Source organism: Triticum aestivum, chromosome 3B, assembly GCF_018294505.1.
Source record: "Triticum aestivum cultivar Chinese Spring chromosome 3B, IWGSC CS RefSeq v2.1, whole genome shotgun sequence".
Lineage (NCBI taxonomy): Eukaryota > Viridiplantae > Streptophyta > Magnoliopsida > Poales > Poaceae > Triticum > Triticum aestivum.
The window spans coordinates 23,606,954-23,679,042 of record NC_057801.1 but is presented as its reverse complement, the minus strand read 5'-3'; the positions used below and the strand labels follow the sequence as shown (position 1 = coordinate 23,679,042).

At 44.6% G+C, this 72,089-nt stretch overlaps 1 protein-coding gene and 3 pseudogenes across 2 annotated transcripts; 1 reads left to right on the top strand and 3 right to left on the bottom strand.

Annotated features, from left to right (window-relative positions):
* Positions 1-8,509: 8,509 nt before the first annotated feature.
* LOC123067195 (Bowman-Birk type bran trypsin inhibitor-like) lies at positions 8,510-11,307 on the bottom strand (annotated as a pseudogene).
* Positions 11,308-13,866: 2,559 nt separating this feature from the next.
* LOC123068335 (Bowman-Birk type trypsin inhibitor) lies at positions 13,867-14,813 on the bottom strand. Of its 2 annotated transcripts, none has more exons than XM_044490905.1 (2): positions 14,575-14,813; positions 13,867-14,486 (listed from the first exon to the last, which is right to left on the bottom strand). In XM_044490905.1, the coding sequence occupies exons 1-2, from the start codon at positions 14,690-14,692 to the stop codon at positions 14,065-14,067; spliced, it is 540 nt and encodes a 179-aa protein (XP_044346840.1). In that variant the 5' UTR covers positions 14,693-14,813; the 3' UTR covers positions 13,867-14,064. The 2 variants fall into 2 exon arrangements, with proteins under 2 accessions (XP_044346840.1, XP_044346842.1); XM_044490907.1 differs by having other exon boundaries at positions 13,867-14,480.
* Positions 14,814-30,160: 15,347 nt separating this feature from the next.
* Positions 30,161-31,150, bottom strand: LOC123068334 (Bowman-Birk type trypsin inhibitor-like; annotated as a pseudogene).
* Positions 31,151-41,645: 10,495 nt separating this feature from the next.
* On the top strand, positions 41,646-42,893 carry LOC123064458 (Bowman-Birk type bran trypsin inhibitor-like; annotated as a pseudogene).
* Positions 42,894-72,089: the final 29,196 nt, after the last annotated feature.

Below are 72,089 nucleotides of genomic sequence, written 5' to 3'. Positions count from 1 at the left end.
AATAAAAATATAGCTCCAAGTAAAGTTACCAATAAACGAAGATGAAAGAGGGGATGCCTTCCCGGGGCATCCCCAAGCTTAGGCTTTTGGCTATCCTTGAATATCTTGGGGTGCTTTGGGCATCCCAAATATTAGGCTCTTGCCACTCCTTATTCCATAGTCCATAAAAGCTTTACCCAAAACGTGAAAACTTCACAACACAAAACTCAACAGGAAATCTTATAAGCTCCGTTAGTGAAAGAAAACAAAACCACCACATAAGGTACTGTAATGAACTCATTCTTTATTTATTTTGGTGTTAAAACTACTGTATTCCAACTTCTCTATGGTTTATAAACTATTTTACTAGCCATATATGCATCAAAATAAGCAAACAACACACGAAAAACAGAATCTGTCAAAAACAGAACAGTCTGTAGCAATCTGTAACTAACGCAACCTTATGGAACTCTAAAAATCCTACCAAAATAGGACGTACTGGATAATTTGTTTATTGAACAGCAGAAAAACGAATCAATGCAAAAGCACGTTTCTGTGATTTATTGAATTTTTTCTCGTGAGCACAAAGTTTCTGTTTTTCAGCAGAATCAAATCAACTATCATCATAGTTTATCCTATAGGTTCCACTTGGCACAAACACTAATTAAAAGTTAAAAACACATCTAAACAGAAAGTAGAAAAAAAAATTAACACTAAACAGGAACAAAAACAAAGAACACAAAGAAAATTGGGTTGCCTCCCAACTAGCGCTATCGTTTAACGCCCCTAACTAGGCATAAAAGCGAAGATAGATCTAACGAGTGCCATCTTTGGCACTTGATTCATAAGTAGCCCGCATGATAGATTCATAAGGTAATTTCACTTTCTTTTTTGAAAAGTGCTCCATGCCTTTCTTTAATGGAAATTGGAATCTAATATTACCTTCCTTCATATCAATAATCGCGCCAATCGTTCTAAGGAAAGGTCTACCAAGGATAATAGGGCAAGAAAGATTGCAATCTACATCAAGAACGATAAAATCGACGGGCACCAAATTTCTATTTGCATCAATAATAACATCATTGATCCTTCCCATTGGCTTTTTAATGGTGGAATCCGCAAGGTGCAAATTTAACGAGCAATCATCAAGATCATGGAAACCTAGAATATCACATAAAGTTTTCGGAATTGTGGAAACACTAGCACCCAAATCACACAAAGCAAAACACTGATAATATTTAATTTTAATCTTTATAGTAGGTTCCCACTCATCATTAAGTTTTCTAGGTATAGAAACTTCCAAATTAAGTTTTTCATCAAAAGATTGCATCAAGGCATCAACAATATGTTTGGTAAAAGCTTTGTTTTGACTATAAGCATGTGGAGAATTAACAACGGGTTGCAACAAGGAAATACAACCTTCTAAAGAACAATTATCATAATCAAATTTCTTAAAATCCGAGATAGTGGGTCAATGCTTTTTAAAGTTGTGACTTCTCCAATCTTACTTTTACCAAAATTAGCATCAAGATCTAAAAACTTCGAATTCTTAGGACGCCTTTTAGGCAAAGTTGATTCATCATCAGTCCCATAATCATCAAAATTCATATTGCAGAAGATAGATCTAATAGGAGATGCATCAATAACTTTAAGATCTTCATCATTATTTTCATGGAAACTAGAAGACCACGCTTTTATAAAGCTATCTTTCTTAGCACGCAATCTAGCGGTTCTTTCCTTGCACTCTTCAATGGAAATTCTCATTTCTTTGAAAGACTCATTGATATCATGCTTAGGAGGAGAAGATCTAAGTTTAAGAGAATCAACATCAAGCGAAAGTCTATCAACGTTCCTAGCCAAATCATCAACTTTGAGCAATTTTTCTTCAAGCAAAGCATTAAAATTCTTTTGAGAAATCATAAAATCTTTCACACTATTCTCAAAATCAGAGGGCATCTTATTGAAATTACCATAAGAGTTATTCTAGGAATTTTCATAATTATTAGAGGAATTACTAGGGAACGGTCTAGCATTAAAGTTTCCTCTATAAGCATTGTTTCCAAAATTATTCCTACCAACAAAATTCACATCCATAGATTCATTAATATTCTCAATCAAGGAAGACAAAGGCATATCATTAGGATCAAAAGGAGTGTTTTTAGTAGCAAACAAATTCATAAGTTCATCCATCTTTCCATTCAAAACATTGATTTCTTCTATAGCATGCACTTTTTTACTAGAAGATCTTTCGGTATGCCATCGAGAATAATTAGCCATAATATTATCAAGAAGTTTTGTAGCATCTCCTAAAGTGATTTCCATAAACGTGCCTCCGGCGGCCGAATCTAAGAGATTTCTAGAAGCAAAGTTCAAACCGGCATAAAAAATTGGTATGATCATCCATAAATTCAAACCATGAGTAGGGCAATTGCGAAGCATCAATTTCATTGTTTCCCAAGATTGGGAAACATGCTCATGATCAAATTGTTTAAAATTCATAATATCATTCCTAAGAGTGATGATCTTAGTGGGAGGAAAATACTTAGAGATAAAAGCATCTTAGCACTTGTTCCAAGAATCAATACTATTTTTAGGCAAAGACGAAAACTAAACTTTAGCACGATCTCTAACTGAAAACGGAAATAACTTCAATTTGACAATATTGTTATCCATATCTTTCTTCTTTTGCATATCACACAAATCAACAAAGTTGTTTAGATGAGTAGCGGCATCTTCACTAGGAAGGCCAGCGAATCGATCTTTCATAACAAGATTCAGCAAAGCAGCATTGATTTCACAAGACTCAACATCATTAAGAGGAGAAATTGGAGTACTAAGGAAATCATTATTATTGGTGTTCGAGAAATCACACAATTTGGTATTATCTTGCGCCATGGCAACAAGTAATCCAACACACAAGCAAACATAAAAAGGCAAGCGGAAAAGAGAGAAGGAGATTGGAAAAGAGAGGGCGAATAAAACGGCAAGGGTGAAGTGGGAGAGAGGAAAGCGAGAGGCAAATTGCAAATAAAGTAAATGCGAGGGAGATGAGTTTGTGATGGGTACTTGGTATGTCTTGACTTGAGTGAAGACCTCCCCGACAATGGCGCCAGAAATCCTTCTTGCTACGTCTTGAGCTTGCGTTGGTTTTCCTCGAAGAGGAGAGGGTGATGCAGCAATAGTAGCGTAAGTATTTCCCTCAGTTTTTGAGAACCAAGGTATCAATCCAGTAGGAGGCTCCTCAACAAGTCCCACGAACTTACACAAACAAACAAATAACTTGCAACCAACGCGACAAAGGGGTTGTCAATCCCTTCACGGCCACTTGCAAAAGTGAGATCTAATAAAGATAGTATGATAAGATAAATATATTTTTGGTATTTTATAATATAGATGCAGAAAATAAAGATGCAAATAAAAGTAGATTGAAAGCAAATATGATAAGAGATAGACCCGGGGGCCATAGGTTTCACTAGAGGCTTCTCTCGAGAGCATAAGTATTACGGTGGGTGAACAAATTACTATCGAGCAATTGATAGAAAAGCGAATAATTATAATGTTATCTAGGCATGATCATGTATATAGGCATCACATCCATAACAAGTCGACCGACTCCTGCCTGCATCTACTACTATTACTCCACACATCGACTACTATCTAGCATGCATCTAGAGTATTAACTTCATAAGAACAGAGTAACGCATTAAGAAAGATGACATGATGTAGAGGGATAAACTCAAGCAATATGATATAAACCCCATCTTTTTATCCTCGATGGCAACAATACAATACGTGTCTTGCAACCCTTTATGTCACTGGGTAAGAACACCGCAAGATTGAACCCAAAGCTAAGCACTTCTCCCATGGCAAGAAAGATCAATCTAGTAGGCCAAACCAAACCGATAATTCGAAGCGACTTGCAAAGATAACTCAATCATATAAAAGAATTCAGAGAAGATTCAATTATTATCTATAGATAAATCTGATCATAAACCCACAATTCATCGGATCTCGACAAACACACCGCAAAAAGAGATTACATCGAATAGTTCTCCACAAGAGAGGGGGAGAACATTGTATTGAGATCCAAAAAGAGAGAAGAAGCCATCTAGCTAATAACTATGGACCCGTAGGTCTGTGGTAAACTACTCACAACTCATCGGAGAGGCAAGGGTGTTGATGTAGAAGCCCTCCATGGTCGACTCCCCCTCCGGCAAAGAGTGTCGGCGAAGGCTCCAAGATACAGAAGGTTATGGTGGTGGAAATTGTGTTTCGTCCTGCCCCTGGATGTTTTCGGGGTACGTAGGCTTATATAGGAGGAAGAAGTACGTCGGTGGCCGCCCGAGGGGCCCACGATACAGGGGGCGCGCCCTCCTATCTCGTGGGAGCCTCGGCTGCTTCTTGACTTGCACTCCAAGTCCTTTGGATCACGTTCGTTCCAAAAATCACGCTCCCGAAGGTTTCATTCCGTTTGGACTCCGTTTGATATTCCTTTTCTTCGGAATACAGAAATAGGCAAAAAAAACAGCAATACGGGTTGGGCCTCCTGTTAGTAGGTTAGTCCCAAAAATGATATAAATGTGTAAAATAAAGCCCATAAACATTCAAAAAGGGGTAATGGAACAATGAAAAATTATAGATACGTTGGACACGTATCAGCCACCAACTGGGACCAAAGGTCTCTTTTCAGCAGCCCAAAGGGCGGGAAGCGGAGACCTTTGGTCCCGGTTGGTGGCACCAACCGAGACTAAAGGGGAGGAATTGGTACCGGTTGGTGCCACGAACCGGTACCATTGCACCCCTTTAGTCCCGGTTGGTGCCACCAACCGGGACCAAAGGCCCATGTGTTGCACGCGTCGCGGCCAAAGCTTAGTCCCACCTCGCTAGTTGAAGAGGGGTCGCACCTGTTTATAAGCGCGACTCTGCCCACTCATTTGAACTCCTCATTATTGCAGGCCTACTGGCCTAAACTTGTGTCTCTGCCTCTGGGCCTGCTGGGCCGTCTGCGGGCCTGAATCCTGGCCCAATAGGGTTTCTAGTTGTATTCAGGCCATGGTGGCCCAATAGGTGGCAATTTTTTTATTTGTTCCCAGTTTTTTTGTTTTCTTTTTTGCTTTATTTATTTTGTTTTATTTTATTTTATTTTATTTTGTTTAGCTTATAATTACTTATTTATTTTATTTTATGATAATTCTTTTTGCTATTAAAGTTTCTAACAAAAAAAGTTCTTTATTAAAATTCTTTTTGCTTTTAATGATTTTGAACAGAAAATACATTTTAATTTTAGTTTCATAAATTTATTTATGTTATTAAAGTTTATTGTATTTTATTTTGTTTTGTTTTTCCTTATATATTTTATTATAGTTTATATTATTTTGTTTCGAATTACTTATTTATTTTATTTTATGATAATTCTTTTTGCTATTATATTTTTTATTGTTCAATGCACCATTCAAAGACACATAATCAATTTACTACCCTTTGTGACTTCATTTGTTATTTTTCATGCATTTACTGATTATTTTGAGCTATAAGACCATGAAATTGAAAAGCATTTGAAATGAACTCTGAAAAGGTTGAAAGTTGGCATGGTATCATCATTTCACCCACATAGCATGTGCAAGAAAGTACAGAGAGTTACGGCAAAAACTAGATGCAATTCTTGTACAAAACGGACAATCTCTCTCGAAGTATCAGGGTTTCATACGGAAACTCGTCTTTTACAAAGGGATTTCATTTTTTAAAACTTATTTGAACTCCATAGTTTTTCTGTGTTCAAAATGCACCATTCAAAGCCACATCATCAATTTATAACCCTTTCTGATATCATTTGTTATTTTTCATGCATTTACAGATTATTTTGAGCTATAAGACCATGAAATTGAAAAGCATTTGAAATTACTCTGAAAAGGTTGAAAGTTTGCATGGTATCATCATTTCACGCACATAGCACATGCAAGAAAGTACAGAGGGTTACGCCAAAAACTGGATGCACTTCGTGTACAAAACAGACAATCTCTTTCGAAGTATCAGGGTTTCATACGGAAACTCGTCTGTTGCAAAGGGATTTCATTTTTTTGAACTTATTTGAACTCCATAGTTTTTCTGTGTTCAAAATGCATCATTCAAAGCCACATCATCAATTTATAACCCTTTCTGATTTCATTTGTTATTTTCCATGCATTTACAGATTATTTTGAGCTATAAGACCATGAAATTGAAAAGCATTTGAAATTACTCTGAAAAGGTTGAAAGTTTGCATGGTATCATCATTTCACCCACATAGCACATGCAAGAAAGTACAAAGGGTTACGCCAAAAACTGGATGCACTTCGTGTACAAAACAAACAATCTCTTTCAAAGTATCAGGGTTTCATACGGAAACTCGTCTGTTGCAAAGGGATTTCATTTTTTTGAACTTATTTGAACTCCATAGTTTTTCTGTGTTCAAAATGCACCATTCAAAGCCACATCATCAATTTACAACCCTTTCTGACTTCATTTGTTATTTTTCATACATTTACTGATTATTTTCAGTTATAAGACCATGAAATTGAAAAGCATTTGAAATGAACTCTGAAAAGGTTGAAAGTTCGCATGGTATCATCATTTCACCCACATAGCATGTGCAAGAAAGTACAGAGGGTTACGGCAAAAACTGGATGCACTTCGTGTACAAAACAGACAATCTTTTTCGAAGTATCAGGGTTTCATACGGAAACTCGTTTGTTACAAAGGATTTCATTTTTGTGAACTTATTTGAACTCCATAATTTTTCTGTGTTCAAAATGCACCATTCAAAGCATAATGATACCAAGCGTCGGTATGAATGGCATATTTTCTAATCGTTCTAATCTTCAACCGCATTGCATCCATCTTGATCTTGTGATCATCAACGACATCCGCAACATGCAACTCCAATATCATATTCTCCTCCTCAATATTTCTTATTTTTTCCTTCAAGTAATTGTTTTCCTATTCAACTAAATTTAACCTGTCGGCAATAGGGTCGGTTGGAATTTCCGGTTCAACCACCTCCTAAATAAATAAAATCTATGTCACGTTGGTCGGCATAATTGTCATAAACAATAAATGAACCAAATAGTTATCAAAAGGTAATATATACCACATCCGAATCATAGACAGGATGAGGGCCGACGGGGGCGGATACCAAAACCATCGCACTATATAATAACAAAAAATAATAAAAGAAAATTAGACAAGTATCTATCTGAAGTAAGAATTTTTTCTTTCAGAAAGAAGATAAGAACAAGAGGCTCACCACGGTGGTGCCGGCGACGAGATCGACGCGGGCGATCGACGGCGGTGAAGATGGGGACAGGACGTGACAGACCGCTAAACCTAGACAAATCTCGAAGAAAATGGAGCTCGGAGGTCGAATTTCGAGAGGAGAACAATTAACTAGCGTGGCTCGGACATTTCATCGAACACCTCATGTGCATAGGAGGTGAGTTACAGCACCCAAATGCCCTCCCCTCGCCGGCCAGAAAAAACAGAGCAAGACATAGTCGTCAACGGCATCGGTCGAACACCCATATGCCAAGACTCGAATAGCCGCAATGCACTTCATCAGAGGGCTTGCACTTATCTCTTCACTTGCATTTTTACGGAGCTTGAACAAGTCATCATACTTCTCAACAGTTTTTGCATATGGTCGGAATAAGACGTGTGTGCATACGAAAGCGCCGGCGAAAGAACTTCTTTGGATAGGTTGGTTGTGGGTCAAAGTTGTCTACTGTTTAAAAGTCATCGTCGTATTCTTCCTCTTCGGATGACGACGAGTTCTCGAAGACCATCTGCCTCAACCTCTTCAATGGCCATGACCACATTTTGCTGCATCACCGAGAGACACTATCACTCTCAATTTCGTGAAATCATGAACAATTTTTGAAATCATGAAAACTTTTTAAAATTGGTGCACATATTTCAATTCTGAATATTTTCAAATTCGTGTACACTTTTACAAAGTTTCATACATATTCTAAAATCAAGAACATTTTTTGAATTCATGAACATTTTATGCTATTTGCAAACAATTTTGAAACAGTTTGAACATTTTTTGAACAAATTTCCTGAATTGGCGAACATTTCCAGAATCGACGAACAATTTTTTGGAAATTGGTGTAACAATTTTTGAAATTCACAAACATCTTTTTGAAAATGCATGATTTTTTTGAATCAGTGAACATTTTATGAATGAATAAACTATTTTGTAATTGACAAACAGTTTTTAAATCTTTTGAATATTTTTCCGTTCATGAACATTTTTTTAGTTTGCAAAATTTTGCTAAATTTAATTAACATTTTGTGATAAACAAACTTTTTGAAAATCATGAACATTTTTTGATTTCCCGAACATTTTTTTCATATTTGTCTTAACATTTTTTGAATCAGCAAACATTTTTTACAAAATCCCGAACATTTCTTGAATCCATAAATTTTTTCAGATTTATTAAATATTTTATTTCAAAATACTCATGTTTTTTTTTTATTTTTCGAACTTTTTTGAAGTCACATCATTTCAGTAAAATGTTAAAACATACTACAGGCTAGTAGTACTGCTGGAGGCCAGTCAACCATTTTATTTTGAACCACAGTAGCGTGCTGCAGCAGCAAGTAGCTAGAGTACGAGGTGTCGACGGCGCCGATCGGGTGATCAACGCGCGAGCACGTGCGAGCGTGCTAGTTACCGCCGCCGGCAACATCCTCCTCCGTGCACTTGGGCCCGGCGTCGCCGGTGTACTGGTCCAGGCAAACGCGGCGAGGCGGGTACACAGGTTGCAGCACAGTTGTCGACCACGTCCATGCAGGTGCACGTCGGCGGCATCGACTTGGTGCAGGAGGCCACGTCGCAGCACCTCCACGGCCTGGGCGCCACCATTACCACCATGTCTGCAAGTCGTCGACGAGCCAAGCTGCGGTCAGTTTCTTCATGCACTACACTAGCAGCTCACAAACTGAACTAGAGAAAAGAGTTCACGCGCGCGGCAGGAATCACCGTACCTTTGCCTTTGCTCGGCAGGAGAATGGTGCCCGCGCTGTCGGCGGCATCGGAGGGGTGGCCGCCGATGAGAGCATCAGCAGGATGCTAGCTGCAGTAATGCATCTCCTCATCTTAATTAGTGTAGCCTAGTGACACCAGTGCATCACAATTAATGTCTATTTTTGTCAACATGTAACCTGCAATATACAAAGGTCAGCTTCTACTCAACACAACTTACTGCTGCGCATAGCACATGGGCAAGAATTCCAGGGTACCAAACTGATATATCTGCAGTTCCAGATCGATATCTGCGCTTAGTATTGACAAGTAACAACATAGCTTCCACTTAGCATTTCAAAAATCTGCAGTCTAAGATTGATACCTTCTAACAACTAGCAACTAGCTTAAGTAAAGTAACTTAGCAACTAGCTTAAGCAATGCCTTAACGGTAACAGTGTAAGAAAACAATCTAGGCCGTCCAAGGAGCGGTAAAGGTGGAGAAGCAATTATTCAACACTTGAGGTGTGTGGTTGTGCGTGGAACCAACGTGGATAAGGTACCACATCATATCTCCATCTTCTTTTTGGGCGCAAGAAACATTTTAAGGGCAACCTGGTGCATGTAGCTCCCGCTTGCGCAGGGTCCAGGGAAGGGTCCGACCACTTTGGGTCTATAGTGCGCAAGAAACATTTTGATCTACATTTTTGGCCCCTAATGAAAAAAAAAACATCAGCATAGCAAAACAATGTCTCGTATTCACTGGCTGTTTCATATCCAGCATCGATCGTCAGAAAGGGTCATCCCAGCTAGAGAGAAAATTAGAGAAAAGTGTCATCCCAGCTTTTTACTTAGAGCTCAAAGTTCAGTTAGGCAAGCAGCAAATCCAGAATTTTACTGGTTGCACAGATGTACAGATAGAGGGAAACTCCCCAAAACATGACTCACCAAAATCGTAAACTACCAGTGTAGAAAATGTAGGAGCAAACAGCAGCGTCTTCAGTTCAACTCCTCAAGGACTACTCCCTGAATCTTGGCAAGAGAATAATTTATCATACAGGTCAATATTAATTTGCTCAGGTGCCATCATCAGCCTTCTATATATTGTAACTTGACTACAAATTCCTCATAATGGAAACATATAAACATATGCAACAGGAAAACAGCTCACCACAAACCACTGGTGTAGTTACACACTCATTCTCCTTCAGCAAGGTTGGTTCATAATCGGTCTTACAATAATAGTAACTCATGTCATTGTTAATAGCAGAAAAGAGAACTGCATTTCGATATTGCTCCACAGATACCAGATTCTTGATGTTCCTCCAAACAGGACTCTCCTAAAATGTACTACATTCCAGCACTCACTAAGAGCTACATGATTATTGCATACACTTCAGTAACCCACTGCATTCTTCTACCAACATTTTCTTCCCTTCTGTTTGAGATGAAGAGCAGGGTTCAAAATCCAGCCAGCAAGCGTTGGGGCTACAGTTTTGCCAGCAAAGGTATGCTTTGTGCTACTTAGCTCCTTTCAATCTCTTTCAATCTCTAGAGAGTTTCAACGAAATTGTAATAAAAAAAAAGGATTTTCGCAGATTAGGAATAGTAACCAGCCCTGCTCCAGAGGGCACGCCACATATACAACAAAATTGACTGACTTTGACAGTACCGTGTGGTAGCAGTCAGGCAACTAGACGAGTGGCAGGGTATTGTTTAATTATTCCGATGCATGTAAGAGTTCACTATATATTCTTATGGACTGTAATCATGAGGGCCTTTCCCTGAATAGTTTGAACATTTTCTGTGGTTGCAACGCGGCGAGTTAGTTTTGATTTGTTGCATGACGTGTTTGTCATCTGTACTAAATCTGTTGTAGAAATCCCTGCAAAACTTTAGTTTATGATCTTGTACTACCTGCACTATGTGATGTACTCTCTGACTATCTGGGTTGGAGTTGGACCGTGGTTTGTTTCATAGGTTTAAGATTTTTATTTGTAGCTTGAAATGTGTGCTGTAGAAGTGCCGTTGACTATCCGCAAATGTTAATGTCAATCAGCAGCAAGTAGTACTAGAATTTGACAAGATTTAGACTTAAGCAATTGTATCTATGTGGTTACTCTGAATGATGAGGAAACAGAGAAATAATGTAAGTAGGAGAGCTGACTGAAGAGAAATTAGCTAACCAGGAATTGCAAGGTGACGCCATGCCCTCCTCTCCATCCCGCGGTTCTGCCGCACCCGCCGGCCATGGCGGCGCAACGGATCTCTGCCCGCCCTTGCCCGCGGTTGGCGGCGCCGGTCCCCGCGCTGAGAGGGGCGCGCATCCTTCCTTCCTCCCCGGCGCTGCGTTTGCCATCGGGCAGCGCCACGCCGCCGTGCTAGCAGCTGCCTCCTTGGCTCGAGGCTCGCCCTTGCCTTTGTCGCGTGCGGCCACCGGTGGCGGTGGGTGGTTCACCGCCGTTGGGGGACGCCGGGGAGGGTAGCGCACACGCGTGGCTGTGATGGGCCGACCCAGTTCGGCGTCTGGGGGATCCAGCTTTAAAGATTTTTTCTTTCTTTCTTGTTTTCCGGTTTCCTTTGGTTTTCCACACTGGCGGATCCAGCTTTTGGGCTATGGGTTGTAGTAGCCAATTAGGCAGCAGCCCACTTTTCCACACGCACTTCTGATTTACAAAATTGTTTTGCCAAAACAAATCATGATTTTTTGTAAATATCCATAGATTGGAAAAAATGTTGAATGTTTTCCAGAAAATGTAAAAAAACTATGAAAACGACCATGGATTTTTACTAAATGTTAAGAAATTTTAAATCATTAAGTTTTTAAAATATTCACAAATTTCTGAAACATGGATTTTAAAATGGTGTTATGTATGAAAAATGTTCATGAAATGTTTAGAAAACGACATGAATATGTTCATAAACTTTAGAAAAATGTTCATAAATTCTAAAAACATTCATGGACTCATGAAAATGTTCATGCACAATACAGTCTTTTCATCTGAACTTGTATGGTGGTCGTCGAGAGGGTAAAGGAATACAGAGATTGCACAACCCATCGATAGGTTTACCGAAAAAGTCTTTCGCCCAGCTTTATATATAAAGCAAACCACATATTACAACCGGCAATACAACAGGAAACGGAAAATAAAATGATAGGATACACAACTCTATGGAACAACTAACGAGCTCCGAAGGACCAGTAGGACATCGGAGCCCACGACGGCCTCAGATCATGACATCAACGACTGCGACAAGGGAGCTATTCACCGCCAGACGAAAGCCAGACTCCGTCCCTTCCAAGGCCAAACTTGCCGTCCCGTCGCTGCCTCTGAAGAGGGCACCCTGCCCTCTCGTCCTGGATCGAAGGACGCCGTCACGTTGACAGGCAGAGCAGCTCGCCCCTAAGAACGCATGGGCAGGCCAACCAGTTGCCGAGGATAGGACAACAGCTGTGGCGACCTCACCTCTAAAGGACACCCATACATCGCTACCATCTCAGGCCAAGACCCAAACGCACACTGCAGCTGCCGAGAATGGACAGTACTGAAGATCGGCAGACCACCACCGCACCGAGCCCTTGACCACGAAGAGCTCCCAAGGCAGCGCCTTCAAGAAGATAGCGCCGCCGCTGCCCAATCCGGATATTTTAGGCTTTCGCCCGGGACCAAGAGGCGGAGGGTCGGGGTGTAGGTCTCGATGTTGCCCACACAAAAGGAGAACAGCATCATGGGCATCGCCAACATCGTGACCGGCCTCGCTGGTCAAGGATTTTCCCCGACCCAGAGCCCGCACCCAACGCCCCTCCGACATGCAGACCGGGAGAACCGAAGGGCACCCAAATCCCGGCCAGACGTGGAGAAACCACCAATGAAGCCACCACCTTCATATTGGAACCATGTTCGCCGCCGCCTCGCCGCTCGGCATAGCCAAGGACGACACCCCGTAGCGGCAGCACCACCCCCCCCCCCCCCCCCCCTCACCCCCGTCGAAGAGGACGGGGTGGTCGCCGCCACCCACGGCACCCGCAGATCGGCCAGATCGGACGCGCCCGACCTCGCCCACGTCACCACCAGATCGGCCTTGCAGCCGAGCCCCAGCCGCCGCCACTGCAGGGTTGCGCCGCTGTGCCTCCCAGCAAAGCAGCAACCAGATCCACGCGCCCCCCGCCACCGAAAAGCTCGCCGGACCCACCCCCCCTCCCCACGAGCGGCTGACCCGCGCCGCCGGGATCCCAACAGGGGAGGGAGGGGAGAAGCCCCGCCGCTGCTAGCGCCGCACGGGCTTTGCCCGGCAGACGCCCTCCGGCAGCGGCGAGGGGGAGGAGGGGACGGGGGGAGGGGCCTCTTGCCGGCGATGGAGATCGTGCGTCACGTCGCGGGAGCGGGCGGGGGGGGGGGGGCTCCAAATAGATGATATGTTTAGGCACAATTCTCCAATCCCCGTCGATAGGTTTGAAAATAAGATTAGGCATATTAAACAGTTCATGCATGGTGGGTTGCAATTTTGAAAAGGGATTGCAAGCGAGAGAAAAAAGATTGTCCTCAGTCAACAATTTTGAGTAGGGATTAGAAGAAGTAAAGGGGGAGCTGACAAGCAGGTGGCAAAACCGACGAGAGAAGAGGAGTTTAAATTATCTCAACGTGCGAAAGTTAGACATATTCAAGACGGGGATAATAATACTAATCATTTTCGGTTGGTGGCCAATGAAAACCATTATAAGAACAAAAAGTTTCCAGTTACTTCACTGGACGCGCTGCCACGGTAGTAAGAGGACGAAGTCTTCGGATGCATTTTTAATTTGTTATTAGTCTGTTTTTAGACTTATTTTGCGTAAAAGAACTCATAATATATGTTCATGTTGCCTTTTGAAAAATGAGATTGTGTGAAACCGAAGAAAACTATGTTTGTCTTATTCATAATTGTGTGTCCATCACACATATAGGCTACTACCAGCAGTAGCGCGTGGTGGCAGGAGACCGGCCGTTCATTTTTATTTTATTCTTACACGAAGCTACTGCAGTCTGCAGCAGGGCAGGAGAGGACACTCGACGACGGCGTTGATCGCGTGATCAATGGGCGTGCTAGTTCCCGCCGGCGGCGACAGCCTTGGGCGTGCACGCGGGCGGGAAGGGTCCAAAGTAGCTGTCGATGCAGACGCGGCGGGAAGGGCGCGACCTGGACGGCAGGCATGTCTTGCAGGTTGGGGAACATTTGTCGACCTCGTCGAGGCATTGACACGTCGGCGGGTTTGACCTGGTGCCCCGGGGCAGGTCGCAGCACTCCCACGGCCTGCAGATGGGCCCCGGGTCGCCGACGTACTGGTCCTGGCAGACGAGGCGGGACGGGTCAGCCATGGACGGCCCGCAGGACTTGCAGGTGGAGGGGCACTCGAAGAGCTCGTCCATGCAGCGGCAGATCGGCGGGATGGATCTGGTGCAGAAGGCCTTGTCGCAGCACTTCCACGGCCTCTTCTTGGCCGCCGCCATGGCTGCTTCGTCTGCAACTGCAAGCCCTCAGTTAATCAGTTTCTTCATGGACGCATGATGAAGCCATGAACTAGCTAGACAAGAAAGGAGTTGACGCACGCGTACCTTGGCCTTTGCTCGGCAGGAGAATGGCGCCCACGTCGCCGGCGACGAGGAGGGCTGCCGACTGCAGTGCTAGCATCAGCAGGATGCTAGGAACGATGCATCTCTTCTTCGTCCCCATGGCGTGCTTTATTGAGCTTGCTTGTGCGTTTGTAGCTAGCAGCCAGACGTAGTATATGTAGCCTCGTGACACCGATGGATGACCCAACGCGTGGAAATCGCTACCAATGCAACGAGCAGACTAGAATACGCACACACATGGCAGCTCTCTATCACATAATGCGTGGATAAGGACTGGAGTAGATTCCAAGGCATATGCGTGGATGATGACTAGACAGATTGACAAAGGGCCGTGCATGCATGCATGCACGAGATCACTTTCTCCCGTTGATTGCACAGCAAGCATGGGTAGGCTGACACTGAACTGCACATGCACATGACGACGAAATCGAATGAATCAAAAGCAATTAATCCCGCGGGCCCAACCTCCCCCACCTACCCATCCATGGCAGATGCTCGACACGTGGGAGCGCATCCAGTCCTCCATTCCCACCCATGGGGGCACCGCGGAGATATAAAATCCACTCATCGCCCGGTGCTTGACCTAGAAATCGCATTTGCCCACTTCTGGGCCGCGGCAAAAAACCCTACATCTAATCCGCCATTTGATTTTGGGTGGTGGGAGGAGATCCTCGTTCGTTCGTGGCGGTAGCTGCCTCTCCTTCCATGGTGGCGGACGCGGGGCACGGCTACCGTGGAGAGCGACGCGGGCCGTGCGCGGCGTGGGGCGGGGCGGAACTCTGGCCGCAGGAACGGCCGCGGTGGGACAAGAGTAAGTACTCCTGGAATCGCGGCGACACCATCTCTACCTTGTCCAACATCGTATCGGCATCGGGTGACACGTCGCGCTAGGAGGTGGCGGTGGTGCCGAGAGGTCGCGAGCCTCAAGACGGGGGCGTTTGGGTGGAGAAGAAGCAGACAGCGGCGGATTCGGGAGGGCACGGGGAGCGGCAACAAACCTACTCACCACCCCGTCGATCACACGGGAAGCAGAACATCGCTCAGGTGCCTCCTGCCCAAAAAAAACCGATCCATGCCCCATATGCAAATCACACGAGCACCCTCCTCCTCGGTGCCCTCGGGCTTTCTATGAGTGCTGTAACAAATTAGGGCATCTTGTATCTGTGTGTACTGTGTTTCTTCCTATGGAGTGCATTGCCCCGATGTGCGCATTTCAGTCTAAGGGCCAGGGATTTTATTACATTCATGACTCCTGCATTGCTAATCAGCTTGAGGAATGGTCTAATAACATTGTAGTTACCATTGTTGAGGGGGAAACCTCAACTCGTCAAATGGAGCTGGATCTTTCAGATTACCCTGCTACTGATTGGTGTTGTTCGACTCATGCTATCGGTCCTGGTGTGTTTGTGGTTCATTTCCCTAATCCTCGAGTTGTTGCTCAATGTTGGTTCGGCGAGGGGGGCAATCAACACAGAGAGCAAGGGCAACGAGGAGCGCCACGGTTTTTACCCAGGTTAGGGCCGCTAAGAAGCGTAAAACCCTACACCTGCTTTAGTGTATTGGGTGAAGGTGGAAGAAAGCACATGGAGCGCTCTCCCCCGACAAGTAGCTAGGAGAGAGCAGCTGCACGAATACCTATGCGTATGGTTGGAAAGGGTTAGTTATGTGGGAAGAGTTACATTAAAAACAAGTGGTGTAGTGATCCATGCTACCCCTTGGTCCTCTGCGGTGGGATCGAAGGGAGTGATGGAAATTGCTTGGGTCAAAGTAAGCAATGTCTCTTTGGACAAGAGGAGTGAAAGAAACATTGCTTATATAACTTCGTTGGTGGGAGTTCCCCTTGAAATCGATGCGGCAACCTTACATCGCCCTGCATCCGCTCGTGTTAAGACGGGGCGCAGAAATGTAGATGAAATCCCTGGGGTTGCTGAAGTAGTCCCTGGTTGACATTTTTATGACTTTCATTATGAGGTGACTCATGTGCTGGTGTGAGATCCTGGTCGAGAACAGAAAGCAATTCATGTATCATCTCTGTCTGATGGGAAAAATCTTAAGGGAGGAATGCCATATATGACTCCTGGAGCTAACTCGGACAGCTCTTCGACTGGGCTTGGGGAGAAATCTCTTCCCATTCCCCATGAAGAAGAGCGTGAGCCGATTCAGGAGTCGCAGAAGAGTGTGGAATCTGATAATTCTCTCCATACTACTCTTACCATTGATACCATGGCCTGTGGGCAAATTACATATGAAGAAAAAGTAAGTACGCCTCTTCCAAAAAGCTATATGACCAAGGATTCTTCTAGTAAAAGTAGAATGAAATCCTATTCTGATGTTGTGAAGACCTCTCCTCAGGTTATGGAAGTGGTGGGACCACATGACTCTGCGCTTAAGGTGCCTATGAGTATAGGGTGGAATCTCCGGAGATGAATGTTGAGATGATTCCTACCCCTCCTTTGGTCACTGAGGAAAATCTTTGCTTCAGCTTAAGGAATGTGCAGAGTAAACTGGAGAGAGTGGACGACAAGGCTATGGCTACGGCTAAGAAGAGATACATGGAATGTACCTCCAGAAACCTCAATTTATTTGATGCCTTGTCTGATCCTGTTCTCATTCTCAAAGCGGTTAAGATGGGTGTAGATATACCTGATACTGATTTTACAAGTATTGATATTTTGAGAGAACTTGAATTTTTTTAGGAATAATGACTTGTTAGATAATAAAATTGACAATAATTATCAAGATAATAACATTTTGTTGTTGACCAATGGTAAGGGTGACCAGACTCCTCTTGTGTAACGCCCGGATAATTAGGCTACAGTAAAACTCTCCTAATGATGCCATGTCATCTACGTTACTGTTGCTAATCAAGTGGCAGTTCAAAAACATTGCAAATTCAAAAATGAATTAGCGACAAACACCCAAAGTGTTCAACAGTCGAAACAAAAATGTTCGGGGGTTGCCAAATATTGCATCGGTAATTATGGTGAAGTAAACACATTTTTTATAAAATGCCTAAATACTTTTAAATGAATTTAAAAAGAAAGGAAATAATAAGGAAAATATGAAAGGGAAAAACAATCAGAAGAGAAAAAAAAAGAACAACCCCCCCACTGGGCCGACTGGTCCAGCTGGCCACCAACCCACCTGCGCAGCCACAGCCCCTGCCTCCTGGACCGCAACCAGCCTGGTCGGCCCAGCCGGCCCAGCTCCCGCTCCCCGCACCGCACCCCCCTTCCTGTTCCTCGGACGCGCGCCGCTACAGGGCACGGTCGCCACCGGACCCGCTCGCCGGTGTCGAGGTGGATAAGGACGCCGACGCCGCGCCCCCTCGGTCTCTCCTCCCACTCGCCCCCACACTCCCCTCGGTCCCTGCGCCTTCCCCCCTCAGATCCACCTCGCTCTCCCCCTCATTCCCCACCACACCCGTGCGCCGCCATGGCCTTGCCGCCGTGAATCGCGCGGCCACAGTCATCGCCTCGCCACGCCTGCGTGTCCGTCATCACTGTCGTCGTCCGCTGCTTCGACTGGTGCATCCTGTTGGAGACCGGAGCCACCGCAACGCCCCGACGCCGCCATCTTCCTTCTCTGCTCCGACAAGCTCCGCCGCCGTTCTTCACCGACTCCGGCCGCGCCCTTGCAGCTACTAAACCTCCCAAGGGCCATCGTGTGCGCCGCTCGATGAGCCCCTGCTCCCTCCTCTCTCTCTCTCCGGCGCCCTAGCTAGCTGCCGCCGAAGCACCCGAGCGCCCCGCCGCAGAACCCGTCGCCGACGAGTCTCCGGTGACCAAATGGTCACGGGCCCGCGTCGGTTGCACTCACCACGCCCCATAGATCCTCCCCAGCCTCTCCATTTGCCCGCTAGCTCGCCGTAGCACTGTTTCCATCGAGCTCCCGTACGCGTCGCCGCCCGCGCTCGTCGCCGGCAGCCGTCCGGTGACCCTTTGGTCCGGGGCTCGTGCCGTTGTGCCCGCGCACGCGCGAAGGCTTCGCCCCGCCCTTCTGTTTGCCCCGTAGCGCGCCGCCTCACCGTTGCCGTTGCTCGCCCGAAAGACCTCGCCGCCGATGAGCTCGATGCGCCCTTCTCCGGCCACCGCAGCTCGCCCGACCACCACCAACCGACGCGTCGTCGTCTTGCCGTTCTAACGCGCCCGGCCGCGCTCGATTTGGTGCCCCGTAGGCGAATCCCGGCGCACGCCAGTGTTCGGTCGCTGTGTGCGAGCTCGCCGGAGCTACTCCGGCGGTTCCGCTGAGCTGGCACCCCGGGGGTCCACCCCTGGGTCATTGCCTGGGCCCGAGGGCCCCAGCTGGCCACATTGACCAAGGTCAACTATGCTGATGTGGCAGCTACTGCCACTGACATGCGGGCCCCATCCCATAAAACAAATAAAAACCAATAGATAAACTGCTAATTAATTAAATTAATTAATTAAAGCCTAATCTCTCTCTGACTACTGGGCCCTACCTGCTAATTAACCCATTTAGTTAATTTCAAAACTCTGTTAATGCCCCTGACAATGACATGTGGGACCCACTGGACCCACCTGTCTGGTTTGACTGGTCAACCGACCAGTTGACCTGCTGACATCACTCTGATGTCATGCCTGCGTCATCATTCACTGTTTTGGATAATGTTGGATTTAAATAAATAATTAAAATCAGAAAATGATTTAAATCTTTAGAAAATCATATCTTTTAATCCGTAACTCGGATGAAAATACTTTCTACATGAAAGTTGCTCAGAACGACGAGACGAATCCGGATACGCAACCCGTTCATCTGCCACACATCCCTAACCTATAGGACTCGCAACTTTCCCCCTTCGGTACCTCTGCCCGAAAACGCGAAACACCGGGGATACTTTCCCGGATGTTTTCCCCCTTCGTCGGTATCACCTACTACCGCGATTGGGCACACCTAGCATCGATACTTGTCATGTCATGCATCGATATGCATTTGTTTGCATTGTATTCATTGTTTCTTCCCCCTCTTCTCTCCGATAGACCACGAGACCGACGCTACTGCTGCCCAGTTCGACTACGGAGTTAACGACCCCTCCTTCTTGCCAGAGCAACCAGGCAAGCCCCCCCCCCCTTGATCACCAGATATCGCCTATTCTTCTATATATTGCTTGCATTAGAGTAGTGTAGCATGTTACTGCTTTCCGTTAATCCTATTCTGATGCATAGCCTGTCATTGTTGCTACAATCATTGATACCTTACCCGCAATCCTAAATGCTTAGTATAGGATGCTAGTTTATCATCATTGGCCCTACATTCTTGTCAGTCTGCCTTGCTATACTATTGGGCCGTGATCACTCGGGAGGTGATCACGGGTTTATACTATACATATATACATACTACAGATGGTGACCAAAGTCGGGTCGGCTCGAGGATTACCCGCGAGTGATTCACGGATTGGGGGCTGAAAGGACCTTTGTCCCGACGGCCCTCTGTGTGGATCTTTATGGCGGAGCGACAGGGCGGGTTGAGACCACCTGGGAGACAGGTGGGCCTGGCCCTGGTCGGCGTCCGCGGTTATTTCATAATAACACGCTTAACGAGATCTTGGTATCTGATCTGAGTCTGGCCACTGGCCTATACGCACTAACCAACTACACGGGAACAGTTATGGGCACTCGATGTCGTGGTATCAGCCGAAGCCTTCTTGACGTCAGCGACAGAGCGGCGCGCGCCAGATTGGACTGCGTAACGTGATTCCTTTGCAATGGAGGTTGCTAGGTCTGCTTTCGGCCGCCCTCGCAACGTGCAGGTGTGCAATGGGCGATGGGCCCAAACCCCTGCGCGCATAGGATTTAGACCGGCGGGCTGACCTCTCTGTTGTGCCTAGGTGGGGCTGCGACGTGTTGATCTTCCGAGGCCGGGCATGACCCAGGAAAGTGTGTCCGGCCAAATGGGATCGAGCGTGTTGGGTTATGTGGTGCACCCCTGCAGGGAAGTTAATCTATTCGAATAGCCGTGATCTTCGGTAACAGGACGACTTGGAGTTGTACCTTGACCTTATGACAACTAGAACCGGACACTTAATAAAACACACCCTTCCAAGTGCCAGATACAACCAGGTGATCGCTTTTCCACAGGGCGACGAGGGGAGGATCGCCGGGTAGGATTATGCTATGCGATGCTACTTGGAGGACTTCAGTCTACTCTCTTCTACATGCTGCAAGACGGAGGCTGCCTGAAGCGTAGTCTTCGATAGGACTAGCTATCCCCCTCTTATTCTGGCATTCTGCAGTTCAGTCCACTCATATTGCCTCCTTACACATATACCCATGCATATGTAGTGTAGCTCCTTGCTTGCGAGTACTTTGGATGAGTACTCACGGTTGCTTTGCTCCCTCTTTTCCCTTGTTTTCCTCTTCTTCTCGGATGCCGCAACCAGACGTTGGAGCCCAGGATCTAGACGCCACCGTCGATGATGACTACTACTCTGGAGGTGCCTACTACTATGTGCAGCCCGCTGACGACGACCAGGAGTAGTTAGGAGGATCCCAGGCAGGAGGCATGCGCCTCTTTCGATCTGTATCCTAGTTTGTGCTAGCCATCTTATGGCAACTTGTTTACTTATGTCTGTACTCAGATATTGTTGCTTCCGCTAACTCGTCTATGATCGAGCACTTGTATTCGAGCCCTCGAGGCCCCTGGCTTGTATTATGATGCTTGTATGACTTATTTATGTTTTTAGAGTTGTGTTGTGATATCTTCCCATGAGTCCCTGATCTTGATCGTACACGTTTGCGTGCATGATTAGTGTACGATTGAATCGGGGGCGTCACATCTTGATATGAGATGGAGTGAGGAAAATGATATAAAGGAGAAAAAATTCACTATAGTCCGTTCCAGAAAGAAAAGGGAAAGCAAGGTGAATATGGTTATTTCTAGACCTGTTACTAGAAGCCAAAAAGATAAAGTACTCCTAGGCAATAACAAGGGTAATCCTACTCTGCTTCCTAGTAGGAATACCACAAGGGGATACTGTTATTAAATGAATGGCCTCTTCTGAAATTGTAGAGGGGTAGGTAAGAAAGGAATGGCTACCTGCTTGTCAGACATTATAAAAGATCATTCCTTGGATTTTATTTTCCTTCAAGAAACGATGAAAAAAAATCCCCCTTAAGTTTCTTAGAAAAATAGACCGACTGGGCAGATTTGACTTGAATTGGGTGCCTTCTATTGGTAAGGCAGGTGGTATCCTCTGTGGAGTCAAAAAGGAAACCCTTGAAGTTGTTTTCTGGATGGTTGGCAAGTTTATCTTGCATGCCAGTATATATGATATTAAACTCAGTTTTATGTGGACACTCATAACAGTCTATGGGGCAGCACATGATGATAAAAAAGATAAATTCCTCACTGAATTTGCTTCTGTGTGTTCACACCTTCAAGTCCCCTATGTGGTTGGTGGTGATTTCAATATCCTGCCAGAGAATTGTGACAAAAACAAAACAATGAGTCGATCCCCTTATGTTGATAAATTCAACTCTATCATTCACTCCTTGAGCCTTTGGGAAATACATATGGGGTGGGGGGGGGCAAATATACATGGACCAACAACCAAAAATACCGAACTTTGGAAAAGCTTGATAGAGTCCTTATGAGTTTTGAGTGGGAGGATCTATTTCCTTTAGTTACAGTCCGTAAACTGGTCAGAGATGTATCTGACCACAACCCACTCCTTTTATCCTCGGGCCCAAAGAAATCAGATACCTTTCATCAGTGTGAGTTTAGATTTGAACTCAGCTGGCTAAAGGATGAGAAATTTACTCCATTGCTAAATGGATTTGGGCACATCCAGTTTTTGCAAAAGACTCCATCACTAGTAGAAAAACACCTAATAGTCCCGGTTCGTAAGGGCCTTTAGTCCCGGTTCATGAACCGGGACTAATGGGTCGTTACTAATACCTCCACCCATTAGTCCCGGTTCAAACACGAACCGGGACCAATGTGCCTCCACGTGGCCCTGTGCGCTGAGCCCAGTCAGGGGGCCTTTGGTCCCGGTTGGTGGCTCCAACCGGGACCAAAAGTCCATGTTTTTTTTTACAAAAGTGGCTGCTTTAGGGGTTTTGGGGGTTATTTTTAGGTTGTTATTAGCTAGGTAATAGAGAGAAGTGTCCTCTCTTATATCTTCGTCCTTGGTTTATCAACGCTGCTGCTATGTTCATTTCACCCGCTGATATAACATGCTCATGCATGCTCACATCATACATCATCATATATAATAACAAGTCCTACTAATCATGCATCATCATACAACTTCTACTCGTTATTAATAATAAGTCATGCGATCATCATCCTCATAGTCATCAAACCCAACCCTACATAATTGTTCTTAGCACATGATCATCAGTATCAGGTAGGACCTAAACACCCTTAAGGTAAAATAACATAAAACAATATAGACCCTGACTCTCCATTATGAAGAATGACGATCATCCTGTCTCCAATTCTTGCCCTTCGCTGCTTATTGCTTCCAAGAAGCTCCTTACGACTGTCCATACATTTTTTCCATTCTTTGATTGTTATGTCTCCACTTCTTTTAGAAACCCGGTATGGACAGTTGAGATTCGTAGGACGACTTGGTTGTATGTTCAAAACATGAAGGCTACCATGCGTATACATCAGATGAGGCACACAATCATTCAGAATTATCTGTTGAAAAACATAGTAATAACGTCGTAGTTAGCAATGATGTACTAGTTTTAGAAGTGTGCAAAAAGATGCATGGATGTTGTAATAGTAAAAAATAATCTTACCAGGGTATCTCCATGGTAGTTACCGTAGTTCAACACGTGCACCAGTGGCACGTATTGACCATAATGTTGAGGAGTTTGATTGTAGATATTGTAATTCTCAAGATCAGTACAAAATCCGACCAGATGATTTTTCTCCTGATAAGTTAATTCGGAGCCTTCGGTGTAGTAGGTTCTGTCTACCATCTTTCGCACATTCTTTGAAGAATGAAAATAAGCTGTCAATGGAGATAAGTTGTCAACTATATATATTTTGAAATAAACAATATAAATTACTTAATAACTATGTTAAGCTCACATGGGGGAAGAATTGGAGGTGTATCCACAAGGACCCAAATCGAAGGTCTCTTTTGCTCGATTGTAGGATCACCAAGATCCATGGTGACAAGCATACCCTCATCAAGACCATATATTTTGCAAAGTGCTTCCTAATTTTTGCAACCAAAATGGGTTACACTCTGAGCATTGTACAACTTTACTTGAAAATCCACACCATGATGGGTACTTAGGATAATTTTTTTGGTTTTGAAACTTTCATGGTCTTCAAAACCCATCCTCTCCAAGACATAGCGTCTTGCAAAGCATGGGATAAGCTAGTCGAATTGGAAAAGATGAAAAATACACGTTAAAATAGTTGAAGTCGTGCTTAATTACAAAAAACTATTGTCGTCGTTGCGTACCGTATGAACATCGCAGGTCTCCTCGAGCTTAATGCTGAAGCGCCGATCTTCGTCCAGCTCAATGAACCTGTCGCAGATACCTCGATCGTCGTGGCACCAGTCGCACTCCCCCGGGCGATTTTCGTCGTCCGATGAGTACGACATTTCCGGCCTACGTTCATAATTCAAATATTAAACTAGATCATTATTATTAATCACGGGTTGACTATCGATGATCGATGTACGTAGCTCCTCCTTTCATTTCCGAATGCATTATTATATCAAATTGTCTAGCACACAGGAATGAAGGAGAACTTATCCAATATGAGCATTCAATAAGCAAAACCAAATCATAAAATAAAGTATAGTATTCAAATTAGCATGCATTCAATAATTATAAGCAAAAGTACATCATCTCTTGGTGTCCGTACATCGTCGAATATTATCACTAATACAACTAGAACCGTAGCGCCCGACGGGTATCGACGCGGGCTGTGGACACCCAAAGATAAGGAACCATCACAGGATCATAGCTCCAGTGAGATCCCTGAAGAACCTGCCAGGTATTGTCGAACCTTCCCTCCAATGCAACCATGTAGCGACGAACGTGCTCGTCCTCCTCGCTGACAAGGTGACGTACCACCTCCGCGGTGTCCGGATGCCTCACCACCGTCACTGGCCCACGCGACCGCCACCAAACAAGGATCGGGTCAACAACGGGCTGCCTCCTCACCAACCTACGTCCCCCGGAAGATAGCACCTCCCAATACCAGCCCGGCGGAGCCCAGTCCCGAACATGGCCCTGATCAAGCAGGCCTCCACCGCCGAGTCGACGACGACGAGGATGCGGGATAGGCATCGCCGACGTCGATGCGGGAACTACTTCTATATATAGTTAAATAAAAGTAGTTTTATTAATTAAATCAACTATCTAGTTCAACTACTAAGCACTTACTATAAATAAATAAGTAGTACTTACTAAAAACAGACTACTTCTATATATAGTAAAATAAATTAGTTTATTAAATCAACTAGCTAGTTCAACTATATATAAAGTACTTCTTATTTTTTTCCTTTTTCTAAATACTATGAACAAAAAAATCATTAAAATTCTATGAACAAAATTAATTACTACACATCTAATCTAACAAAAAAAAATCTAATCTAACAAAAAAATCTATGAACTACATATCTAAATCAATACACATCTAATCTAACAAAAAAAATCTAATTAATCTAACAAAAAAATCTAACATAATATAAACAAATTAATTACTACACATCTAATCTAACAAAAAAATCTATGAACTACATATCTAAATTACTACACATCTAATCTAAAAAAAATCTAACATAATATAAACAAATTAATTACTACACATCTAATCTAACAAAAAAATCTAATCTAACAAAAAAAATCTATGAACTACATATCTAAATTACTACACATCTAACCTAACAAAAAAAATCTAATTAATCTAACAAAAAAATGACGGTGGCCGGCGTACGGCCGGCGAGGTGCTCACGTACGGCCCGCGACGGTGACGGCGAGGTGCGGAGCGGGGCGGCGACGGCGTCGAGGCGGCGCGGGCCGGGGCGGCGCGGGCGGGCTGGGCGGGGCGTGCGGGCGGCGCCGGCGCGGGGTGGGGCTGGGCGGGGCGACGCGGGGCGGCGACTGCGTCGGGGCGTGGCGGGGCGTGGCGGCGACGGCGTCGGGGCGGGGCGGCGACGGCGAGGTGGCGGCAGGGAGACGCGCGGCGACGGGAGTGGAGCAGGAGAGATCGAAGTCGCGCTAAGTGCTGTATATATAGCAAAGGCTTTGGTCCCGGTTCGTGGCACCAACCGGGACCAATGACCCCTTTAGTCTCGGTTGGTGCCACCAACCGGGACCAAAGGCCTCTTTTCAGCAGCCCAAAGGGCGGGAAACGAAGACTTTGGTCCCAGTTGGTGGCTCTAACCAGGATTAAAGAGCGGCATTCGTCCCGGTTGGTTCCACCAACCGGGACCAAAGAGCGGCATTGGTACCGGTTGATGCCACCAACCGGTACCAATAGACCCGTCTAACTACTTTTTATTTCTACATCTGTTTTCTTGTTGATTCTTCCTGCAGCTGTTTTTTTAGTCCCACCTCGCCAAGCGAGAGGCACTCGCAGCTGTTTATAAGCCCTGAGTGCAGAGACGATGACGAAGAGGCTCAATGCTCCTGCACGTTGGTTAGCTTCAAGCCTTGAGGAATACGGTAGACTGCACAGAGCTATGTGCAGTGCAGTTGACACTATTCCGAAAGGCTTGAAGCAAATTAACAAGCATTGCGCCTCTTTTTTATTTTTAGTGACTTATTACAACTCAGAAATAATAATAAAATATATAGCAGAAAAGAAAAAAACTATATAGAAAACTACTCAGAAATGAATAGAAGCAAAAAATAGTTGTGATTAACTGTACTAAAAAAGGAGCATAGATGCTTATTTTTAATGACTTATTACAACTCAGAGATAAAAAGAAAAAAATAAATATAGCAGAAAAGAAAAAAAATATATATAGAAAACTACTCAGAAATGAATAGAAGCAAAAAATAGTTGTGATTAACTGTACTAAAAAAGGAGCATAGATGCTTATTTTTAATGACTTATTACAACTCAGAAATAAAAACAAAAAAATAAATATAGCAGAAAAGAAAAAATAATTATATAAAAAACTACTCAGAAATGAATTGAAGCAAAAAATAGTTGTGATTAACTGTACTAAAAAAGGAGCATAGATGCTTATTTTTAATGACTTATTACAATTCAGAAATAAAAAGAAGAAAAAACGGTTGTGATTAACTTTACTAAAATATGAGCATAAATGCTTATTTTTAATGACTTATTACAATTTAAAAATAAATAGAAGATAAAACAGTTACGATTAACTTTACTAAAAAATGAGCATAGATGCTTATTTTTAATTACTTATTACAACTCAGAAATAAAAAGAAAAAATAAATATAGCAGAAAAGAAAAAAAAACTATGTAAAAAGCTACTCAGAAATGAGCATAGATGCGCTTATAGAGGAAATTCAACTTAAATTCATAACAAATTTCAAGAGAAATTCGTATGAATTTAGGCTAAATTTCCTATATTAGGGCATCTATTTTCATTTTCAGAGGAGCTCAATAAGGCAGAGAGGGAGGGGCTTATAAACCGGTCTGATTCCCCTTCGGTTGGCGAGGTGGGACTAAACTTTGGCCGCAACGAGGACCAACCCTTTAGTCCCGGTTGGTGGAATGGACCGGGACTAATGGTCGTCCTTTGGTTCCGGTTCAGGCCATCAACCGGGACCAATGGTGATGGGCCAGGAGCGAGGGCCATTGGTACCGGTTCGTCCCACCAACCGGGACCAATAGGTCCAGACGAACTGGACCAATGGCCCACGTGGCCCGGCCGGCCCCTGGGGCTCACGAACCGGGTCCAATGCCCCCATTGGTCCCGGTTCTGGATTGAACCGGGACTAATGGGCTGGACCGGCCTGGACCATTGGCCCCTTTTCTACTAGTGCATTGATATCCTTAACATCAAACTAAAACATTTCAAGAAGTATTTTAAAGGATGGGGTTCCAACTTTTGGTCATGCTAGAAAAAAAAATTAAGAAAAGCATTAAAATGGAGTTGGAAGAATTAGAATTTTTTTTGGAAGAACAGGGACCGCTCGACCATGACACATGTGATAGAAAACACCATTATGCATAGAGATCATTGATATTCTCGCTAATGAAGAGTTGTTCTAGTTACAATAATCTAATGAGCGGTGGTTGCTGAAAGGTGACCTAAATAGCGCCTTTTATCATTGAGTGGCGAATGGGAGGATGCGGAAAAATACTATTCACTCTTTTACTGGTGGGGATGTGGTGATTGAGGGGACAAACAACCTTTTGGCTCACCCCATAGCCTATTATAAAGAGTTGTTCGGCCCTGCTAGGGGAAATTTTATTCCATCTCTCTCCTAGTACTTGGTCTGAGAGTGAAAAACTTACTGACGACGATAATATTCTTCTTACTAGTAAGTTCACGAAAGAGGAAGTAAAAAATTCTCTATTTGGTATGGACAATAATAGAGCTCCGGGTCCAGATAATATCCCAGTTGAATTCTATAAGCACTGTTGGGACTTTGTTTAACCTGATATTATGCGCTTGTTCGATGCCTTTTATAACAACACTTTGGATGTTGCCCGTCTTAACTACGGGGTGATAACATTCTTCTTACTAATAATTGTTTTGAACATTTTTCGAAATACATGTAAAATATTTTCCAGATAAATGTTGAGCATTTTTTTCATGGCATTGAACATTTTTAAAATTAGGCAAACTTTTGTTTCTACATTGTAAGAAAATTTTATAAAATTAGATGTACAATTTTAGTAAAGTATATTAACAATTTTTAAAAGTATTGACGTAACTTTTTTGAATGGCAATTAACATTTTTTATACAATGTGAATATATTTTTACATTGTGTAAATATTTTATATAAATGCTATGCACATTTTTTGAAACAGGTGAACATTTGTTTAAATGTCACATACATTTTTTAAATGATTCGATTTTTGAATTATACAAATTAACTTGGGTTTACATTGTATAAACATTGTTTTAAATGTTGCTACATTTTATTTCCAAGTGTAAAATATTTTTTGAGTATGACAAACATTTTTTTTGTATGCAAGCAACATTTTAAATTTGCGTGAGCATTGTGTTTACACTGCAAGAACATTTTTGAAGCGAGCAATTATTTTGTAAGATTTAGATAACATACGTATCCATTTCTGAAATATAAATTAAAGAAATAAAACAAAATAGAAAAAAAATGTGCGTTAGGAGCCAGCCCTCCTTCCCATGATGGGCCGGCCCATTTGGGGAGGGGTGTGTGTGTGTGTGTGGGGGGGGGGGGGTGCGCTTGAGGGGAGGGTTTATTTCGTTTTGCTTTTTTTAATACAGTATAGATGCAAGCGCTCATACATGCGCGCATACACTCACCTCTATGAACGCACAAACGAATATCCTACCGCTGTGAGCACCTTCGAGAGACTGAGCCGACATATCATCTTGAGATTTACGAAGTCATCTTAGGCACCTCGTCGTCGACGGAAACGTCTCGTTCCACTGAAAGCGCATTGCCGGAAATCCTGAAATAAATCCAGAAATAATGCAAGCACTAGGATTTGAACCATGAAGGGCTTGGGATACCACTTTTCCTCTAACCATCCAACCACATGTTATTTCGTCTTGCTATAAGCGGGGCAAAGCCCCTCCTTGCTGAGGTATGCTTTACAATATACGGTGGCGTTAGGGGATTGGCTAATGAGGTACCAGTAAATAGCGAAACTGCTAGAAAACCATTTTCAAGATGGCATGAATCGCAGAAGGTGAAGGATGCAAACATAACGAATGGGACCTCTCCAGGCTTCAAACCCAACTAACTAACGGGCCAAATCCAGTAGAGCGAAAGAAATCGAAGAAAAATGAAAAAACTGGTCAATTGATTCCTGCCCATGGCCACCGAGCTGCACAAATCGTGAAAAAGAAATCAACAGCCACGGATTTGACTGACATTAAATACAAAAATCAGGTGCCTGGCCATTCGCAGAAGGGTAATGAAAATGAAGATTGGGATGTGACCCCTTTTGATCAAAAAAGAAAATAATTTTTCGCTTGATTTAGAGAGAACATAGTTGATCTTCGTATTCATATTAGAAACTAGCAAAGTGCCCTTGCGTTGCAGCGGATCCAAAATAGACTAATGCGTTTTCATACTTGAAAGAAAATCACCCTATGTTTTTGTATATATATATCACTAAAAGCGTGTTAGGTTTTGCCCAAAAAAATCGTGATATATGGGAGGGACAGGGATGTCTGGAGAGACTAAATGGTTTTCTGCAAATGTAGAGCAGCGTGGCAGGGGACATTTTGCAAAAATATGACAGCTTACCTCGGATGTCTTAGATGCAGACGAGATGGTCAAAAATGACGGATGGTAGACATACCATCATCACCAACTGGCTCTTTTATAGAAGTTGTTATATATATTTTTCGCGAGAGCTCTAGCGAGACCATGGGAAACCAAAAAATCACACCATTCACCACGCGGGACATGTGGTAAGCAATTTAACTTGTCATGAAAAAAACCACACCGTTCATGATTGAAATATTTCAACATAGAGACGCTCGACTTGTCATTATTCATGCATAGTTGCCTGATCACCATTCAGGCAAGCAGTAGCGGTAGCAGGCCAGCCGGCCATCCATTTCTTATTTTATTGTCACACAGTGCATGCAGGAGCAACTCAAGTGCACGGTTGACGGCGTTGATCAGATGATGAACGCCGGTGCTAGTTATTACCGCCGCTGCCGGCGGCCTCGGTGCACCTGCGACCTGGGAAGCCGTTGTACCAGTCGTTGCAGACGCGGCGGAACGGGTTCAAGATGGACACCCCGCAGCTCTTGCATGTTGTAGCGCACTGCTCGACCTGGTCCACGCAGCGGCACATCGGCGGGTATGACCTGGTCACAGCACTCCCACGGCTTCTCCTCCTCTGCCGCCGCCGCTACGCTATCTTGGTGATCACCTTTGGCTTTGAGGGCGTCTTCGTTGTGGTCGCCGGCGACGGTGTTGGTGCACTTGGGCCCGGGGTCGCCGAAGTACTGGTCTCCGCAGACGCGGCGGAAGGGGTTTGAGACGGACGGCACGCAGTCCATGCAGGTGGAGGCGCACTCGTCGACCTCGTCCAGACAGATGCAGATAGGCGGCAAGGACCTGGTGCATATGGTGTTGTCGCAGCAATCCCATGGCCTGGAAGCCGCCGCCGTTCCTACTTGCTCTGTAAGCCCTCAACGAGCTGACGGCTGTGAGCATGTGATGATAAGCTTGTACAAGGAATGGATAAATGGGTACACACACAAGCGGCATGCACGCACGCAGCGCCGTACCTTTGCCTTCGCTCGGCAGGAGAATGGTACCCTCGTCGCTGGTGACGGCAACAGCGGAGGGGCGGCCGGCGACCTCAAGTGCGAGCATCAGCAGGATGCTAGGAATGATGCATCTCTTCATCGTCATTGTTGCAGATTAGTCAGCTTTGCCTCTTCGGCCGGCTTTACCAATCTTGCTGTGCGTTTGAAGCTGGCTAGCAGCCCGTATATATAGCCGTGTGACACCGATCGATCACCGAACGCATGGCCCGTTACCATTAATGGCTAGCCAATCAGAAGGTTATGACACGTCCGCGTGGCAGATCTCCACCACCTATATGTGGATCATGGTAGGTAGATCGATATAAGGTCGAGTAAGGCCATGCAAGCACGAGAAGCACGCGTTCTTTCTTTCTTTCTATATCTCTAACTATGTATCTCTCTGTTAGTTCTTCCCTTTTTATTTTTTATTTTTGAAAAGGAACACTTTATTACTTGAAAGTTTTAAGCATTACACCCGGCCTCTACATCACTAAGACGCACACACCCAACAAAGTCCTCACACAAAACCAAAAAAAGAAGGCGAAATACAAATACAATTTTGCTAGAACTCATCTAGATGAGACATAGTTTGGTCTCATTCACCTTTTATAGTCATTGGATGTGATGCTATAAGATGCGTGTGTGCTGACGTGGGTTGTATCTGTTCTTGTTTTTAAAGTGAATGAGACCAAATTATATCTCATCTAGATGAGTTCTAGGTACTCCCATACAAATAAACCAAGTTCGGTAACTTTAGGTGGCCGAATCCTAAGAACATGCTGCCATCAATGTTGGATAAAAGTATTCATCGCCATGACCTTCAATTGTGTACACACCTCTGTAAATAGGTCTTGATTCTTCACTCATTGTAAAGATGACCATAAACGTAGCGCCCCAGTACATATGTAGATAACCTGCATAAAAGAAGTATTTTTATCGTGAACAACCTTATCATGGCAAATCACGGCAGTGCTCCCACCCTGAGAAGAATTCTATACCTGAGATCAATCCCATGTAATCAGTTGCCAAATATATTAGAACCACTAAAAGGAGGATACAAGCTAGAAGCAACTCGAATGACTGACCATATAGAATAAGCTAGTTTACATTAGAAGAACAAATGTTTTACTGTCTCTTCATGCGGACAAAAGATACATTGCGTACTTTCATACCAATTCCTCTTAATAAGCTTATCTTTATAAGAATAACTTCGCGACGAAGATACCATGTAAAGATTTTATTCTTAAGAGGTATATTTATCTATCATATCTTCTTATTATTATGAACTGGCACATCAGACTGGATCAAAACTCTATACATATAGACTCCACTGTGAATTGCTCATTTCCATGGATGTTCCAACGAAATACATCAGTCCCTTGTGACAACTGTATTGCGGTTAACCGCTAGAGTAGTATGTTTCACGGTTGGAGTCTATATCCAACTACATCTCTTCTGAACGTCACATTTGACGAAAATGATTCCAAAACCTTAGTGTCACCCTTGTGACACGCAATATTATACAGAGGTGAATATTGACGAAAATGATTCCAAAACCTTAGTGTCACCCTTGTGACACGCAATATTGCTCCCAGGTGTAGCATTACGTAGCCACTTATGCTCTCGAAGTCGAATTTCCGAGCCATCATTAATCGGGAACCATAGCAGCCCGTATATATAGCCATGTGACACTTAACCGAATGCATGGCCCGTCACCATTAATTGCTAGGCAATCAGTAGATTAGGAGGGGTCTACGTGGCAGATCTCCACCATGGTTGGTAGATCGACATAATGTCGAGTAAGGACATGCAGGCACGAGAAGCACGCTTTCTTCTTTCTATATCTATAACTATATCTCTCTCTATAGTTCTTTGGTTTAAAAAAAAAATAAAAACACCTGCAATTTTATTCATACATATCACTATTACAGGTATACTGATTTGTATACAAGATCCAGAAAATAATACAAAGTAATTTCTATGACTAAGAATTAAAATGCGATCTCTTGAAAACACCTCCTTCGTGCCCAAGTCTTCTTATTTTTTGTCAGTAAAACAACTTCTACAGACTTGGTCAAAGTTAAACAAGTTCGACTTGGAATAAACTCAGAACTTCAACTATCTTGGAACGATGTAGTATCTACTAAGAGCACGATATATAGGTAAAAATAGATAGACAGATATACTAGTAAATCATAAAAGGCAATCTGACTATCAATTAGGTGAACTAATTAACTACAACAAGTGGATCTTTGTAACTCGGTCAAATATGTGTCTGACCATATTTGTCAACGGATCTAAGTGCAATGATAAATCTAGCATATGTCGTGCCCTACTCCCGATCCGGCTTTCGCTGCATAGCAATCAATCTACTTTCTATCACCACCCCACCACAACCAATGTTCTCCTTTCGGTCCTTCTCTCGATCCATCTTAGACTTTGTGGATCACTAAACGTCCTGCTTGCCTATCTCGACCCAATGTTCGATTCTACGGCCCCTTTCCGTTGCCAGGCATCATACTCTCCTCGCTACTTCCGTACCATTGGTTTCTTCATAGTAGCCAAGATTCACATTCATCACCAGCAACCAACATTTACAAGGGCTCTGGAATATGAGTCAATTCATTGTCGCTGACATTATGTTTGTGTTTTTTTTGTAGACTGTTGTACTCCGGTAGGCGGCTTGATTTGTATTGGTGTAGTTGTTCACTATTATTTATGTTGTAAAAACGTGGATATCGATTTGTAGTGTTGAAGTTAACCACGTTGCAACATGTTCTTTTACGTTCATTTGTTTCCTTTTTATTGCTTACCGTACGTGGATATGGCATGTGTATTCACCGTTCTTGTTGCATGTAGGAACAAGGCCAGAAGCACACTTTGTTCGCATTGCCACAATCATAGCATGCATTCTTTCCTTGTAAGTGTAGACATCGACAACGATTTAATTCGTGGAAGTACTGGATTGTAGTTCATTAACTGGAAGCAAAAGGGAATAATATTGCTAGAAAATAATTCAAGAATGGTGTAACATTAATTTAATAGTCCGCAAAAATATAACATACCATGCTTTCTTCTCAAATCATATAACCATAGCCAGTTTAATGGATTTTTTAGGAGAGTAAAAACAATGTGAAATATTTAATTATAGTGTAGAAGTGTAATTTACTTTAGTGAAATATGCATCTATGATCGATATAGCGAACTTCACTACCTTCATGGTCAAAGCATTATCTAGACTTCTACAGTTGTACGTACCTCCTCAAAGTTTTGAATTACATAAATAGGGGTTTATTACTAATTTGCAATTAGTTGAAGAAAATGTTTTCTTTCAGTTTACCCTAAATTACATACTTTTGCTGTCATCCATGTTTTAATGGGAGGCGGAGGGTTTTTTGCTAGGACGATCCTGATGAGGCTACAGGATTGAGTGGTCCGGGTCCTTATCCTGATCTCTCTTGAATTTGCTAGTTGTAGTCATTAATTTCTGGATAAACCTGCTGGTTGTCAGCTCCTTTTCAAATTGGTCCTGGACCAGTTTGAGTTTGGATCCCACTCTCCAGACCACGTATAGTTCCCATCATATGAGTCACTGTCCAGACCACGTATAGTTCCCATCATATGAGTCCAGGTCCTTCGTGATCCTTCCTCGGTTAAAAAAGTAAATTAATTCTAGATTTTTCCAGCTTTTTTTTTCTTGAGCATCTGTAACCTTTATTAAATCTGGATATTCGTAGGGATACAGAAGATATCGGGCGTAGTAACAAGCCACAGGTGGCGCCTGGTAGACAAAGAAACCGCTGCTTTTGCTAGAGCATGCGCTTCAACATTATACTTCCTATTCTCATGTACAAACCGAATATCATGAAAACTACTAGATCGATGGTTTATTTCACTCAAAACCGATGTGAAGTGGCAAGGAACACCCAAACCGATCATAGAGATCACGGCAGTACAATCCGAAGCCACACAGATAGAACTGAGATTAAGGTCTGCCACCAAAGCAAGGGCTTCATTGCATGCTTGTGCTTCCAACGAGGGCGGATCCGTGAGGCCATCAAAGACTCTTGCTGAAGCTCCCAGGAAAACTCATGTTCTGTCACGGCAGATCACCGCCGCTGCACCCCTCCTGCCACATCTGGACACGCCTCCATCTGCGTTTAGTTTCGCATCCACGTCAGTTGGGGGGAGCCAAACTGACCTTGTTGCTCTTGTCCTCGAACTTTCAGCTATTACATGCATGTCCTTGGGCCTCACATGCAGATCCCTGCTCATGCATGATTTGTCCATAGCCGTACACTCAAGATCCTCCAGGAATTTTGTGATGAAGGCCATGGTGCTTAGCGGGCTTTGGTACCGATCGTCGTGAATAGCACGACATCGTGCCCACCATATGGCCCACAGCGTAATCAAAATTTGAATAACTTCCTTCTCTGGTGAGGTGTCCATTAGCCAAAACAACCATAATCTAGCATCCGCGGTTCGGTTTGAAATCATTACTTCTGTCAATTCCTCGTCAGCCAGTGCCCATACACACTGTGACATATGGCAGTCAAACAAAGAGTGTCTCCAAGTATCCACCGCCGCATGGCAAAGTTAGCAAGCCGGTGAATCTGTCATCTTCCCGTGGTTCCTAACCTCTCCAGTTGGGATCGATGTCTTGGCTAGTCGCCAAGCAAAAACTTGAGCATCCCGTCTAGCTATAGGATTGAGTCGAGTGTCATCCAGACCAGGCCATATGAACGGCACTGCCAGACCCGGCACGGCCCAGCATTATAAAGGCCTGGCAAAACACGATCTTTGAAGGCCCTACTATAAAAGGAAGTGTTGTGCCAGCCTGATGCATGGTTTCGAGACGCAGATCGGCATGTCACGCCAGATAAAAGGGGCGGCCCAGCACGCCACAGCTGCGGGCCGACTCACGCCATTTTTTTGCCTTTTGGGCCATTTTGGCCTTCTAGGCAATTTCGGCTTTCCGAGCCTTTTGTTTTAAAGGTTAAAAGGGTAAAAAACAAAAAGGGTGAAAACAGTGTTAAAAAGAAAAAAAATAAAAAATAACTCTAGAAAGGCCAAAAGGGTGCCAAACAGTACTAAAAGGGCCAAATGGGTCGCATGCCATGCTGTGTCGGGCTGGCCCCCGAATAAAAGGACCGTTCCATGCCGGCCATAAGACTAGGCTTCGTAGATTGACCTTGGTCGTGGTGGACCGATGGCCCACCATGACCTTATATTCACATGCCATGTCGGGGCATAAATCAGTGCCCACGGGCCGGCCTTAAAAGCGCGGCCTATATGGCCAGATTGAGTGCCATCCCAAGTTCCCAACAGGGGCGCAATCACGGGGAGACGAGTGGGGGCCAGTCTCGTCTCCCTTCTTCCCCAACATTTCAATCGAACCTGACTGAGTAAGCCTATGTTAATTTTCTTTAGGTCTCGAAAGCATGTGTTAAATAGAATTAAGAATAATTGGCCCCTACCAAGCGCGACTTAAGCCCAACAAATTACTTAGAAGTATCCCAACAAAAGAGAAGACTTACCAGGCAATAAGTTTTCTAGGTTAAAGAATCACGAGCTTGCTAAAAGGAAATGAAGAAGTGAAAGAGTACCCCGACTGATGAGTATTAGGTTAGATTTCAAAATACTTAAAAATTGTGTTTTACTGTGTTTCTTGATATATGAAGATTGGCAACGTGTAAATATATAATGATTAAGTTCTAGATTTCACAATGCTTAGAAACTACGTTGTACTATGTTTGATGATACATGAAGATTGACAGCATGTGAATATATAATGCAGGTTCTATTGTTATAAATTTGGACGCCCGTCAAGCTTTCGTTGATGGTAGGAGAATTACTAATAATGTTATTATTGCTCAGGAAATTGCCCATTCTTTTATCCTCTCCTCCTTGCAACAACAAGCTTTTATGTTGCAGCTAGACCTTGTTAAAGCCTTTGATAAATTAGAATGGAATTTTCTGAATGACGCTCTTATAAATCAAGTTATTGGACAATTTGCATTGTGATTTCAGAGCAACTAGAGGTATAGACAAGATTGTCCTTTATCTCCTTACCTATTTGTTATAGCCATCAATGAGTTAGCTTCTGGCATGCAGGAGGATCTTCATCAAAGAAACTTGCAAGGTATGACTCTGAGGCCAGATTGCCCTCCAATTTACTCCTAATGTTTGCAGAAGATAAATTAGTCTGTCGTCAAGCAATTCACCATGAAGCCATAACTATCTCGGATACTTTGCAATATTTTCGTGCCATTGCAGGACAAGCCGCCAACTGGGCTAAATCTTCTATTTTTTCCAGCAAAAAATGTAACTAATGACATGAGAGACATTGTTAAAGGTATTTTTAGAGTGGTTGATATGACTACTGCTACCACACACTTAGGCTACCCTCTTATTATGCCTACCAGAAATTGATCTCATGCTTATAATTTTGTTTTGGATAAGTTCAGAAGCAAATTTAGTGAGTACAAAGCTAATAAACTTTCCCATGCTGCCAAACTAGTTCCTATTAAATCTGTGTTTGCTTCCTTACCGATTTTTTTACATGTCTAATATTTTATTCTCCAAGAAAATGAATGCAGTCTTTCATGGACTGGGGTTCAAGATGAAAATCAAATCAAGCCTCTTTACATCAATGCTTGGTCTGAGATCTACAAAGCCTGAAAAGAAGGAGGCTTAGGCATTCAAAATCTAGAAGCAGTCAATAAACTTTCTTGTTTAATACAAATTGTCATCACTCAAGACAATACCATCTCTAGAATCGTAAATCTCATGTACCACTTCTTTTTGGAGGCATGCTACTAATGTTCCGAAATATGCTTTTTTGGACTTCTATTCTCAAGGTACCTTGAGCCACTAATTGATTCTATTTCAGTTCAAATCTCGAGAGGCAAGTCTTGCATTTGGTCTACTCCCTGGTGCCCCTTTTGGAAGAGTATTCATGACGCTCTTATCATCCATGACACGGGTTATACTTATCTCTGAGTTAGATCTCTTGACTTGATTCAGACGTTAATGAGTGGCAGGTACAGACAATGTACATGAAGTAACCAAGCAGGTGACCCTGAATCAAGAACTTGCAATTTCTATGGTGTGTTCTATTGATCTTATATTATGTTTTATTTTATTTTTAATTAGTATGTAGGATGCTTGGGAAAAGTGTATTGTATGATATATATTGGATAGAAAAGGCATACAAGCAGCACCATGGGTTCACGTGATAGTACAACATTAGATTTTCTTTTTGTGTTGTTTATTATGGTAGGTTGGGACTGCTTAAGTATGAGCTAGGTAACTTACGCACTAAGATTTATTTTCGTTCTACTTATGAAAAATTAGTGCTAGAAAGATCATAATTAATTTGCAGTTGTGTACATGAAGTTGGCACAATAGTTTCCCGATCATGTTACTCTTAGTGCAATATCATACTAACTCAAGATAATTCATTGTGAAATCAGTTAGGCCCATCTATTTTTTATGTGATGATGTCGACCGAACAAAATGTTACATTATAAACAAGCATGCATAAGGAAGCTAGCCCCGAATTATTTTCTAAGTTGCAACACCAAATAAACAAAAAGTCATCATAAACAAGTTGCTATCACAAATTTCAGGATCACCATGTATATTAGAACAATAACAATCCCTTCTCCCAATACTTGTATTTTTGCTATACTAAGGGCATCTCAAATGAGAAATTTACCTTTCTCCTTTTATGTCACAGGGACATCTTCAAAGAAGACACGAAAATAGTTATTCCAATTACAGTTCTATTGCAGGTTTTCGAAAAAGTCTACTTTCCGAAGTTGTGCAGGAGAAAGAGCATGGAAAATCCATTATTTCTAGGATTCAATTTTCTTGTTACCAAGAAACAACGAAAACAACAGATTATGTATTAGTCATTGTAAAATTCATATTAGGGTGAACAATGACATTCATGTGCTACTTAATTTGTCACATCATCAGCAGTCCTAGGCGAGTCTGACATATGTTTGCATTTGCACGGAGAATTTTGAAACTGAATTCTTCGCATCGGGTGGACTTGCTGAAAATGGTTGACGTAGCCAGCCTAATTCCTTTCATGATTGAGGTGTTTACCGGAAGAATAATGATTTGTAGCTAATGGGGTTATGTTGTTATATTCTACATTTCTAGTACTATTTTGCTTCACTTGTAGAGTGCTTGTGCAGGAAACGATAGTATGCATAAGAGTTGGATGAGGTTGCTTGATAGGTTTTCAAGCGATTACATTTCAGGGGTGAATGCATTCTTTGATTTTGCTTGTCAACATTACAGCGGCGTTGCATTTGTGAAACTTGTATGAATATAAGCCAGTAGAGTATTAGTCATGTTCGAACCCATTTGTTATTGTATGGTATACAAACTTCGTACGCAAAATGAATATTCAACGGAGAACACGTTAGCAATGATGAAGACCAAGTTGATGAGTTACTTGAAGATGAGGAAGATTGATACGTCTACAACGTATATATGATTTTTGATTGTTCCATGCTATTATATTATCTGTTTTGAATGTTTTATATGCATTAATATGCTATTTTATATTATTTTTGGGACTAACCTAGTAACCTAGAGCTCAGTGCCACTTTCTGTTTTTTCCTTATTTTTGAGTTTCGCAAAGAAGGAATACCAAACGGAGTCCAAATAGAATAAAATCTTGACGATGATTTTTCTTCGGCCAAAAGACACCCAGGAGACTTGGAGATAAAGTCGGAAGAGCCACGAGGCGGCCACAAGGGGGAGGGCGCGCCCCTGCCTTATGGGCCCCCCGTGACACTTCTGACCTAATTCTCCGTCCTATATATTCTGAAATATCCTCAAACCAGCAGAAGCATCCACGAAAACACTTCTCCACCGCCGCAACCTTCTGTACCGGTGAGATCCCATCTAGGGACCTTTTCCGGCATCCTGCCGGAGGGTGATTCGATCATGGAGGGCTTCTACATCAACTCTATTGCCCTTCCGATGAAGTATGAGTAGTTTACCTCAGACCTACGGGTCCATAGCTAGCAGCTAGATGACTTCTTCTCTCTCTCTTTGATTCTCAATACCGTGTTCTCCTCGATGTTCTTGGAGATCTATCCGATGTAATCTTCTTTGCGGTCTATTTGTCGAGATCCGATGAATTGTGGATTTATGATCAACTTATCTATGAATATTATTTGAATCTTCTCTGAATTCTTATATGCATGATTTGATATCTTTGTAATTCTCTTCGAACTATCGGTTTAGTTTGGCCAACTAGATTGGTTATTCTTGCAATGGGGGAAGTGCTTAGCTTTGGGTTCAATCTTGCAGTGTCCTTTCCCTGTGACAATAGGGGCAGCAAGGCACGTATTGTATTATTGCCATCGAGGATAAAAAGATGGGGTTTACATCATATTGCTTGAATTTATTCCTCTACATCATGTCATCTTACTTAATGCGTTACTCTGTTCTTCATGAACTTAATACTCTAGATGCAGGCAGGAGTCGGTCGATGTGCGAAGTAATAGTAGTAGATGCAGAATCATTTCGGTCTACTTGACACGGACGTGATGCCTATACTTCATACTCATTGCCTTAGATATCGTCATAACTTTGTGCTTTTCTATCAGTTGCTCGACAGTAATTTGTTCACCCGCCGTATTATTTGTTCACCCGGTCTATTTTCCATCATATAAGTTTCCGATCTACTATTTTGTAATCTTTTACTTTCTGACTTATAAACCAAAAAACTCCAAAATATTTTATTTTTTGTTTGTTTATCTCTATCAGATCTCACTTTTGCAAGTAATTGTGAAGGGATTAACAATCCCTTTATCGCGTTGGGTGCAAGTTGTTTGATTGTTTGTGCATATATTGATGATTTCTGCGTTGTCTCGTACTGGATTGATACCTTGATTCTCTAACTGAGGGAAATACTTATCTCTACTTTGCTGCATCACTCTTTTCTCTTCAAGGAAAAAACCAACGCAAACTCAAGAAGTAGCAAAGACCTTGATGATTTTGATGGATTTGATATGGTCCAAGATCTGCTAGGATATACCAATAGAGCCATTGAGATCTCAGGACATGTAGCACTCATTGTCACCATCTTTCATTTCTTGTATTATTAATGCTATACATGTTTTCTTAACAAATGCCTTTCATTTCTTGTATTATTAACGTAGGAAGTAATGTTACAAAAGCAAAAAGAGCCTACAGAGAAGGGCAAAGTAACTTGAACGGAGCAACGAATTTGCGAAAAGGTGCTTGATAAGGCATATGATTACACTAGGGGTCGAGGCCATGGACGAGAACAAAATAGAAGGGACGAAAACAAAATACAATTTCACATCATATAAATTTGTCATTATAAATGTTTATATTATTTTTAATATGTGGAGTAAATAAAAACGAAGGGAGTATCCATGCCGCGGTAGAAATAATGAAGGGCGTGTTGCTCGTGCCTGCATGGCTGAAGCATGCATGATGCGTGGCACAACGTCCAGCACCCATATGTGGCACTACGTGTCTAATTCTGGAATTAACTTAACCGTGACGCGCCACGCGTTGGTTTTCATGGCTGTCACGCGGCTATATATACGCGGCTACACAGCTTGAAACACACAAGCAACCTCAGTAACCAGCCATGAAGACGATGAAGAGATGCATTGTTCCTAGCATCCTGCTGATGCTTTCACTCGAGGCCGCCCTCCTCGTCGCCGCCGGCCGCCCCACCACGGGCGCCGGCGCCGACGATGTGGGCACCATTCTCCTGCCGAGCGAGGGCAAAGGTGACCATGCCATCAGTTTTTTTCCTAGTTCAGTTCACGTAGCTGCTGAACGAAGAAACTGATCACAGCTTGGCTCGTTAACTGAGGACTTGCAGGCCAAGCAGAAATGGTGGCGAGCAGGCCGTGGAAGTGCTGCGACCGGGCCTTTTGCACAGAGTCGAACCCGATGGTGTACAAGTGTGGTGACGAGGTCGATCAGTGCGCGTCCACCTGCCAGGCCTGCGTGCCGTCCACGCTCAACCCGTCTCGCCACGTCTGCCAAGACCTGCACACCGGCGACCCCGGGCCCGAGTGCAGCGACGACGGCGGCCTCAACGTCGGCATCGCGAAAGCCGAAGGTGCTAGTAAAGATTACCCGGTGACTTTGGCGGCAGCGAAGAAGAAGGGGGAAGAGGAAGAGAGGCCATGGAAATGCTGCGACTTTGCTCTGTGCACCAGGTCATTCCCACCGCTGTGCCGCTGCATGGACAAGGTCGAGCAGTGTGCTGCGACCTGCGAGAAATGCGAGCCGGCGACGTCGGACTCATCCCGCCGCGTCTGCAACGACTGGTAGCATGGCTTCCCGGGGCCCATGTGCACGGAGGCTGTTGCAACAGCGAAGAAGAAGAAGGCGGAAGAAGAAGAGAGGCCGTGGAAATGCTGTGACATGGCTCTGTGCACCAGGTCGTTCCCGCCGATGTGCCGCTGCATGGACAAGGTCGAGCAGTGTGCTGCAACCTGCCAGAGCTGCGAGCCGGCGATGTCGGACTCATCCCGCCGTGTCTGCAACGACTGGTACCATGGCTTCCCGGGGCCCAAGTGCACCGCCGGCGGTAACTAGCATGCGCTTTGATCGCCTGATCAATGCCGTCAAGACTGAGCTTGAGTCGCTAAGTGTAGCTGCAGCAGCCTGCAGTGTGTGCGTGTAAGCAATAAAATAAAAATGGAAGCTCAGGCAATCACGAATAAAAATGGAAAGTAAGGCAATGATGATAAGACAAGTCGTTCATGTGTCTTTAAATCTTAGCAGATTCTGGTGTGGCAATCAGATTCTGGGAGTTCAAATCTTAGCAGTCATGTGTCTTTCATCTAGTTTTTGGTGTGGCAACTTCGACATCTTCTTTTGTGTTGTTTTGTGTCTTTAGTCCAGTTTCTTCTACCTTCTAAAATGATGGTGATGAATTGCAACCTATTCTTTGTGAGATGATGGTCAAGCCCATGCATCTTCAGCGATCTTTAGATCTCTGTCTCAATGGGCAAGTGGTTATTGCCGTCTTCAAAATCTAGTATGGCAGGGACGTTTGTATATATCGCTTTTCTTCGTTATAGGTGGTTCGGTGCAATTTTCAGTTCAGTGGACAACATTTAATTAGACAAGAAAGAAAACTAGTATGCCTTTTATATCCATTGTATTGGTCAGTAGTCAGATCTAAGATGCCCTTTGGGTATCTTTATTCATAAAATAATTGTGTTAATCTGCTTCATCTAACAAGTTTGGTATTTTAAAAAAATTATCTCAAACTTTTTGAGGAGGTTCACTCTGGGGAAGAAACGTTCCTGTTGAGTACAAAATCTGAACATTTATGTTTATATTGTGTGTATACATATATATATGTGTATGTCTAGGTCTCAGTCCACCGAGACTAAGCCAATTCTCATTTAAATGACATAGTATATGAAAAAAATTAAAAAGAAAACTGTGTACTAATTTTCTTGCAAGATAAAAAAATATAACATTATATAGGTTGCCACGTCTCCACTTCATCTGGCTAACATGTTGCAGACACATCCGATCTCATTGCATTGGATATTGAGATTTCCCATGCATTAGATTCGGTCTGTCTCATTTCCCAGGACCATTGTTGAACGCATCAAGTGTGAAGCCACGTGCTAAGATGCATGCCTGCATGTACGGATATGCAGAGGGCAATTTTGAGCCACCCACGCGCCCCATGAGTGCAAGTAACAAAACTATAGGTAGTACCAAGCACGCGGTGTAATGTGCGCGCCAGCCTCGACACCAGGAGGCGTAAACTAATCGATATGGCAGCTCTGTGCACGCAGCTGGTAGATGCACTATGGACGTGTTTGGTTGCAGTTTGCAATAGTAGTTGTATTGCATGTCCATCTCTAGCCAGCCTAGTTGCTGAAAAACAGCCTCATATGCAGCAGATGCAACCTGTTTGATTGCCTGCATCGCATCGAGAGACACTTACCCTTGCTGTTTGGTTGTCCGCATTTGTGCTTAGGGTGTGAGCAGATGCAAACTTCAGCTATTTGATTACAAACAACGTTTGTGTTCTGCTCACCCCATTCAAATATGGTGGCCTCACCACCACACATGATCAGCACAACAGCAACAACACAACAGTAAGATCAAACAAAGCAAGTAATGTAATGGCAGCAAACTTAACACAACAAGCAAGCAAATGCCAGCAAACTACTTAACTAGATAGCATAAGTCTAGATTAAGAGCAGGGGCATACTCCTTCCCTGATGTTCCAGGGTGCTGCTCCTGGTCAAAATATGAACAAGTTCCCAGCACAAGTCTCGATCGCCACACACCCTAAAAGTTCTCCACTAACACCTGCTTAACTTAACTACATAGCCTGCTCGATGGCACCAAGGCAGTTGTGCCTGCTGCAATGATACTTGCACATCACCGACGAGTCATGGTTGTAGATCTGAACCTTCAGTCCGAGTCCGGAGATGCGCACAACGACGAGGTCGCTGGGGACGATGCGGCGGCGGCGGCAGAAGTAGTTCCACCCCCGGCCAAGCACCATGTGGCCCTCGAAGTTCTGGACCTGCACCCAGAACACAAAGTGCATGTTGGCCGAGAGCCTGACCACGCGCGGGAGCCGCTTGATCACCAGCCAGGTGTTCATCACCTCCACGAACTTGGGAGGGACGACGAGCATGGCGAGGTCCTCGTTGTCCTTGATCTGCTGGTAGAATCTCATCGGCTCCCTGGCTCCCACCTCGTGGCCCTGCCTCGGAGATCTTCCCCTTGAACGAGGCACGCTCATGAAGGCAATCCTGCCAGGCAGGTCCACCGTCCTGAGCCACCTGTTTGTGGGGATGAAATCCTCGGCGCGCTCAGCTCCGGCCACGACCTGAGCTCCTCCACCCGCCACATCCCAGTCAGTCTTCAGTATCTTGTCAGGCAACATGACAAGTATTAGTATCAAACAAAGCAAGCAAGCAAGCAAACAAGCAAGCAAACAAGCAAGCAAGCAAGCAAATGCCACAGATCAGTGCCACAGATCAGTGGACTTGCCCAACAACAAGTGCCACTGATCAGTGATGAATGCTAGAATGCCCAACAGCAAGTGCCACTGATCAGTGGCATGTGCTCATGGCCAAATGGCAATGATCAGTGGCACTTGGTGTTGGGAAAGAGCACTAATCGACTTGCTGTAGTGCAAATGACACTGATCAATGACACCGATTAGTGACTTGCCAAATAGCACAGCCATGACACTGATCAGTGACTTACCCAATAGCAAGTGCCATTGATAAGTGCCATTTTGCCCAACAGCAAGTGCCATTGATAAGTGGGCAAATGCCACTTATCAATGACACTTGTTGTTGGGCAAGTCACTGATCAGTGGCATCTTCTTTGCTGCAACTGGCACTGATCACTGCACTATCCTAAACAAGGAAACATCTAAAAATAGCAACAACAAGTGCCAATTGCACCCATGTGTAGCCATGCAGATTTGGGACCATCCTAAAATCGTCCTACTACATGCACGTATAACATCCACTCATGGCACAAACCCTAGCTTCAACATGCAACATGAAACAAGGACATGATCCTAACATGAACATGCCATCAGTCAACATGATTCTAGCATTCATCACTCAACATGAACATGATTCGAGCATGAACACAACTACTAGCATGTAGCACAAATCTAGCATGTAGTAGCACTCAGACTAGCATGATTCTAGCATTCTAGCATGAACATGAATCTAGCATGTAACACAACTACTAGAATTCTAGCATGAACACAAGCAATAGCACAAGCACTATACAAAACAAGAACAAATCAGTCCGATTGGGATCGCATCCAATCGGATTTGCTAGAATCCTATCAATCCTAGCACATGCCTAAGACATTAATCGCTAATTTATATCTAGGAGCAAGATTTGAGGGGATTTGACTCACCGGAGCACGCGCAGCCGCGGCGAACCGAGGCCGGGGTGAAAACCTCGGCGGGAACGATAGAGGCGGCGGAGCAGAGGACAAGCCGGTCCCGGCGACGGCCTGCGGCATCGACCCCGTGCTCAACGCCATGCTAGAGGTCGAGAAGGACGGCCCGCCGGCTGGAGAAAACCCTTGGACGGGGGTCAAGAAAACCCCCAGGACCAATGGTGTCCCGAGAAGGGGCGGCTCCGTCGACGACGCCGGTTCCAAGCCCAGGACCAGGAGGTCCAGAATCGGCGGCGGAGCAAGAGCGACTAGCACCGCATGGGCCTGTGCTCGTGTAGGAGGTCGGCAGCAGATGGGGGACGGCGCCCGCAGCGCCGACGCCAAGTCGTGGCCCGAGTTCTGGAGCCCAGCCAGCCAGCGCTCCTGGATGCTGGCGATGCGCTGGTCGACCGGGGTCAGAGGGCGGCGCGGCGGTGGGCCTGGCGGAGCCATCAGAGCAAAGGAGAGGAGAGGGAGGGGCGGTGAGGGAGAGAGAGGGAGCGGTGGGAACAGTGTGCCTGGGGCGGTGACAGGAGAGTGGGGGCAAGTAATGAGACATCGCCTCCGTCTCCCACACTGCCCAAGGCATGCAACTGCCCTGCACGCGCGGCCGTGCCGGGCCAGGCTCGCGAGGAACTGCCGATTCGGCAGTTTCCGTCGGGCCAGGCTGCGGGCTACTTTGAGGTTCGTGCGGGCCTCAAACCGCATGCAACCCAGCCAACCAAACAGGCCGCGCACATCCCGCACGTGCCTGGTTGGGCTGCATGCGGGCAACCAAACACGCCCTATATTATTGCGACTCGATCCAGATCTAGCAAGCTCGAACAGTCACTAGCTAAGTTCGTCTGCCGCAGTTGTAAAAGTTTTGTACTTCTTGTTAATTTCTTTTGCTGCCTTGCATCAACTTTTAACATGTGATCTTATGCTTACAAAGTGATTGTATGCTTTGAAATGTTATGCAGAGTTCGAAGGCATAGTATTCGGAGCCACCCCATCTTCTCCCATTTGCCTCCCACTGTCCTCCAATACGCTGATGATACACTCATCTTTGCTGCCGCCTCTCCTGCCGCCGCCGCAGCCCTCAAAGTGATCCTAAACAATTTTGCACACGCCACGGGCCTCGCCATCAACTTCTCCAAAACTACCCTAGCCACTCTACACACAGACGAATCCAAGACTGCTGCCATTGCCCTCACCATGGGGTGCTAATGCGCCTCCTTCCCTCAAACTTATCTCGGTCTTCCTCTCGCCCCGACTAAGCCTCTCACCAATGCCTTCAACCCTTTGGTAGAACGTTCTAGGAAATTACTTACAGGCTGGCGTGCCAAACTACTCGATAAAGGCGATCTCGTCCTCATTTCCGCAGTTATGGACTCAATCCTCACCCATTTCATGTCTGTGTTCTACATCCCCAAGAAAACAATCAAAACATTGGACTCTCTGAGAAGGGCCTTTTTTTGGGCAGGAGACGATGCTTGCTCAGGTGTTCAATGTCTTGTTGCATGGAAAAATGTTTGCTTAGCAAAAAAAATCGGTGGTTTAGGGCTCAAAAACCTGCAAGTTCAAAACTACTGCCTCCTTATGAAATTTGCTACCAAATCACTCTCCAATGCACATACACCTTGGCTTGAGTGGCTTGATCTCCAACACCCTAACGCACTAGTCTCCTCATCCCCTCAAACCTCTTTTTCGTGCCGCACAATTTCATAGCAAATCCCTACCCTACAAAATATCACGTTCGTGCTAACAAACAATGGCTCACATACTTACTTCTGGCTGGACACTTGGCTGGCTCCACAACCCCTTGCCATCACCTTCCCCCAGCTATTTCCATATACCACCTCAGAGCTGGTTAAAGTGGCTAACAACTTGCATTTCGGTATCCAAGCTAACCTCCGTAATCGTCTCTCTCTCACGGTAGAACAAGAGCTTGTGTCGCTTGTGGCTATTTTGCAGGACTTCATGCCCTCGGCGGGGGAAGATCAACGGTTCCTACAACATGTCATTGGCTTCACCACCAAGCATGCATACGGTGCCCTCATGGCTCGGCCAGATAACGATCTCATTGCTCCTCTCATTTGGAGTGCCAAGGATCCTCGGAAGCTTAAAGTCTTCGCCTAGGGTCAATCTTGCACACAAGCATATAATTGATTCAGATATATGCCACCGGTGTGCTAGGTTACAGAAGACTCCAGCCACCTCTTCATCACATGCCCTCTTGCTAATAGGATTTGGCAATGATTTGGGCTCATGCCACAAACCGATGACATTGCAGACCTATGGTACGTCAATATCCCTCCTCACCTCTCCACCACGGCATGGCCCTCGGCCCTCTTGGCGTTATTATGGATGATCTGAGCAGCACGTAATGACATGGTGTTTAGGACGGTGGATCAATGCTCTGTAATAACCCTTAGGAGCCTTGTTTCTGTTTTGGATCTCTGGTCTCATTGTCTTGTGGAAACACAAGACAAGGAGGACGTCTTCTCGTGGCGCTCCTACCTCTCTGCACATTGCACCGTGCCTATGTAATTCTGTACTTACTGCCATGATAGTCCTTTGAGTAATATATTCAGGTGGGGGAGCTTCCCCCCGGTGATTCTAAAAAAAGGTTTTAAACTTAAAAAAACACTAACTAAGAGCATCAACAGTTGGGCTTGGAAAATACGGCCCTCTAAACATCCGTAGACGCATCCACATACGGCCTCGGTCCCCTTATATTGGCTGCCAGGCAGCTGCACTCACCAAATGCAATCCCTCAAATCCATGCACATCCATCATACACGTGAATATCACACCTGAATAAACATTTGTTGGTAGCGAAAATACTTAGTTGGAACATAATATTTATTTGAAGCCCACAATTCAAACATTACCTCTTTACTTTTCATTGTGTGTCCACATATACTTCACAAGATCACTGAGTAGACGTGCATGCACCTGATAGTCTTGAAGATTCTCATGCATCTGTAGAAAATTGATAAACTGATGTGCACCTTGTTGTTCCAAGATGTGGACTTGTTCTTTAGATTTGTCAAAATCATTGGTTTGGGCAAACTCATCACCCTCGTCCTCGACAATCCTATCGCATGAAATGACAGAACATATCATCAGCTGCCACAAAGTCTCTGTATCCCATGTCATTCAGCTCCACGAACAATTTCCCAACGAGTTTGGAGCACTTCAAATGCCCTCTCCACATCTTTCCTAGCCGCTTCTTGCATTGTTGCAAAATGGCTTTCTTTGTTGCCTTGGGAACCATATAAATAAGAGGAATAAGAAGGAAAAGAAAAGATAATGAACTAGACAACAATAACCCAAAAACACGCACTGTGATGGGACCTAATAAAAATCCTGAAAACAAATTGTAAGAGGCCTGTGCACCAGGGTCGTTCCACACACAGACCAACAAGCAAAGGAAAAAGGAAAACATCCCATCACATCCAGCCATGGTGGGATTCTCTTTGGCAAAGAGCAAACAAACCTGCCCACGCGATATGAATCTTGATGTGCCTAAATCCCTCAAAGAAAACTTACATGACTGAGACATTGTTAAATCAATAATATTGCAATTAATTTGTGTAGCAACATCGAGGTATTATCTAGTAGTGACGTGCCTTACCACGTGACATATGTGGTAAAGAATCCAAACAATTCACAAAGACATAGTAGTGACATACCTTAAGGTTGATGTATAATGCCGGCGATGCAGCCTTTGATCAAATCAAATGATTTCCTTGTTTACCAACCACGGAAGTAGTTGTGCCGTCAGCACAATCTAGAGGAGGCAAAGAGAATTGCACCCGTCGTCATCGCTTAGGGCATGTACAATGGGGGCATCACCCTGATTTTGCCTCAGCTATTAATTTAATCAGAAATCAACCAGACCACCATTGCTGAAAGTTTCTAGCCAACGGAGGCTACACTCTACAGTGGACCCACCTTTCTTCACATGCATAGTGTTTCTTTTCATTTCTCTCTACATCTCTCCTTGAATACTTCAGCATAGCTACATCTCTCCTTGAATACTCCAGGTGTGGTTGAATTGACAACTCAACTGCTAACACTCAAGAATATTCTTTGCCTCTCCTTGTGTCGAATCAATAAATTTGGGTTGAATACTTTACCCTCGAAAGCTGGTGCGATCCCCTACACTTGTGGGTTATCAAGACTAATTTCTGGCGCCGTTGCCGGGGACCATAGCTCCATTCTTTGAGTCACTTGGGATTTATATCTGTTGATCACTATGAAGAACTTGAAAGACAACACAACTACGATTTTTTCCCTCAACTACGAGGGGAGGTAAGGAACTGCCATCTAGCTCTGCACTAGATTCTCCTTCTGTTTTGAGTAAGCTTGCGACACCTAAACCTCCTACTGCTATGAATTCTGATATGTTGCATGTTATTGATGATGTCACTTCTGCTATGCATGATACTTATGATGAAACTACTTCTGTGCGTGATACTACTTTGCCATTAGGTGAATTTCTTGATGAACAACTTGCTAGAGTTAGGGGGAATGAAATTATTGAAGATGCTATTATTGATGATAGTGATGATGAAAGTTCTCCCAATGATTATGAATTGCCTGTTGTTCCCGAGGGTTATGTTATGAATGAAGAAGCTGCTAGAGCTATCTTTGCTTGCAATGATAGATATGATCTTAAGAAATTATTAGCTAAATGGAAGCAGCAATCTCTTAATGCTAGAAAACCTGACCCTGCTTTTGCTACTTCACCTATCTGTGTTACTGATAAGGATTATGAATTCTCTATTGATCCCAAAATTATTACTTTAGTAGAATCTGATCCTTTTTATGGCCTTGAATCTGAAACTGTTGTGGCACATCTTACCAAGTTGAATGATATAGCTACCCTGTTTACTCATGATGATAAATCTTGCTATTTTTATATCCTTAAGATATTTCCGTTCTCGTTAAAGGGTGATGCTAAGACTTGGTATAATTCTCTTGCTCCTGGTTGTGTGCGTAGTCCCCAGGATATGATTTATTACTTCTCTGCTAAATATTTCCCTGCTCATAAGAAACAAGCTGCCTTGCAGGAAATATATAATTTCATGCAAATCATAGAAGAGAGTCTCCCACAAGCTTGGGGGAGGCTTCTCCGGTTACTCAATGCTTTGCCTGATCATGCTCTCAAGAAAAATGAAATACTTGATATCTTTTATAATGGACTAACCGATGTTTCCAAGGACTACTTGGATAGTTGTGTTGGTTGTGTTTTCAGGGAAAGAACAGTCGACGAAGCTGAATTACTATTGAATAATATGTTGACTAATGAAAATAATAGGACTCTTCCTTAGCCAATTCCTGAGGCAATGCCTGAACCAATCAAGCCAACTCCTGAGCCTACTCTTAAACCCAGTCCGAAGAAGAGAGGTGTTTTATTTCTCAGTCCTGAAGATATGCAAGAGGCAAAGAAATCAATGAAAGAAAAAGGTATTAAAGCTGAAGATGTTAAGAATTTACCACCTATTGAAGAAATACATGGTCTTAATATACCGCCTATTGAAGAACCAGATTGATACGTCTCCAACGTATCTACTTTTCCAAAAACTTTTGCCCTTGTTTTGGACTCTAACTTGCATGATTTGAATGAAACTAACCCGGACTGACGCTGTTTTCGGCAGAACTGCCATGATGTTGTTTTATGTCTAGAAAAGAAAAGTTCTCGGAATGTCCTGAAAATTCACGGAGGCACTTTTTGGAATTAATAAGAATTTCTGAGCGAAAGAAATACACCAGGGGGCCCACACCCTATCCACGAGACAGGCCCCCTCCCCTGTAGGGCGCGCCCCCTATCTCGTGGGCCCCCTGGACCTCCACCGACCTCAACTCCAACTCCATATATTCACGTTCGGCGAGAAAAAAATCAGAGAGAAAGTTTCATCACGTTTTACGACACGGAGCCGCCGCCAAGCCCTAATCTCTCTCGGGAGAGCTGATCTGGAGTCCGTTTGGGGCTCCGGAGAGGGGGATTCGTTGCCGTCGTCATCATCAACCATCCTCCATCACCAATTTCATGATGCTCACCGATGTGCATGAGTAATTCCATCGTAGGCTTGTTGGACGGTGATGGGTTGGATGAGATTTACCATGTAATCGAGTTAGTTTTGTTAGGGTTTGATCCCTAGTATCCACTATGTTCTGAGATTGATGTTGCTATGACTTTGCTATGCTAACGACAGAACTATGATTTTTCCCTCAACTACGAGGGGAGGTAAGGAACTGCCATCTAGCTCTGCACTAGATTCTCCTTCCGTTATTAGTAAGCTTGCGACACCTAAACCTGTTACTGCTATGAATTCTGATATGTCGCATGTTATTGATGATGCCACTTTTGCTATGCATGATGAAACTACTTCTGTGCGTGATACTACTTTGCCATTAGGTGAATTTCTTGATGAACAACTTGCTAGAGTTAGGGGTAATGAAATTATTGAAGATGCTATTATAGATGATAGTGGTGATGAAAATTCTCCCAATGATTATGTATTGCCTGTTGTTCCTGAGGGTTATGTTATGAATGAAGAAGGTGCTAGACCTATCTTTGCTTGCAATGATAGATATGATCTTAAGAAATTGTTAGGTAAATGGAAGCAGCAGTCTCTTAATGTTAGAATGAAACCTTACCCTACTTTTGCTACTTCACCTATCTGTGTTACTGATAAGGATTATGAATTCTCTGTTGATCCTGAGATTATTACTTTAGTTGAATCTGATCCTTTTTATGGCCTTGAATCTGAAACTGTTGTGGCACATCTTACCAGGTTGAATGATATAGCCACCCTGTTTACTAATGATGAGAAGTCTCGCTATTATTATATTCTTAAGATATTTCCGTTCTCATTAAAGGGTGATGCTAAGACTTGGTATAATTCTCTTGCTCCTAGTTGTGTGCGTAGTCCCCAGGATATGATTTATTACTTCTCTGCTAAATATTTCCCTACTCATAAGAAACAGGCTGCCTTGCAGGAAATATACAATTTTGTGCAAATCAAAGAAGAGAGTCTCCCACAAGCTTGGGGGAGGCTTCTCCGGTTACTTAATGCTTTGCTGGATCATCCTGTTAAGAAAAATAAAATACTTGATATCTTTTATAATGGACTAACTGATGCTTCCAAGGATTACTTGGATAGTTGTGCTGGTTGTGTTTTCAGGGAAAGAACAGTCGACGAAGCTGAAATATTATTGAATAATATGTTGACTAATGAAAATAATTGGACTCTTCCTGAGACAATTCCTGAGGCAATTCCTGAACCAATTGAGCCAACTCCTGAGCCTATTCGTAAACCCACTCCGAAGAAGAGAGGTGTTTTATTTCTCAGTCCTGAAGATATGCAAGAGGCAAAGAAATCAATGAAAGAAAAAGGTAAATCTGAAGATGTTAAGAATTTACCTCCTATTGAAGAAATACATGGTCTTAATTTACCGCATGTTGAAGAACCACATTGTCTTGATAACCCGACACATGTAGTAAAGGTAAATTCTCTCTATAGATATGATAAAGTTGAAATCCCCTCTACTAAATTTCATAGCCCATGCTTAGATGAATTTGATGACTTTATGGCTAGACAAGAAAGTTTTAATGCTTATGTTGGTAGAGAGTTAAAGGATAATGCTCTCGAGATAGGACGCGTGAGCGACAATGTGGCTAGAGTTAAAGGTGAACTTAAACTCGTTAGCAAATATGCTTCTATGGTTGCTACTCAAGCTGAGCAAGTACTTAAAGCTCAAAATGATTTGCTTGATGAATTAAATAATAAAAATGACTTTGCTGTTAGAGTGGCTACTAGAACTGGTAGAATGACTCAGGAACCTTTGTATCCTGACGACCACCCTAAGAGAATCGAGCAAGATTCTCAGAGAGATAAGTTAGAAGCACCTAGTTCTTCTAAAAAGAAGAAAAGAAAAATGATAGAACTTTGCATGCTTCTAGTGAACCTACTATAGACACACCTGAGAATCCCAATGATATTTCTATCTCTGATGCTGAAACACAATCAGGTGATGAACATGAACCTAGTGATAATGTTAATGATAATGTTCATGTTGACGCTCAACCTAGCAAAAACAATGGTGTTGATATTGAACCTGCTGTTGATCTTGATAACCCACAATCAAAGAATCACTACAAAAAAATACACTTCCGTGATGATACATGTTTGTCATAGTAGGTCGTGTTTTCTGTCAGGCATGTACATCCATGACGATTTTATGACAGAATCAAGATAGTCATACCTGTGCTATCGTAGAAGTGTTCCATGACATTACCAAAATTATCATCACGGAAGTGTCCACTTCCATGACGATAAATTGCGCGTCACAGAAGTGCTTTCGTCAAGGGTGACCGACACGTGGCATCCACCATAACGGAACGCCGCTAAGCTATCGGGTCGGGTTTTGGATCCGATAACCCGTTAACAGCCCCGACCAATGGGAAATTTCTACGTGTAAAATTCTTATTGGCCGGATGAAACACGTGTCAGCTCGTCAGTGGGTCAGATAGGCGCCTATGATATGTCAACACGTGCCACAGCCCACCACTGGCCCATTTAGCATACAAAGCCGGCCCGTTTGACTTGGTCAAAAGTTAACGGGCTGGCCCATGAAAAGCCTATTAACGGTCTCTTCGCAAATAGCCCATTTTACGGCCCGTTAGGCACTAAAGGAAATCGGCCCAACAACGTCATGTGGGCCGTCGAATATAACACCAGCCCATTTCACTTTCGGCCCATGTATGGCCCACGACGTCTTTCGGCCCATATGAGGCCTTCGTATCTTTCGGCCCTTTACAGGCCCACGGTGACTCTAGCCCATAATGAACAGTAATTTTCTTTATACCCGTTAATGGCCCGTGATTTACATGGGCCGTTTCCAGTCCGTGTTAGCTTTCGGCCTATTGACGGCCCATACGTTCTTGGGCTCTGTCGTGGATTTGTCACGGCAGATGTCCTAGCGAAAGGACTTAGTCGTGGAGCCATCGCTACGAGTTTACTTGAAGGGGTTAAAGCGGACACAAGGACACGAGGATTTTATACTAGTTCGGCCCCTTCGATGAAGGTAAAAGCCTACGTCTAGTTGTGATGGAATTGATATGATCTCGATGGCTAGGGAGCAAACAAGCTTCGCCTAGGCTCGAGTTGTGGTTGTCTCCCTTGAACCGGCACCGGGTCGCCCCCTTATATACACGGGTGGCGCCCGTCGGTCCATAGAGTCCTAACCGGTTCATACTCGTACTCCGATTGCTATCTTTCTATTCCTTACTTATAATACAAGTCATACATCAAGCCGGTTTACGGCTACATGCTCTAACCGACTACAGGCCTTGGGCCTTCATCTGTTTACGCCACTAATGGAGTTAACTCGGCCCAAGTAGGCCGGTTTACACCTAGTGGTAATATCCCCAACATTAGGCCCCAGATTGATTTGAACTGGTTCATGTCAATCCTTCACACCATCTTGCGTCTTGGATATCTTCTGTTAATTGGCAAATCTCCATGTCGTCATTATTTTTAGTTGCTGTAAACCGGCATGACGTCATTAGTTTTGGTTACTGTAAACCGGCATGACGTCATTATGAAGTTCATAACGCCCTCTTAATAACAACTCCTGGATTCGCGCGTTTGACCTAGCTCGGTTGCCTTATAAATAAGACCGAAGGGTTATTTCCTTTCTCTTCCCCTTCGTCCCTTCTTCTTCTTCCTCACGTCGCCAGCTTTGCAGCTCCGCCACCACCGTCGACCTCTGCCTCGTCTCGGGCCGCTGCATCAACCTGAACGTACCAGAGTGTTGCGGCGTCTTTCCGCATATTCTCCGTTCTCGATAAGTCTTCTCTCCTTCTTAACCTAGATCTGTTCTTAGGGTTCCATGTTCTTGCTATGTTCATTGCGCGTTCATGGCTGTTCTCTGACCTTGAATGCATCTGTGGATTCTTGCTGTGCTTAGTAGCGATCCCTTTAGCATCCACCTGCTATTTCTCATCCAAGCGCATAGATCTCCCGCATATATCCGCTCAATGGTTCACTTCTGTTTCCGCCTTAGTCTTCGAAATATTTCCTGTTTTTATGAGCTTGCTGTAGATCCGCGGCTGTAACCTGATTTTGTGAAACTTGTTTCTGCATGACTAGTTGTCCATAGTTTCAATTGCTTCCGATGCTTAGGCCAGGCGGTTTAACTTCACCATAGAGAAAAAATTGCTAAACCGGCATATATGTCATTAGTCCCCTGGTTGAACCGCCAGAATCCATCTGATGCTGCGTTGTAGAAGACCGGTTTATTGGTACTGCCTCCGGTTTACCGTAATTAGATCAACACCTTTTTATCCGGCATGACCTTGAACCAGATCACTTATTTCTTGTAGATCTCGTTATGGCCAAACAAGTGTACGAGTGCAACTGGGTTCCCTCCCGTGTCACAGAATCACAGCTGAACAATCTAGTCCTGATCGGCGCTTTGAATAGCAAAGATACGATTCACTGGAGGGTTCCTGGAGATGAATGTCCTCCTACGCCCCAGGAAGGAGAGGTCGTGGTTTTTGCAGATCACATGGCCCGGGGCTTCAAATCGCCCGGCTCTAAATTTTACCGGGATGTGTTAGCCAATTTTCAACTCCGTCCACAGGATATTGGCCCCAACTCCGTCACCAATCTATGTCACTTTCAAGTACTTTCTGAGGCATACCTTCAAGAGGAACCTTCAGTCGAGTTATTTAGAGATCTCTTTCATCTGAACCGCCGTACTGAATTCACTGACGGCCCTAATACCGAACTGGGCGGTATGGCCATTCAGAAAATGAAAGAAATGCGGGTTTCGTTGAGGTAACCATTCTCTCTTCCGATTCAGAAATCCTGCCTTTGCCAAAATTTCGCCGGGCAAACCGGAAAATTAAATTTTCTCATCCTCTTGCTTATCTGGATTCCCAATTTCTTATGAAGACCCAGCAACACGAAGCTCGCCGCACAACCCGGCACAGTGGCCAGGTAGTTACCTCTGCCGGTTTACCAAATAGTCCGGTTCGAAAACGCTGCTCCGAGGTCTCCGACCTTTTTATTGATTTAAATCGTAAAGCAGGTTTCTTCCATCAACCTCTTAATCCATCCGACTCTGATTATCAGGTCACTTCTCATTCATCATCTGGTGAATCGTCGGCCACCCAGCTACCACCTTTGAAAACAGTTGCTGGGTAAGTTAAACCGAACATATGCTTCTAGTATACTGCGCAATGGCTTACACTTTTCCTTGATTTTTTATTTTTCTTTCAGGGCTAAACCGAAACCAAGCAAGAAGGCCCGCCTGGATAGAGCGGCTGAAGAAGATGTGGCCCCAGAACATGACCAAGCACCTGATCATGAAGTGTTTACTTGTGAAGATATCCCCAATGATCCTCCTCTGCAAGACGCCGTTATCCCTGAAGAAGGTCCTATTCATATTCTAGCCTCTGCTGATCCGCCTGCCAGCTCTGTCCAGATTGAGAAATCCCACACTCCTGCTGACAAACCGGCCGCCCCAACCCAAACCGGCGAGTTAAAAGATGATGATGTTGTGATTACCGGCATAGGCCGCTCTGAACCTGGGAATCCTGCCACCCTTACCAGGCATACCATCAAAGAGGATTCTTCCCCTTTGAACAAAGGAAAATGGGATGTTGAATTAGAAACATACGCCGCTCTGAATGCTCAAGATCTTCACTTTGGCTATCTAAACCGGCTTTACACTAGCCGTGACTATGAAGCTGGCCTGGTCAAAATGATGAGGGATAATTTTGAGGTAAATTCCTTCTTTCCTTTCTGCCATTGCATTCATCCTTGTAGCCCCCAAGGGCCGGTTTGTGACCTTGGTCAAACCGGGACTTGATCCTGACCATTTTTGAAATCCGTCGGCATAACCCTGGAGGGCCGGTCTAACTTAGCATAAGTAAACCAGGGCTCAAAAATAAAAAGCTGTTCTTAGAACATAACTTGATCAAATAGCCATTAGCCCCCAAGTGCCAAGTTGAATACTTGTATTGAGCTTGTGACTTTGTAATCTAGCAATATACAAAAACTTGAAGGTGCATTAGCCCCCAAGTATCAGGCATATAACTTTTGTTATGTGGTTGATACTTCCATTTCTTGGATTGTCTGTGCAAAGCTTAAAATGCCGTCTGTATGCAAGCTGAAGTGAAAATCAGGGAGGACCAGATTGCCGATTTGCAGGAGGCCCTAAAGACCCAGCAGGCTGAAACAGATAAGGCCAAACAAGAATTAACCAGCTCTTTGAGCACTGCGGAACGGATGAAAGAAAGCTTCAAGAAAGAGCGGGCTGACTGGGCCACTGAGAAGGCCGGTTTAACCAAAAGAGCAGAAAATGCTGAAGCGGCCCTTAAGCCGGTGGTGGACGAACTAACGGCCGTGCAGCGGCAAATACACTCCATGACTGCTGCAATCTTTGGTAAGCTCCTTGTAACTTCTGTGATAAATTTGAATCTGCTGTATCGTAAATCCGGTTTGAGACTATTCCAATCTTGTTGTAGGCACACGTATTGGGCATTTAGGAAATGATGTGCGGAAGAAATTGAAAGCTGCCTACACCTTGGTGGAACAATTGTATACCGGAGCCCAACGAATCATCACCACAGCTTCTCCCAACAACCCAGCGCCCTCTTTAATCCAGGACACTCTTAGCAAGTTGTCAATGCTTCCAGCCCGGATTGAGGAGCTGAAAAAATCCGCTGCCCGAACCGGAGCAATTAATGCCTTAATCCGGGCAAAGGCATGGGTGCCCGACTTTGATCCTGTGGAAGCAGCTCAAGGCTATCCCAGTCTGAAAGAAGATGGCTCTGAATTCAACGAAGAAGATTTAAGGGCCATAAACCGTGCAGTGCACCCAATGGCTTGCCAGCTAGCTGAAGAGGCAGATTTGACGCATTATCAAGCGCAATATAATAATCAAAACAAGCGAGTGCCTGCCCCAACTTTTGAAGCGGAGAATCTGATTCCTCCAATCCGTAAGCACACTTACGCCCCTGATATTGAACCGTCTTCCCTGATTCATGAAGAGGCTGTTTTCCAAGCTTTAATGGGAATCGACTGGACCACTGTTGATTTCCAGCCAATGGGTAGAGACAAGGAAGCTGAAGCGGCGGAAGATGAGGAGCAGGCTTGAACCGGAAGCCGGTTTGAAGAACTGTTTGCAACATCCTTCCACAAAAACAATGATTTTATTTGAGCACCATGCTGCTTTGTAATAGGATAATTAAAACTCCTGCCTGGAATATGCCTTCGTGTATAAGTACTGAAGCTTTTGCTTGAAAAACTTTAATTCATATTTCCTGCCATCAGAAAAATTTGAACTTCGGTGGCGGTTATACCGTCGGCCGGATTATGATCTTGATATGTGTATCAGTAATACAACAAATAGATGATACATAAATACCTGCCATGTTTGATCATAAAGCTGGCTTTAGCCAAGCCTGAAGCGGTGGTTTTTATAAACCATTACCGTCAAAAAAGGGAGAAAGTAGCTCCTGGACAGACCGTACTGACTTAATACGAGCCCCCTGGTTACTCCATGATGTTAACAGGGAAAAGGTAAACCAGACAGGCTCCTCCGGTTTTAAAGGGGGATCAAAAATTATTGTCTGAACGGAAAAAATATGCTTGTTGACATAAAAGAAATCCAACAAAAGCAAAGAACGAACAAAACATGAAAACAACATGGAAGCAAAGGCAATGATAAAAACCATTTGCAACAATATGCTATACTGAGCTGTTCAGATGGTATTACCATGGTCGGACAGGATCAAGGCCCCCAATAGGAGTGACAATGATTCAAGTCAGCCAGGTCACCAAATGACTCGTGGCATATATGCCAGATCAAGAGGCGTGGCAATGGTTCGGGCCCGACCATGCCCCCAAGTGATTTTGTGGCCTTAGGCCGACCAAGAGGCGTGACTGGTTCAAACTTGACCAAGTCCCCAAATGATCTGGTGGCTATCGCCTATCAAAGGGTGTTCGTTGGTTCGGACACGACCAAGGCCCCCAGTGATATATAAAAAACAAATTTCAAGGGGTAAACCGGAGGCCGCTTTAAACAGAACCACTCCGTGTAACCTCGCATGATGAGAAAGACAGAGACCCCGCTTTAGCTGAGGCTCCGGTTTGGTATATCAAAGATAATATATACATTATCATGATATGTACATAGATAGAGCTGATGGCTCAAGTATAGTAAGGCCGAAGATGAGCTATATTCCACGGCCTGTTGGTCTCCTCCTCTGATGTACATGAGTCTTGATGCCCTCGAATATCAATCAGATAGTACGACCCGTTGTGCAAATTTTTGCTGACCACGAAAGGTCCCTCCCAAGGTGGGGATAACTTGTGCATATCCGTTTGATCTTGGATGAGTCGAAGCACCAAATCTCCTTCTTGAAAAGTTCTGGTTCTAACCCAGCGACTGTGATAGCGACGAAGATCTTGCTGGTAAATCGCCGAACGGGCAGCCGCTATATCACGCTCCTCATCTAATAAGTCCAAAGCGTCTTGCCGTGTTGTCTCATTGTCTGGTTCAACATAGGCTGCCACACGAGGTGAATCGTGCCGGATGTCACTAGGGAGAACTGCCTCTGCTCCATAGACCATGAAAAATGGCGTGTATCCTGTGGACCGGTTTGGCATAGTATTGATACTCCATAATACAGATGGTAGCTCTTCAACCCAACATCCTGGTGTTCTTTGCAGCGGGACCAAAAGCCGGGGTTTGATGCCTCGCAAGATTTCCTGATTAGCTCGTTCTGCCTGTCCATTGGACTGGGGGTGTGCCACTGATGATACATCAAGTCGGATGTGCTCACGTTCACAGAACTCCTTCATAGCGCCTTTAGATAAATTGGTACCATTATCAGTAATAATACTGTGTGGAAAACCAAACCGGAAAATCACCTTCTTGATGAACTGCACCGCTGTTGCTGCGTCACACTTGCTGACAGGCTCCGCTTCAACCCACTTGGTAAATTTGTCAACTGCCACCAAAAGGTGGGTTTTCTTATCCTTGGATCTTTTAAAAGGCCCAACCATATCTAGCCCCCATGTTGCAAACGGCCAAGTTATTGGGATCATCCGCAATTCTTGAGCCGGCACATGAGCACGGCTTGAAAATTTCTGACATCCATCACACCGTTTAACCAAGTCCTCCGCATCAGCGTGCGCTGTCAACCAGTAGAACCCGTGACGAAACGCCTTTGCCACCAGAGACTTCGAACCGGCGTGGTGTCCACAATCCCCTTCATGGATTTCTCTTAAGATTTCACAGCCTTCCTCAGGAGAGACACAACGTTGAAACGCCCTTGACACACTGCAATGATGTAATTCACCATTGACAATCGTCATAGACTTGGATCGCCGGACTATCTGCCGGGCCAGAATCTCATCCTCTGGTAACTCCCCCCGGTTCATGTACGCAAGATAAGGAACTGTCCAATCTGGAATAACATGCAGGGCTGCCACCAATTGAGCCTCCGGATCAGGGATAGCCAAATCCACCTCACCTGGGAGCTTGACTGACGGGTTGTGCAACACGTCCAAAAAGACGTTAGGCGGGACCGGTTTACGCTGAGAGCCCAACCGGCTTAAAGCATCCGCTGCTTCATTCTTCCGACGGTCCACATGATCCACTTGATAACCCTTGAAACAACCTGCTATATTATCCACTTCCCGATGATATGCAGCCATGAGCGGGTCCTTAGAATCCCAAGTGCCAGACACCTGTTGAGCCACTAGGTCCGAGTCACCAAAGCACTTAACCCGGCTTAAATTCATCTCTTTAGCCATCCGGAGGCTATGGAGCAAGGCTTCGTACTCAGCTGCATTATTAGTGCAAGGGAACATTAAGCGGAGAATATAACAAAATTTATCACCTCGCGGGGAAGTTAATATGACTCCAGCTCCCGAGCCTTCCAATTGCCTGGATCCGTCAAAATGAATAGTCCAATATGTGTGATCCGGCTTCTCCTCTGGTGCTTGTAACTCCGTCCAGTCGTTGATGAAATCAACAAGTGCTTGAGACTTCACTGCCGTCCGAGGCACGTACTTCAGTCCATGTGGCCCAAGCTCTATAGCCCACTTGGCAATCCGGCCAGTCGCCTCCCGGTTCTGTATGATATCACCCAAGGGAGCTGAACTGACCACTGTGATGGGGTGCCCTTGAAAATACTGCTTCAACTTCCGACTGGCCATAAAAACTCCATAGACTAGCTTCTGCCAATGCGGATACCTTTGCTTGGATTCAATAAGCACCTCGCTGATATAATAAACCGGCCGCTGAACCGGATATTCCTTGCCTGCCTCTTTGCGTTCCACCACAATAGCCACGCTAACTGCCCGAGCATTGGCCGCTACGTATAATAATAGTGGCTCCTTGTCGACCGGAGCGGCAAGAACAGGCGGGTTGGCTAACCGCCGCTTCAGGTCCTCAAATGCCTCATCAGCAGCTGGACTCCAGACGAAATTGTCTGTCTTCCTCAGCATTTGATATAAAGGGATAGCCTTCTCCCCGAGGCGGCTGATAAACCGGCTCAGCGCAGCAATTCGGCCCGCCAAACGCTGAACATCATTGATACACTTCGGTTTAGCTAGGGATGTAATAGCCGCAATCTTCTCCGGATTAGCCTCAATTCCTCTGTTAGACACTAGAAAACCCAATAACTTGCCTGCCGGAACACCAAAAACACACTTGGCCGGATTAAGCATCATCTTGTAAGCTCGCAAGTTGTCAAAGGTCTCCTTCAAATCATCCACCAGCGTCTCCTTCTGTCTTGATTTTACTACAATATCATCCACATAGGCGTGCACATTGCGGCCGATCTGCTCATGCAGGCAATTCTGTACACACCGTTGATAGATGGCTTGGGCACTCTTGAGCCCGAAGGGCATAGATACATAGCAGAAGGCTCCAAAGGGAGTAATAAATGATGTTTTCTCCTGGTCCTTAACCGCCATCTTGATCTGATGATATTCAGAGTATGCATCCAAAAAACTCAAACACTCACAACCTGCCGTGGCATCAATGATCTGATCAATACGGGGGAGGGCAAAAGGATCTGCCGGACATGCTTTGTTAAGATCTGTGTAGTCCACACACATACGCCAAGTGCCGTTTTTCTTAAGAACCAACACCGGATTAGCAAGCCACTCTGGATGGAACACCTCAATAATAAAACCAGCTGCTAAAAGCATGGCCACTTCCTCTCCAATGGCTTTGCGCCTTTCTTCGTTAAACCGGCGGAGGAACTGTTTCACCGGTTTATACTTAGGATCCACATTAAGAGTGTGCTCAGCGAGTTCCCTCGGTACACCTGGCATGTCAGACGGCTTCCATGCAAAAATGTCCTGATTCTCACGGATGAACTCGATGAGCGCGCCTTCCTATTTGGGATCCAGGTTGGCACTGATAGTGAACTGCTTGGACGAATCACCGGGCACGAAGTCAACAAGCTTGGTCTCAGCTGCCGATTTGAACTTCAGATCTGAATCATGCTCTGTAGTTGGCTTCTTTAAAGGGGTCATATCTGCCGGATCAACATTGTCCTTATAATACTTCAACTCCTCCGTGGCACAGACTGACTCTGCATAAGCCGCATCACCCTCTTCGCATTCCAAAGCGATCCTACGGTTCCCGTGAACTGTTATCGTCCCCCTGTAACCCGGCATCTTGAGATGTAAATTGATATAACAAGGCCGCGCCATGAACTTGGCATAAGCCGGTCGCCCAAACAGGGCGTGATACGGGCTCCGGATCTTCACCACTTCGAAGTTTAATTTTTCCGACCGAGAATCGTGCTCATCCCCAAAAGCCACATCTAGGGTTATCTTGCCAACAGGATATGCAGATTTGCCTGGCACAACACCATGGAATACCGTATTCGACGGTCTGAGATCCTTGTCTGTTAGCCCCATGCGCCAGAATGTCTCATAGTATAGTATGTTAATACTGCTTCCTCCATCCATGAGCACCTTGGTGAACTTATAACCCCCCACCTGAGGGTCCACTACTAATGCTAACTGGCCCGGATTATCAACCCGTGGCGGGTGATCTTCTCTGCTCCACACGATGGGCTGCTCTGACCAGCGTAAGTAACGTGGTAAGCCCGGTTCAACAGAATTCACCGCTCGCTTGTGGAGTTTTCGGTCGCGCCTATCCAAGCCAGTTGTGAAGACATGGTATTGCCCATTGCTCAACTGCTTTGGCTGGCTCTGATAACCTGACTCCTGCTGCTGCTGCTGGCCGTTTTGATTACTCTGGCTATTGTGACCGCCCTGATTGAAACCTGAACCGGAAGCTCCATCGTGACCCGGGCCGTGTAAACCGGATCCTGAACCGCCACCTGACCCATGGTCATACAGGAAGGCATTAGAGTTTTTAAACTTCCGCATAATATAACAATCCTTCCAAAGGTGGTTAGCTGGTGTCTCTTTCGTCCCGTGCTTTGGGCAAGGCTGATTCAACAAATAATTCAAACGACTTGCGTTAGGATTGGGGGTCCCATTACGATCCGCCGCTTTACCTCTACGCCGCTGCCCCCTGTCCTGTGCATTAGTGTTGGCCACAAAATCCATGCTACCCTCCGCCTTGCGTTTGCCTCCGTTTCCATGACCCGCCGGTTTGTACTACTGCTGTTTAGAGTTGCTATTCTTCCTTCCCTTCCCTGTTTCATCATCATCGGGTTCGGGATCCTTGGTACTGTCCGAATCGGCATACTTTACTAAAGCAGCCATGAGGGTTCCCATGTCATTATAGAACCGCTTCATGCGTCCCAATTTCAATTTTAGAGGCTCAAACCGGCAGTTGCCTTCCAGAGCTAAGATCGCGGAGTCAGCATTAATCCTGTCAGATGAGTGCAAAATTTCCGAAACGCGGCGCACCCAACGGGTCGTTGATTCTCCTTCCTCCTGGACACAAGCCGCCAGGTCTACTATGGACTTGGGCTGCTTACATGTATCTTTAAAATTCTGTATAAACCGGGCCCGCAACTGGGCCCATGAGCTGATAGAATTGGGTGGCAGGCTTTTCAACCAAGTACGAGCCGTGCCCTCAAGCATCATGGTGAAGTATTTTGCACATGCGGCCTCATCCACGTCCAGCATCTCCATGGCCATCTCATAACTCTCTACCCATGCTTCAGGGGGTAAATCAGCGGTGTAATTCGGCACCTTGCGTGGACCCTTGAAACCTTTGGGCAGGCGCACATTACGTAAAGCTGGGATTAAGCAAGGCACTCCCAAAGCGGAGGTGATCCCTGGTCCGACAAAGGTTGTAGAATGAACCGGTGTAAGTTGGCCCGCATTATCCTGTACTGCTAACTCGGCCTCCCTTCGTGCCCGGGCCCGGTCCACCACATCCTGAGCATCTCCAACACCACCTGCCAGGTCATTACCACGGGCCGCTTCACGGCCTCGCGCACTGCTTGATATGGCTGGTTCCTCCATGCGCCTGCTATAGCTCCGGCTCGGACGGGGCGTAGAATGAATCCGATCACGGCTGTATGAATATGCCTCCTGCTGAATCAGCGCAGTCCGGAGAAGCTCCTTAACCCGGCGTGTCTCTATCGCTTGCGGAGAATCCCCTTCGACTGGGATGGCCTCTAACCGTGCAGCGGCCGCAACAAGGTTGTCCATAGGATTAGAATAATGACCTGGGGGCGTCTGGACCGGCGGGAAATTCATAATGTTCTGCTGAGGGGGGTTCCATCAGGCGAGGTTGGACCGGCTCCCCTGGTCCTGGTGCCTCAATCCGGTTTGTCTCCGGGTACTGCGGCGGATTACTAGGCCCAGCCCCTGGAGTGTGAAAGAGATTTCGGGGGTCAAACCCTGACGGCAGGCGTGATCTGTGCTTCCGCTTCAAAACCTCCTATGATGCGTTCTGGTCAAGCATGAGTTTATAGGCCTGGGCATCCAAAGCGGCCCGTTCTGTAGTCATCCTGTCTTTTTCTGCTGCCAGATCCGCTTTGCCTTGCACGATCTGCTCTTTCACCTTTGCGATTTCTGCAGTATGGGCCTCCTGATCCGCCGGATTATCCTCTGCCATAAGCGCAGCTAGTGCATCAAACAGATCAGTTAGAACTTGAACCGGCGGGTGCACAAGGCCTCCTGCCCCTGCTGCGGCTGCGGCTGCTGATCCGGAGAGCATTGCTGCGGCGGTCGAAGAGTGATTCGCCGCCTGTGTGCCGGCCATGAATATTCCCACCCGGTTGACCTGGCCTGGGGGGTCCGAAATACTGTCGCCATCGGAACAGCCCCTAATCTGGTCGTCTTGCAACTGGTATAGCGATTTGGTCTCTCCGGTCGAGGACTCGTTATCAGAATAGACGACGGTCTCATTACCGTGCTCTGACTCGTCCTCACGCTCACCTTCGTGGACGACTCCAACGAAGACATCTTTCACGGCCGGTTTAACCCGGGTAGATCTCGCACGCTGAGCCGTCTCGATGAGGTTGGTGCAGATGTCCGGCTCAGGCCCAGGCTCACCGATTTTGCCAATGAAAACGTGTATGCCACCAAAGGGGACCCGGTACCCATACTCGATTGACTCGGCCTCGGGACCCCATCCTGCGTCGTCGATGTAGATCCTGCCCCGACGACTCTTGGTCATCCGGCCCACAACATAGCCTTCGAGTCCCTTGAGCTTGCCCTCCAAGATCGTCAAACCATCGTGCGATAGCCCCACGGTGGGCGCCAACTGTCGTGGATTTGTCACGGCAGATGTCCTAGCGAAAGGACTTAGTCGTGGAGCCATCGCTACGAGTTTACTTGAAGGGGTTAAAGCGGACACAAGGACACGAGGATTTTATACTAGTTCGGCCCCTTTGATGAAGGCAAAAGCCTACGTCTAGTTGTGATGGAATTGATATGATCTCGATGGCTAGGGAGCAAACAAGCTTCGCCTAGGCTCGAGTTGTGGTTGTCTCCCTTGAACCGGCACCGGGTCGCCCCCTTATATACACGGGTGGCGCCCGTCGGTCCATAGAGTCCTAACCGGTTCATACTCGTACTCTGGTTGCTATCTTTCTATTCCTTACTTATAATACAAGTCATACATCAGGCCGGTTTACGGCTACATGCTCTAACCGACTACAGGCCTTGGGCCTTCATCTGTCTACGCCACTAATGGAGTTAACTCGGCCCAAGTAGGCCGGTTTACACCTGGTGGTAATATCCCCAACAGGCTCCTTTTCGGCCCTCGATTACTTCCGGCCCGTTACTGGCCTGTTCCCCTAATGGGCCAAATTCAGCCCATGGCAAGAGTCGGCCCGTTACTGGCATGTTCCACAAATGGGCCAAATTCGGCCCATGGCAAGAGTCGGCCCGTTACTGGCCTGTTACCCTAATGGGCCAAATTCGGCCCATGGCAAGAGTCGGCCCGTTTCTGGCCAGCCCGTCCTATATTCTGGCCCATTAATGACCTGTTATGCTTGTGATAGAATTAAGCTTTTGCAGTCCTACGACCTGTTAATGGCCTGTTATCGTGTTGGGCCGATACCAATTACGCCCGATTACGGCCCATGTAGACCCATTTATCCGACGGCCCGAGGCCCACTGATTACAGGCCCATTTATCGACGGCCCGAGGCCCACCGGTTATAGGCCCATTTATCGACGGCCCTTAGGAGACGCATGGATCCTATGGCCCATATATGGCCCATGGGTAGTTGCGTCCACTAGCAAACCAAGGGAAAAGAAGACTAGGAAATAAATAAGGCCGAAACTAACGCTAGGCTATTAAGACGATTGCACAGATTACATCCACTCGGCATCAAAGATAGCCACCAGTGCAAATATAGGGAACACCCTACAGTATACAAAAATGGCTTGTTGTTTTCTTCAGCCGGTGGCTGCACGTTAAGAATAAATTTTGTATCGCACCAAAACAAATTACAACTATATAACAAAAGGAAGGTTGGCATAATACTTAATAGTCTAGCAGATAAATGCACCACCAGAAGTTCAGAAGCTCGGTTCATTTGACCTGACTGTTGCGTTTTCATGCTGTATTGTCCGATGGAGCACCATAACCCTCGCCTTCATTTCCCCTAGGCTCCTGAACAACATAGCAAATGTCTGATAGTCTGGTTTCAAAACCATGCATATCTTGACGACATTGAGCAATGTTTCTCCTTGTTTCACAAAGGGCCTCTGTTAGGGAATGGACTTGTGTCTGGAGCGCAGATACAACATTGCTTTGAGCTTGCATATCTTGATCATGAGGCAGTTTGGACGATATTGCCTTAACAACCAACCCAGTATTACGCAGGAATGTGCTTTTGGCACTATTAGTGGACAGGTACTGACCCACTGCAGCAAGAGCTGACATTGCGGTTATAGTTGCCTCGCCACCTTCAGAAGGTGGCGGTTCCACCATTTTTCCATAGCTCGCTGAAAAGTTGAGGTTTTACATTAGTAGTACCAGAACAGAAGATATTAAGGAGGCAGCAAAACCAAACAAAATAGCTTTGGTCTATATACAGAACTTATTCTGGTGAACCCATGTAAAATATTAGTTGTATTTTATTGCAAAGTACATAATAAAACTAGGTTCCAAACATATGACCATGTACCATCGCTAATGTATTGTCTATTTCTTCACATTGTATTGAGGGCTAAGGATAAAGAGACGAAGTTTATAATACGGTAAGCATAGTATGACATCATTCATATCACAAAACAACTGAGAACAGACAAACATGCAATTGTAACGTTGTGTGGGCAAGTCCGGCATGGAACTAGATTACGGGTCAAGATCAAAGGAACATCACTCCTCCCTTTTAAACCTTGTAAGGTGCAATGATACACTAAGACAATTGTGTATAAAATTGAAAAGAGTAATAGACATTGGCTGCAAACCATGCAGTTCAAGGCACAAGTCAGAGTAAGTAGTAGTTAAAAGGCATGAGGATTAAGGACTTACAACATCGGCTTTGATTGGTTTAGTCATGCCCTTCTTCTTGCTGATGTGACAGTCCTTGAAGATTTCCACAACATTTGGTTCAGGTACTTTTTGGTCCTTGCGGGCTTTCCTCTGCATTTCGAACAAGTCAATATAGATCTGATAATATGGTACAGCGAAAAGAGTGAAACAACAGCTAATTACAAGAGCCTCGCAGTGTGCAATATAGCTACGAGATCCTGTCGTCTGTTGGAATTTCACTTTCGTATGGTTGGCCTTGTTCTTTGAACAGTTCACCTACAAGAAGATAGATTTGTGTGGCACATGCGTCAATAGGAGTACAACCTGTGATCTGATCACATATATATAATGTACCTGATACTTCAAATCAGACCAGTGTTTAACAAGGCCCCTCCAGTCTTCATCCGATATATTTTCCACTGGAGATGTTTGGGAAAGTTCACTGTTAGCCTTGCCTTCAAAGTGAGTTTTCCTCAAGTTATACCGATATTGTCGCAGAGAAGACTTAAAAACATGGGTGCAAGCTTGTCTGGTTGCATCATCTTGGCTATCCAACTTGAACCTCATCTGTTGAAAATTATGGGAGTCTCATTATCAGCAACCTAGAAAGTATGGGACAGAGCAAGACGATATTACTAGTTTCCATACATAACCATACTTACAGATAAATGGTCGAGGAAGGTGTTGAACTGGGTTTCGTCTTTGTCATTCCTGTACTGAATCCATGTTGGGAGGATACATACATGACACCTAACGGCAACCGCTGCCTCTGATACTAACTTGGCTGACTCTGTAGCATCACATGGCCTTTTTAGACCCGCCTCAAAACGGATCTCCATTCTTCCTCCTCTAGATTTAGTTAACCTATCGAGCATTATCCCTGATGTTTGTTTCCTCTTGCGCCTAGGTGCTAGTCCAACAACGAACATAGGAAGTGTTAGTGTACATCAAACTGTGAGACTACATATAAAGAAGCATGCAATTGTAACTTGACTCCAGCAACTACCTTCTTGCTGTTGAAGCTCACAAGGTTCATTTGATATTGCCAACTCGTCTTGTGTCAAGAGTGCTTGGGAAGTCGTGTCAGGTGGCAAGGGAGCTTGGGAACGTGCTGCTAGCTCAGTTGACGCACGAGTATGTCGTGCAGTTGGTAGTACTGTGGTAGGCGTTGCAAGAACTAGGGCTGTCTCTGCTTGTTTGGTGGCAGCTATTTGTTTCTGTTTGGCTTTTTTGCAGCTCGTGTAGCATGGGATGCCGTGTTTGTAGAATTTTCCGCTGGACTTTCACCTTCTATTGCACCATCAGTACCAGCGGAATCTGCAGGATTCATCCGCTTCTCATTCCCTGCCATTCTGTGTTTCTTCCTCTTTGTCTGTGCCATGTTAAGTCAAGCGGACAAGAAAAACGAATAACAATTTAGTTCTTCAGAACAAATTGATGCATGATGCAGACGAACTGAACTTTGATGTTAGACAACCACATGATAGGAGGATGTAATATGTATGAAAAACAGGACGGAAGAGATAACCAGAACTATGATGTGTAAACTAAGAAGAAGACATTTCACCAAATTAGAAGCAATGGAATGGAAGGTAGACACCATATGAAAGATGCTACAAATATCGCTCTGCCAAGTTAACAGTGTCTCAGCATAAATGGCGTTTAAACAAATTTGAAGCAGTACAAGAAATAAATCATATGCAATATGCAAACAACATCACACTACCATGTTAGAGGTCTCTCGTCATTAGTGCCATTGCATATTCACAGCATTGCATATTCACAACTTATGATGTGTAAACTAAGGAGAAGGCATTTCAACAAATTAGAAGCAATGAAAGCTAGACACCATATGAAAGATGCAACGAATATCACTCTACCAAGTTAAAACTGTCTCGTCATAAGTGCCATTTCAACCAATTAGTAGTACAAGCTAGAAAAGAATGTGAGATGTAACCTATATCACACTCTGAAGTCAAAAGTGTCTTATGATAAGTGATTGTTGCAGGTTACACAATAGTAGTAATTTGATGTAAGAACATGGTGTGATAGACAGATATTGTATGTTCTAGAAACAGGAACACGTGTCTTATTCAAGTATAATGTGTAAAGTAAGCAGATGGAATTCAACAAAATTAGAAGCAATACAAGCTAGACATCACACATAACATGCAACCACATATAACAGTGCCAAGTTAGAGGGAGCACCAGTGATGCTGCACTAGGGGAGATGTGCTCATCATAAACACAGCTTTGTTGAGTGTCTATGCATGTGTTGTCTTGGAAATCATCTTGGGGGTGTGGAGGAGTAGAAACTTGGCCCTCCGTTTGGAAGGAGCACCTTTATCCGCTGCCTTGCTAACTTCCTTCCGCTTTATTGATTTTGAATTTTCAAGTAAAACCGACAAGACAAAGCAATAAAATTCTCTCTTCAGAACTCATTCATGCTTGATACTGACAATCACTACTTTGATGTAAGGCAAACACATGATACCAGGATGGAATATGTACGAAAAACAGGACGGCATGGCATGTTCACAACTGTTTGTGTAAACTAAGCAGAAACCATTCCAGCAAATAAGAAGCAATGCAAGCTAGACACCACAGGAAAGATGCAACCAATATGACTCTGCCAAGTTAAAAGTGTCCCATCATAAATGGAATTTCAACAAATTAGAAGCAGTGCATGCTATAAATCATATGAAAGATGCAACTAATATCGCACTGCATATACTAAAGGTGTCTCGTCATATTGATTGATGCAGGATACAAAAAAATAATAGTTTTATGTAAGGACATGCTTAACAGACAGATGTACTTTGTACTAAATACAGGAAGGCATGTCACATTAACAGGTATAATATCACATTTACAGGAGTATAAGCTAAGTAGACTAGCACATGCAGTTTAACCAGATTGGAAGAATTACAATCTAGACACCATATGCAACATGCAACCACATATCACGCTGCCAAGTTAGAGCAAGCACCTGCGATGCTAGTGTATGGGAAATGTTGTAATAAACTACAGAGCTATGTTCACTATCTTCATCTAGCATTTCTGTTTCTTGAGAATCATGTCGGGAGGCTGACGCTGCATTCTTTAAATGAGGAGTAGTCCCCTTGCCTGCCTACCTCGTCATAAGTGATTGATGAG

Excerpts from the sequence above, each read along its gene's own strand:
- LOC123068335 (XM_044490905.1), bottom strand. The coding sequence starts at position 14,692 with ATGGGGACGAAGAAGAGATGCATCGTTCCTAGCATCCTGCTGATGCTA. Across the intron at positions 14,487-14,574 it reads CCTGCCGAGCAAAGGCCAAG|TTGCAGACGAAGCAGCCATG; the intron begins GTACGCGTGCGT and ends GAGGGCTTGCAG.